At 40.8% G+C, this 72089-nt stretch overlaps 1 protein-coding gene, 1 pseudogene and 5 gene segments (V, D, J or C); 4 read left to right on the top strand and 3 right to left on the bottom strand.

The window, feature by feature from the left end:
- The first annotated feature begins 5663 nt into the window (after nt 1–5663).
- Nucleotides 5664–6308, top strand: LOC136694151 (immunoglobulin kappa variable 4-1-like). The segment is given in 2 exon segments: nt 5664–5712; nt 5977–6308. Coding segments are annotated over 2 exon segments (381 nt in total).
- A 6411-nt stretch (nt 6309–12719) lies between these two features.
- LOC136694150 (Ig kappa chain b5 variant C region-like) lies at nt 12720–14872 on the bottom strand. The segment is given in 2 exon segments: nt 12720–13036; nt 14845–14872. Coding segments are annotated over 2 exon segments (345 nt in total).
- A 4016-nt stretch (nt 14873–18888) lies between these two features.
- LOC136694149 (uncharacterized) lies at nt 18889–28628 on the top strand. The gene is made up of 5 exons (XM_066667522.1): nt 18889–18937; nt 19229–19516; nt 24833–24913; nt 26723–26729; nt 28295–28628. The coding sequence occupies exons 1-5, from the start codon at nt 18889–18891 to the stop codon at nt 28626–28628; spliced, it is 759 nt and encodes a 252-aa protein (XP_066523619.1).
- On the bottom strand, nt 21573–21743 carry LOC136695770 (U2 spliceosomal RNA; annotated as a pseudogene).
- A 4334-nt stretch (nt 28629–32962) lies between the features above and the next one.
- Nucleotides 32963–33491, top strand: LOC136694148 (immunoglobulin kappa variable 3-20-like). The segment is given in 2 exon segments: nt 32963–33011; nt 33130–33491. Coding segments are annotated over 2 exon segments (411 nt in total).
- A 1615-nt stretch (nt 33492–35106) lies between these two features.
- Nucleotides 35107–37228, bottom strand: LOC136694147 (Ig kappa chain b5 variant C region-like). The segment is given in 2 exon segments: nt 35107–35423; nt 37216–37228. Coding segments are annotated over 2 exon segments (330 nt in total).
- Nucleotides 37227–37735, top strand: LOC136694146 (immunoglobulin kappa variable 3-11-like). The segment is given in 2 exon segments: nt 37227–37275; nt 37425–37735. Coding segments are annotated over 2 exon segments (360 nt in total).
- Nucleotides 37736–72089: the final 34354 nt, after the last annotated feature.

Below are 72089 nucleotides of genomic sequence, written 5' to 3'. Positions count from 1 at the left end.
AATGGCCTGGACTTCTTTATTCATCCAGGGTTTCTGGTTGGAATACACCCGGCAACGTTTGTCCAGTGACATTTTCCACACAGAAGTTGGTATAGGAAAGCACAGAATTGGTGTACACCTCTAGATCCTCACTCTCAAAATACAGTCCAGTCTGTGCTCTAAAGACCAGCTTGTAACTGAAATAGTGCTCCCCCAGGCCATGTTTTAATAGTCCTTGTGACTGATGGGATTCTCCTCCTGCAGGGTGTATATGCAGGTATCGGCAGCATGGACATGTGGTCAGAGAAGCCTAGGTGTGGTAAGGGGGTTGTCCTATAGCCTTTTCTGATGTTGCTATAGACTTTATCCAGAATGTTATTACCCTTAGTTGCACACTGAATATGCTGCTCAATCTTGGGGAACACTGTTTTTAAGTCTGTGTGGTTGAAGTCCCCCGCTACAATGTGCACTGTGTCAGGAGCAGGAGTTCTGCTTGTGGCTAATGGCTTTGTGCAGCTTGCTCAGGGCTCGGTTAGCATTAGCGTCGGGAGGTATGTACTGCCGTTACCGAGACAACCCCGAATTCGCGTGGCAAATACACGGGTCTGGCTTTAACAGTCACATATTCCTGGTCTGGGGAGCAGTGACTGTCTAGTATACGTGTGTCGTTACACCAGTTGACATTTGTGTGTAAACACATAGGCCCCCTCCTCTGCTCTTACCAGAGTCGCTATTCTGGTCGTAGCGATGAGCCACGTAGCATGCTAACTCGATAGACGTGTTTGGTATGCTTGGCTGCAGCCAAATTTCTGTGATTATTGCAATGTTGCAGTTGCGAAGACAGTGTTGTCAGAGTTGGCCTCTTCATGTGTGGAATAAAGGTGTTATTTTTAAAATAATTAAACTCCTTTCTGTGTTTAACAGCGTGTCCTAATGCTTTAGGGTAATTCACATTTACTCACCAGCCGGGTCTCTTTTCACCACATGGATCCTTCTCTCAGGTTCTGTCTCTTTCACACGGCTCTGAGTTTCACACATGTGTCATTTATCTTAGTTAAGATGTGTTTAAAGGTACTGTCCCTCGTTCTCCCTCTTCTGGTGGAGGAGTCTCTCGGGGGACGGTGTGTCCTGTGTAGCGTATGTTGGGTTTTTAATCATACGCCGAGAAATATAAATATATCTCTATATTTATATTTATGTTTATAGTTTGTATTTATAGCGTTGACCTTATTCAAACTCCTGTAATCTCTGATATTTGACTTAATGATATTAATTAAAGTTTATAATTGGCTTAAGCAATTAAAATGTTAATAATTAGTTTGAGAATGAATAATAATCAAGCTAAGTGAGTCCTTCAGGATTTTCAGAAATTCTAATGAACAGAACTGCACACACTGTGATTTCAAATAATGAAAGATTTATTAACAAAGAGAAGGGTATTTACTTAACATAGCGTGATCTTGAAATCTCACAGCATCAAAGCAGGGGAAGCCGATTCGACTGTAGCGATACGCTAGGCACTCTGGCTTGTGACTAAAGTGTTGCTAACTGAGGTTTAATTAATATAAAAATTTATCAAGAGATTTGATTCAATTTTCAGCTCTGGAGGTGCGTAAGTTTAGCTTACTTTTTCGTTGATTCTCACCACTCGTTGAATACCGAGGCTCTCTGAGGTCCTGGGAGTGAAGGCGTCTCACTTAGTTTCGCGGTTCTCTTGCGGAAGTTTCCAGGCTGAGTCAGCGTGGAGGTTTTTCTTCGTAGGTTGAGTCACCTCGGCGTACTCGGAGCGTGATGACGCACGCGGCCGGATCCTCTCTTTGGCTTACGGTCTTGAGCAGGAGTGTCCACCCATATGGACGTTTGGACGAGGAGTTTCGCTAGTTACTGCAGATCCAGAACTGAAAATCGATTCAATAAATTTACTTATTCTACGACTTCCTTTATCTCGGCGGTGTTTTCTTACTCTGGCCACGAATAAGTTCACCGGCTTTGATCAGTCGTGAGATTAAACTTATATTGGGCTATAAAACATAAACACGATTAAAAGAAAAGAAAATATTCAAATCACTCGACGCATTATTAAGGCTTTACACTCTTAGCTAATTCAAGACGTCTCTTGTGAGCTTTTGATAAAGTCTTTAAGTTTCTTCTTTGTTCGTTTGTCGGCGTGGAGAAGAAAGCGTCTCGCTTTGGAGAGGTTTGGACTTGAAGCGAGGTTCTCTGCTGATCCCTTTGTTGTTTCGGAGTTCCTCGGATTTCCTTGAACTGTTGTTGTTCTTTCTTCTCTGTTTTCTGTTTTCTGTTCTCCTTCACTTATTGCTGTGTCGAGTTGTTTTTCAAAGCCAGCGCGGTCACGCCCTCATGGGAGGCGTCCTTTTCTGATTGGGCGCTTGAATAAAAAATGAATAAAACAGTCCATTTTATTCTGTGGCTTAAAAGTGCAGTCAGTCATTTCCCCCAAACCAGCAGCACTGAGGCTTAGGGTTAGATAGGGAGCGTTAGTGTTAAATAGCCCCCTGTAGTCTGAGGGGTTTTCAGACACTCTGGTGTAGTCTGACATGCCTTGATTGTTTTACAAATTGTACGCATCTGAATTGATTTTTTCTCAAAGTGTTACACATGCATTTTTCAGAACTATCTCTGCAACAACAATGTTGAATCAGTAAGAGTGTCATACATCTATATTTTGATTAAATTTACTCTAAACTTAGACTTTCCAAAAACCTATTTTCAGAAGTGCTGATATATTGTGAAAAAACACATTCTAAACATTTCTCACCAGGACCTTTGAGGTCAAAACTTTGTGAACACGGGTCTTGGCAACACACTGCTGATTCTACTTTTCATAACACACACAATAACACACTCTGTGGAGGAGAGACACACACCTCACTAACACACACCTCCACACACAATAACACACTCTGTGGAGGAGAGACACACACCTCACTAACACACACCTCCACACACAATAACACACCCTGTGGAGGGAAAATCATCCAAACTAGAGACACCCTAGAAACCAACACCTACATAGTGCAGTTGAGCTAGTGATCTTGCTCCATGAGTCAAGCTTTTATAAGAGAAAGGACACAGTCAGTGAGGCCAGTCAGGGGTATCCATCATTCATGGCCTCCAGCTGTGAGATATAAGCTGGCCACACCCCTCAACCATGCAGTGTGTTGAGCTGTCTAAACCAGTGGAGCTGCATGTTGGCCAAGCACCATGGACTGCACCACACTCTGGAATGGATAATGTGAGGGTGAGGTGTATCAGTTCAAAATAACACACTGTGTGGAGGACAGGATGCACACCTCAATAACACACAACTCTACACTAAATAACACACTGTTGAGGAGACAATAAACCCTTACTAACACACAACTCCACGTACAATAAAAAAAAATGTGTAGTAGACTCTGCACATCCTAGAGTTGAGAGCTCAGTGGTCATTCTCTACCTGAAAGATGACATGGATGTGGTTGGAGCTAAATATTAACTCCTGTGACATGAGCAACAAAGCATGAGTTCAGTCGGTAGAGTGTCCTGAGCTGGGCAGGTGTTTCTACAGGTAGATGTCCAGTTCAGTCATGTGAATTTATCAGATATCTCTGAAGATACAGAAGATCATTGTTCAGGCAAATGAACATCCCACTGAAATGTAACTGGTGCCCATTGGAGGCCAAAGGGTATTATTATTATCCCATATTTCAATTTGAGGAGACAAGAGCATTCATCCATTCATTTATCACATAATCACACAGCCATATTCTTAGTGTTTAAGTGTGTTATTCTGGCATTGTTTAAAACATAATTTTAATGTGAGTGTCCTGTAAATTTAAGAGAATTGTAAGTGATGGTATAATGTATTATGGTGAGAGTCTAATGTTAGTGTAAATCCAGCAGGGGGTAGTTTCATTTTGTCTGTTTCTCTAAAACAAAAACATAACTGACAAAGTGATACATTCTTCCCAGAGATTAAACAGCATCTGTTTCCAATATCTTCTCAACTCATGATAGCAGCACTATCAATTCCAAGATTCCTTAAACTGAAATATCTTTAATGAGACAATAACTGGTTCAATAGCAAGAGGTTTCAACCCTCCGTATATATTCATTCCTCTACACAATGAACCAGATTTGGGCAGGTATTTTATCTGATGCCATCTCCCATAGTTCATTCTCTAGGATTCAGCCATGGTGGTTTAAGGTTTAATCTTGGATCCTCAAGGCTGTTCATGTTTTTGTAACATTGCTGTAACACAGTGGTGTCACCCATGAAAGACATGATCATCACCTGCTGAACAATGAATTAACAAATGAAACACTAGGACTATGACACTGTGACAGTTCTCATCAGCACTAAGGAACTGAAACCAAGCTCCAAACAACTGAACTCTACACAGCATTTTACACACACCAGTAAAGAGAGAGAGAGAGAGAGAGAGAGAGAGAGAGAGAGAGAGAGAGAGAGCAGTGAGGTGAAACTCAGATTTACATGAACAGTCCTGAGTCGTCCTCTTTCTCCCAGAATAGAGCAGCACCTTCACCAGATGTTCAGCTTCATTTAGTCAACTTGTCCGACTTGAGGGTTCTCAGACCTGTCCGACTCAACACTTCTCCAACATGTCCGACTCTATGGTCCTCCACCGTGTCTGACAATGTCTTTTTATGGACTAATATAGGTCAGGCCAGACTGGACCAGTACTGAACGTCTTGGGACGTGACTGGTCCATTCGTGGTCACAGGGAGAACTTTCCTAACTCTTAATTTAACTATCATCAGATGAAGAGTTTTTAAAACTGTTTCAGAACTGTTTTAAAACTGTAATTAAAACATGTTAATGTCTTCATACAGAGGAATCAAACTGACCCCAAACAAGCTGCCCATCATGATCTGAATCAGTGCTGGGGATATTTCTCTCAGCACAAATCAGTGTGAATTTGAAAGGAGTTTATTACTGAATATCAATGTTTATAAAATCCAGACTCTTATTGTGACACAATCACTAATTTTAATGTTAAATGTAATAAACCTGTCTGTTCATTTACATTATGTTTTATATAAATGTGACATTATTTGAATTACAAACTAAAGCAATGAATCACATTCAGTTTAGAAAAATAACTCTGGTTTGTATTTGTTATTTATATTTAACTTTAAAACTCTTAAAATGCAATTGTAACACAGTGTTAGTCTGAATTTACTGTATGTGGGTCTTTTTCAGTAAAAGTGATGAGAAAGATTAAATAAGTCTCATGTTTAAACAGAATAAAAGTCCCTTCATTTTCAGACTGAGTTTTGCTCCTTCACTGAATGTGTGACACAGTGCTACATTTCAGTGAAGAGTCATTGTCCATAAACCTACATCACTCATCACACTGTCAGTGATAACACTGTAAAATCTGTGTGTGAGGGGTTTACACACTTTACCCTCAAAACTTATTCATAAAACTCTAACATTTCTAAATGAAGATATATCTCTGAACTAAACCTTGTTTTCTAAACAATCTAAACATTTCTATGTGTTTATTATGGATGTGTTTGATGGAGGCATTTCCATAGAGAGGGTCCACTTTGCATCATGAGCCCATGCTTCAGTGCTCTGCTAGTGTTTATAGTCCTGTGAGTTTAACACTTCATGACTGAGAGCTGCTGCCCTAAAAACTTCACCCACAGCAACCATGACTTTGGTCTCCATCTTCATCTGGACACTGGCGCTCTGGACGAGAGGTAACACACTCACTTACCTTTTCAAGAGATGTATACATCTGAGCAGAAATAGTATATGTATTTACCATTAGAAATTACAGTAAACACACCTTAGAAATAATTAAACTCAAACATAAATAATTTAATTCTACTTCACTTAAAGTACCCAACTTGTATATTATTTAAAATATACTTTTTAATTAAATAAATATATTACTTATATTATTGTAAATAGTTTTATTTTTATTATAAGTTGTTTACACATTTTATTTAATTTTCTATTAGGATCCAGTGGTCAGGTGACTGTGACTCAGACTCCTTCAGTGAAAACTGTTTCTACAGGACAATCAGTCACCATCAACTGTAGAACCAGCTCTGATGTTGGCACTAATTCTAATGGTGAATATCTTGCCTGGTATCAGCAGAAACCTGGTGAAGCTCCTAAACTCCTGATCTACTATGCTAACAGGAGACAGTCAGGTATTTCAGATCGTTTCAGTGGCAGTGGATCTGGATCTGACTTCACTCTGACCATCAGTAACGTCCAGACTGAAGATGCAGGAGATTATTACTGTCTGAGTTGGCATAGCATCACTGGTAGCTGGTTCACACAGTGAAATAAAGTCGTACAAAAACCTCCCTCAGTCAGAGACTGCACTGCTGCAGCTGCACCCTACTGCAGGTGCTGAGGGGGAGGATGATACACACAATAACACACTCTGTGGAGGAGAGACACACACATCACTAACACACACCTCCACACACAATAACACACTCTGTGGAGGAGAGACACACACCTCACTAACACACACCTCTACACACAATAACACACTCTGTGGAGGAGAGACACACACCTCACTAACACACACCTCCACACACAATAACACACTCTATAGAGGAGAGACACACACCTCACTAACACACACAGTAACACACTCTGTGGAGGAGAGATACACATCACTTTAGACCGATCACATGTGGAAGATGCCATCTTTTACCTGAACATGTGGCCTAAGTCTATATCACAATAAAGTTCCAGGCTGAAGGCCAGCAATCAAAGAAAGAGTCTAAACCAAAAAGCTAATGTTAACTGTATTAGGCTCCAACATATCTGGCCCCTTGTAGCAACTGCGCGTGTCTATAAGCAAAGGGAGCCAATTTATCCTTTATATTACAAAACAAAAATATGAATGTAATGCGAAAGGAAGCATGTGCACTTTTCATGAGTCTCAGTTCAATCTGTGCTTTCAGCTTTTACCAGGAGGTAGACCTTGCCAGATTTAGTTTAAAGTCTTACAGAGACCCTTTGAATCTGTTATAGCTTCAATGACTCTTGCCATCACCCATGAGCCTCGTGGTTCTGTAGGATCAGCCACCACAGCAATGACTCCCACACAGAAATTGGGCCTGATGCGGGACCATTTAGGTCATTCTTACATGAGTGGAACATAGTCCACTCGTGTAGACCCTCATCATCCAAGGATTGTTTGTTTGTGATAGACGATAAAATGTTCTTCACCATTTGAATAATGTGCTCCCAAATGCCTCCATGATGGACACTGGCTGGAGGACTGAACGTCCACTTAACACCTTCCTGTATGAGACTCCTCTCAGTTTTACCCAAATTCCTAAACATCAGTGCCTCCTTTAACTCCTTTTCAGCAGATATCAGATTAGTTCTGTTGTCTGACCTTCATTCTCTTACTTGACCACTTTCTGCAGATTGATATCCAGTCAACTAGGATTATCTTGTCTGTTCCAACACCATACATTGACACTGCAATGGGTTACTGAAGGGGGTTACAATGTGTACAAAAAATGTACCAAATCCATCACATACTGAAATGTGTTTGGTGCCTCTTGAAGACCAAAAGTTACACTAAAGTTTTATATTTGTTTTTCTTAAGGGAGACATGGTGGTGCAGCAGGTAGTGTCACATTCACACAGTTCCAGGGACATGGAAGTTGAGGGTTCAAGTCCCAAGTGTCTGTGAGGAGTTTGGTGTGTTCTCCTCGTGTCCACGTGGGTTTCCTCCAGATGCTCTGGTTTCCTCCCACATGTCCAAAAACACATGTTGGTAGGTGGATTGGCGACCCAAAGTGTTTATAGGTGTGAGTTTGTGTGTGTGTTGCCCTGTGAAGGACTAGCGCCCCTTCCAGAGTGTGTTCCGGCTCCAGAGCCACCACCACCCTGAACTGGATAAGGGTTGCAGACAATGAATTAATTAATTAATGTTTTTCTTGGAGCAGCATTTTGTCTTATCTCCTCAAACAATGGCATGGGCTGAACACTTTGAATGAAAACAGTCTTCTACATGTGCTCTGTGTTTACAATAAACAAATTAGCATTTTCTTGCAAATTATGGGCCTCTAATCCTCCAGTAGCAGCCGCTGAATTAAAATGTTTTTTTTTTTTTTAACGTATGAATAGCAGAATGCATCTATGTGCGGAACAAAGAAGCTTGCGCCTCAAAAATGTGCCTCTTGTTGTTTATGCTTCTCTCAAAAGAATATAAAAAATATATTTCGTTTCAACCTATATATAGTTTGAAAGTAGACCCTTCAAGGTTTCTGAGGTATGTTAAATTTTCTTTTCTAGGATAAAATATTATCCTAGATATAGGATAGTTATAGTTATATATGTGTTTAAACGGAATTTCAGTTATATCCCGCCGGCGGTTGGAGATGGATAGCCAACTCCAGATATATATATATATATATATAAAAACACAGTTCTCAGGATTGTAGAACAGTTCAGTTCTTTGAGATTTTAACTCGAGACAGTAATGTCTTTGTGCGTGAAATTACTCTGAACAAGTAAAACTTATTTCTTCAGCAGGAAAATCCACATATTCTCTACAGTGAAGCACAGTGACACAGGTCTGGATTCTTCAAGGGAAAAGCCTTCATAATTCCATTTCTCATTTCTAAACACATCACAGTAAGAAGTAAGCCAGTAAGGAACATGTAAACACACTAGAAGATTGATTAAGAGCATTTAGACCAAAGCCTCCTACCATCAGTTAAAATCAGCTACAAATGAAGTGTTGATGGATCCTGCCATAAAGAGAAGTCCCTTGACGTATGGTTTAAAAAGAAGGTGAAAGTTTTGCCATGGCCTTCCCAGTCTGCAGGTTTGAAGAAGGCAGTTCCTGTGACAGTCCGTCAGTGCAGTAGAACAGTAGCAAATGTGTAACACAAGGCCCAAATTACACAGAAATATAAAAACACTGCTCAGAGCAAACAGAGTGTTCATAGGAGAACTTTAGAATAAGGGTGGACATACAAGATCTTAGAATGTATTTCATAACATTGGAATGCAAACTTTTAACCTGATATCAGTTTATATCAGTATCATTTTCTGATCAAAGGCTGTTGACAATATTTCTTAACCCTCTGTCATAGTGTTGCCCTCAGGCAACAAACTACCTTTTTGTCCCTAAAATCTTATCTTTAAATAAAAATAAATATTTAAATAATTCCAATGTCACATGATATGTCAGTGACCATTAACATGGGGTGCTGAAGTGCGTGTCATTGTCTGTCTGAGGGTGGAGCAATCCTTTCAGCAAGCAGTGCTGCATAGGACACAGTGCTAGCAAAGTGTAAAAAAATCAATTCATTTTTTATGTTTTTAAATAAACATAAATTCACACAAAAATATCTATATGTAAATAAACCTTTAATAAACTACATTTTATTGTTTAAATACATCATTTGTTTATATGCTAAAACTGCATGTTTTTATAATTGCAGCATTGTGTGATTAGACTACATTTTAGAGCTATATGTAATGCAGAATGTTTGGATATGTGCTAGGGTGCAAAATAATGGTCTCTATGCTTCCAGTATGGGAATGAAATTATACAAATAAGATATGTATGAAATACGTAAGATCTAATTTATCCCTGTTGATAATGACCCTGAGCCTGAGGTTGAAGATGGAGAAAATGATGTTGATTATGTATCTGACAAAGAACCCAACATGGTGTGAACTTTATTGATTACCCAGAATGGTAGGTCAACCTTCCAATATCAGATGATAACCAGTCCCACCTGACATACATCAAGGTATTTTTTTTCTGAAGACATTTTGCAAGTCATTGTAGAGCAGTCAAATGTATATGCTATGCAATGTGATTTCAACAAGCCCCTGAATCTCACTGTCAAAGAACTGGAGCAGTTTCTGGGTACTGTAATGTTCATTCATTCATGCAATCATTATCTGTAACCGCTCATTGAGTTCAGGGTCAAGGTGGGTCCAGAGCCTACATGGAATCATTGGGTGCAAGGCCATTAAAAATAATTCCTGCACTTCTGCAACAATCAAGATAGAACAGAGGAAATATTTGATCCACTGAATAAGATCCGTCCACTAGTTACTCATCTGCCCTCAAAACTGAACATGATTCCAATGGGTGAGAAGCTGGCTGTAGATGAGCAGATGATTCCATTCAAGGGAAGAAACAGACTGAAGCAATACCTGCCAGCAAAACCAAGGAAATGGGGATACAAGGTACTTCTCTTGGCCAGCTCTGATGGTGTCCCACACAACTTTGGGATTAATACAGGGAGAGTTGTACAACCCGCTGAATTAGCAGAAGTAGGAACAAGCGGCAATGTTGTCCTCCGGCTGGCTAAACCTGTAGTAAAGCACAAGAACCACATGCTTTTCTTTGACAACTGATTTACCATTGTCCCTCTTGGACTCCCCCTCGCTCAACAGGGGATTCGTTGTATCAGTACTGTCTGTAGCAACAGATTACCAGGCAGCAATGTAATGGGTGATAAAGAACAGAAGAAAACAGGACAAGGGTCTTTTCAAGAGAACACTGCCATGGTTGGAGAAACTAACTTAGGTGTTGTGAAGTGGTATGATAATCGCTCTGTGACCCTGCTTAGTGATTATATTGGACCATACCCAGTCACTGAGGCTGAAAGTTGGGACGGCAAGCAAAAGCTCAAGGTCCCCTGTCCTGCTGTGGTGAAGGAGTATAATAAGCATATGGGTGGGGTGGATCTCACTGTACCAAAGAAGTGGTACCACCGACTGGTATTCCATTTCTTGGATACAATCTCTGTGACTGCATGGCTGCTGTACAGAAGAGGTTGTGATGCCACAGGCATGAAAAAGGAGGAGCAAATGAGGCTTTACACATTTAAGTCTTGCATTACTGAAGGCCTTTGCAAAAGTGGAAAAAGTCTCGAGCACAAAAGAGGCTGTCCAAGCTCAACAATTGCCAGTGAATATATGGCACAGAAGGAAAGAGGACCCACGGCAAGAATTCCAGTCCCAGATGTGCGTCTGGACACCATAGTACACTGGATGATTGTGTCAGACAAGAAGGGGACTTGGGAAGTACCAGGATGCACAGGCACACCAACAGTTTCCTGAAGTTCCACACAGAATAGGAATTCACAGTTAGCTAAAATTTCCTCAAAAATTTAGAAGAACATTTCCTCAAACAATGCCCCACAAAAAAAAAAAAAAAAACACATTCCAACACACACACACACACACACACACACACGAGTGCACATGTAACAGAGTATACATCCTTGTTTTATGTGAATATTATGTGAATTTTATGAAATTAAGCACTTAATCACTCAATTTGAATATAATACAGCTTAATTAGCATTTTCACAGAGAATCCAGTGTTTTACCTCGTAGTTAAGAGGTTAGGAGCTTATTTTTGTCAGTAATTGAGTAAGGCTAATGTGAGGTGCTATTTTCTCTGGGAAAACTAGCAGTAAGCTAAGCCATTTGTTTTAATAAGGAATATTTGTGTTGATTTGCTCAGCATGCTCTGATCTGCAGTCACTTCGCCACACTGAATATTCTGATAAAATTCATACTGTTTTCCAGGTATGTTCTTATAAATATAATCACATTCATTTTTATGTTAAATGTAGTGTAGATTGTTAAATGTGCACTTATTTAGCCATTTTAGTGCATAGACACAATGCAGAGACAGTAAAAATGTATTGTTTTGATTTGGGTTTTATTTTGTTAAAAACTGTGTGTGTAAATCCATATACAGTGCTATTGGCTTAAAGAGCAGTCTGTGTTTTTCATGCTGCTGCATGCTATGATCTGCAGTCACCGCGCCACACTGAAGATTTTAATAAAATTCATACTGTTTTTTCCAGATTGGGCATTACTGTGCTCGTCTTTAATCCAGTAGACAGGGGTATTTTATTTCACCATACACAATCTGTCTATCTCTCTCTCTCTCACACACACACACACACACACACACACACACACACACACACACACACAATACCTACAGTAAAGAAAGAGTTCCAATGTTACAATTGTATATGTTTTATTTTGTGGTGATTAACAGATTCTGGATGTAGCTTGTTGTAATAAAACATTCTACTGCATATATTGCATGTTTCTATATTATTTCACATATTAAACATATAGAAATCCTTGGTGTTGTAGTACAACTGTTGCACACTGTTGCTCTGAGGCAACAAAGTAACACTGGGTTGTGGTGTAGGGGGGTGTCACATTTTATTACTGATACATTATTAGGGACCACCAGTCTTCCAAACAAATAGGCTGAAATATATATATTTTTCATAAAAAAGTACAGCTGGGGACTCTATATTTCCATTAATTCCTGACTTTCTAAATATAGCCCATCTTACTCCTGTAATGTCAGATTGAATGCACATGATCACTATCTGCTCTGATACCAATTCTGTAAAGATGTATGATTCGTATGATTTGATTTTATTTTTGATGAAGAGTCAGAAAGCAGTGAAACATTGTGTTGATAAAGGTTTATTTTCACCAAAGAATAAAGCATTTGTGTTACAAGAGAAAGTTAATGACTAGACTTTAAGGCAGACAAATAATCAACAAACAGTGTAAGAGTGTATATATAGAGAGTGTAACTCTGTACTGAGCTGCTCCAGAAGCTGATGTGAAGATCTGAGCATTAATCAGAGACATGTTTGAACACACTGAAGATGAAGAGGAGCTCTATCAGCTCCAACACAGGTGTGGACCCTCACTGTCCAGTGCACTGATCTCTCTTCAGTGTTTCACTGACAGTAGTCTGGCCTCCTTTGGTGGCCTCACAGGTCACTGTCTTCTTCATCCACTCGTCCTCCTGGAGGGTCAGGGTGCTGCTCCAGCTGTAGAGGCCAGTGTCCTTCTGCAGAAGCCCAGGACTCTGACTAAACCCAGAGGTCAGGGGGTTTCCACCCACCTTCCAGCTCAGCTTCCAGTCTGAGGGGAAGCCCTTGTTGGCCAAACACACCAGTGTGGTCTCCTTCTGCCCCAGACTGGAGGAGGGCAGGACTGTGAGGGTGGGGCGGGTCGGAGCTAGCACACACACACACACACACACACACACACACACACACACAGTTTCATTTCCCTTATTTCTAACACAGCACAAATGACTTCAGTGATGCAGTAAAATCACACTCTAATTACAACCTTCAACACAACCACTTTCACATATAAACTCATATTTACAATTACATTCAGAGGAGGATTTCAGTTTCATTAAATATTACAGAGTTTTCACTTACAAACATCTACAGAACATTATGATTTCACCAGGCGTCCCCAAACATTTGCATATAACTGTTTTTCTAACAGAGCAGAACTGAGTTCAGTGAAGCATTAAAATAACGCTCTAATTATAACCTTAAACTGAACCGCTTCAAATATGAACTAATATTTACAATTACATTAATAGATACATTTCATTCAGAATACTTTTAAAACTATTTCTTTCATTGAATTCATTATAATTGTAACATTACACACATCCCATGATGTGAAAGTTTAAAACATGATTTGATTTCCTCCAAAACAGTAAATAATCAATAACTAAATCAAGCTGCAGTCTCCATGTACTACGTCTTCAAAGCTTTAGAACAGAAAACACTGCTCATAATAACCTCCACATTGTGGCGTCCAGATGGAGACAGAACGGCTCTAATCACCCAACACTGACTCTACAATCCAGCTTTACATTTGATCTTTTTAAAAAGAAATGTCATCACTGAACACTTCACAGGAAACCTTTAGGAAATATTTGTATTTTAAAGAAAAGAAATCCAGTTCAGAAACAGGAGCTGGTGGTGAAACCTAAAGCTCCACACTCTCCACACTTCAGAGCAGTTCTAATTAAATACATTCACATTTGGATTATCATTTATTCAGAAGATCATCAAGTGCATCTCTACTGTTGTCCAGAATCATTTTAATTAAATATTCCTTTTGAATAAAGAGTAAAAGTGGACTTACTTCCAACATCCAGTTTTGTTCCTCCACCAAAAGTGTACCACAGTGATACAAACTCGTTTACTGGCCGTACAAAAACCTCCTGCTCTAAACACACCGCTCTCTTCAGCCTTTACACACACTATTTCTGAACTAGAACACAATATTAATGGATTCTGCAGCTATTAATAATGGAAAACACTCCCAAACTGTAGTAGCTACAGATTCTCAACAAGGATTATTTTATAAACATTAAAATATCTAAACCCAGGACACACTTTGTTCTTTTGTATTTCCACAACAGACAAACACTTGATATAAAAGTATAAAACTACATGTAGAAACATGTTTTCATCTCAGATTCCAATTACAATCACAGATACAATCATATCAACTAATATTAAAACCAGATCCAATTAATGACAATAATAAAAACATGCTCCACTCTCTGTGTTGGTGATTATATGTTCACTTTCATCAGAAGTGTTCATAAATAATTCAATCAGTAAAAATTAGAGCTGCTGTTGAAAACTGTTCAACATTCATTAATAGTTTAAAAGATTCTTACTGTTATCATTGTGTTTCCTCCACCCAAAAGTCCTCCAGCCCTGATCCAGACAGATGGAGCCGCAGTAGCAGCTGCAGAAAACCTCAAATGAAAGGCAGAGACAGTTAGAGTTTAGGATTTTAAACATGAGACTCCACACTGAGCAGAAATGTTTGATCAAACAATATCAAATAAATATGATGATCTTTCCTCAGTGTTGTTAGAAAGATGATTTCCATAAAGAGGGTCCACTTTGCATCATGAGCCCATGCTTCAGTGCTCTGCTAGTGTTTATAGTCCTGTGAGTTTAACACTTCATGACTGAGAGCTGCTGCCCCACAAACTTCACCCACAGCAACCATGACTTTGGTCTCCATCTTCATCTGGACACTGGCTCTCTGGATGAAAGGTAACACACTGTGTGGAAGTGTCTGTTTTAAGTGAGTTTGAGTGCTCATATTCAGTAAATAAGTTTCACTGTAAAATGAAAACTTTATTTTTTCGTCCTTCAAAGAAATAAACAAGAGTATTTTAATGGCTGTTTGTTTTTCTGAATGACACTCACATATGTTATATATAATGTTATATTTCAAGGTTCCAGTGGTCAGGTAACTGTGACTCAGTCTTCTGCTGTGACAACAACTTTGGGACAAAAAAATCACCATCAACTGTAGAACCAGTCGTGCAGTTTATTCCTGGAATGCAATGGAGTATCTTGCCTGGTACCTTAAAAAACCTAGAGAAGCTCCAAAACTACTGATATTTGATACTTACAGGAGACCACAGGGTATTTCAGATCGTTTCAGTGGCAGTGGATCTGGATCTGACTTCACTCTGACCATCAGTAACGTCCAGACTGAAGATGCAGGAGATTATTACTGTCATAGTGTTCATGAGTATAGTGGTATGAGTCCATACACACAGTGAAATAGAGTCATACAAAAACCCCCCTCAGTCAGAGACTGCACTGCTGCAGCTGCACCCTACTGCAGGTGCTGAGGGGGAGGATGATACACACAGTAACACACTCTGTGGAGGAGAGACACACACCTCACCAACACACACCACCACACACACAATAACAAAATCTGTGGAGGAGAGACACACACCTCACCAACACACACCACCACACACACAATAACACACTTCCCTCCTCCGTGGTGTCCATGCTGTCCACTCCAAATCCAACTCTAGACAGGGGATGTAAAATTAACTCTTCAGATGTCTATGGCCAACCATTGGTGCACTACAATGGACTTTTAGGACCACGGCATTGAAAAAGAAAAAAGTCTTCCAGTGGCAGCCACATAATTTAAATGTTTTTAACATATGAATGGCAGAACGTGTCTATGGGCGGAACAAAAAAAGCTTGCACCTCAAAAATGTGCCTCTTGTAGTTTATGCTTCTCTCACAAGAATATAAAAATATATTTTGTTTTTGACCTATATATAGTTGAAATGTAGACCCTTCAAGGTTGAACTTTTTTTCTAGGATAAAATCTCAGAGTTATGTACGTGTTTAGGTGTAATTTCAGTTATATCTCGCCGGCAGGATAGCAGACCTCAGGAGGTTAAAAACTGAGTGCAGACTGTAGATGATTAAACACCTTCACTAAAGTGGTGGGACTACAAGTTCTGCAGAGAAATACTTATTTTACAGATATGTCCATCAATTATTACAGCTGAATACCTGTAATTAAGTGATGGTGTTAAAATCTGTGGTAGACAACCAGGCAAAAACATAAAACTGACAATTTTCTTTTGCTCAGAGCATTTAATTAATGGATAAAACTCTTCATTACTAACATTTTATATTACATTTATTTACTAACCTTTATATTATATATATCATTAGTCATGTAGATCTGGGAGCACACATGAGATATCTATGGTTTGCCCAGAGGTTGTGGTGAGCCCGAAGGCCATGAGTTGGGTACTGTCATTGGACACCAGTTTTTGCTGGACTTCTTTTGGTCCTGTGAGATCTGGACACTTGTGACAATAATATGAAGTGCTAGGATGCACATGCATTCTCTTAATGGACAACCCATTGATCAGAAGAGATTACACAGGTAACATCTACATCTTTGCTTCATTTCTCTCTCAATTCAGAGCTCTCCTTACTTTCCAGACTCCTTTGGTCTTTCTCCAGACACTCTTCTGTTGTAATTAGAGTTACAACCCGGTCTGGTTTAATTGTCTTCTAGCAATGAGAACAGTGGACTGGAAACTGTAAAGTGGGAGTTATTCACATGCTTAGTCCTGTGACCACCTCATTTAATGAAAACACCTATTTTTTTTTCTTTTGTATTTGATGAACTTGCCTAATTTTTGTTTGATGGGTTTATTTGATCTTTCCACAGCGCCTGCTGACTGCTGGTGATACTCTTAGTGTGTCCTTAGCTCAAATTTCAGAAAGATGTGAGATGATTTATTCACAAAGTGTGTGCCAGCATTAGAGGTATATGTTTGGCACTCTCCAGCAAAGGATAATATCCCCTCAAAGAAGGCTGAAAAAACAATTAGTCACAGAAGACTGTGATTTCTGTCAGAATCCTGTCAAGACTGGGATCAATGCTAATAGATGGACAAAGAGAGGAGAGCACTCATGAAGAACATTTACCCAGTCACATGAAGGACCCAGACGACTAGAGTCTCAATTTGGAGGGCAGCTGCCTAATTTTCAGATGTTTCCTATAGAGTCCACTACACTAGCTCATCTGAGACATTTGGGGCCCCACACGGGACTTAATGAGTGTTTCAAACGCATGACATATATTGAATAATACATTATACTTGGAGAATTTTCTTAGTTAGTAACAGGAATAATTTTATCATATCATGTTATAGTGTAAGGGCGGCACGGTGGCACAGCAGGTAGTGTCGCAGTCACACAGCTCCAGGGGCCTGGAGGTTGTGGGTTCGATTCCTGCTCCGGGTGACTGTCTGTGAGGAGTGTGGTGTGTGTTCTCCCTGTGTCTGCGTGGGTTTCCTCCGGGTGACTGTCTGTGAGGAGTGTGGTGTGTTCTCCCTGTGTCTGTGTGGGTTTCCTCTGGGTGACTGTCTGTGAGGAGTGTGGTGAGTTCTCCCTGTGTCTGCGTGGGTTTCCTCTGGGTGACTGTCTGTGAGGAGTGTGGTGTGTTCTCCCTGTTTCTGCGTGGGTTTCTTCCAGGTGACTGTCTGCGAGGAGTGTGGTGTGTGTTCTCCCTGTGTCTGTGTGGGTTTCCTCCAGGTGACTGTCTGCGAGGAGTGTGGTGTGTGTTCTCCCTGTGTCTGCGTGGGTTTCCTCCGGGTGACTGTCTGTGAGGAGTGTGGTGTGTTCTCCCTGTGTCCGCGTGGGTTTCCTCCGGGTACTCCAGTTTCCTCCTACAGTCCAAAAACACACCTTGGTAGATGAATTGGTGACTCAAAAGTGTCCATAGGTGTGAGTGAATGTGTGAGTGTGTCTCACCCTCCAGGGTGTATTCTTGCCTTGTGCCCAATGATTCCAGGTAGGCTCTGGACCCCCCATGACCCTGAACTGGATAAGGGCTACAGATAATGAATGAATGAATGTTATAGTGTATGTTAATGTGTGTATATACTGTACTTCTTACTACTCAGGGACAAGTTTTTAACTCACCTTTACACCTCTTTTAATGTGATGTGGCAACAAGGCTGCCTTGATCTGATTTCAATTTGCTGATATTTAGATTGATCACTTTATCAGTGGGGAGCCTATTGATAACCAAAAGAGCACACACTTGTAGCTAATAGTGATTAGTATCTAACATATGTGTTAGCCAAACGTCTTAACAATTGTGTGTCATTGGGCAAAGCGCAAGCCAAGTACCCTTTCTTTTTGAACTATTTCTTACACAAAGCCCCTGGAGAGATCAGTACACTTTCAGGAGAACTGTGACAGTCCAGTTGAAAAATGCAGGACAGCATCCTGCTGGTGTTGATGGTAGCAAGTGGTCATCCTACACACACAGAGAGTGACTCTAGCTGTGTTCTTTTATTGCATTAAACACTCATCACAGGACAAATCAGGTATGCGTCCACATCCTGTAGATTATCAGTTGAACCTGAAATGCTGTTGTTTTTCTAAGTTTTTCTAACGTTTTTTATGTGATTAATGGATTAATAAACAAAACAAAATTAATATAACACTGTGACAGGCTGTTAATAACTCTACAGACAGAACTAAAACTGAGCCAGAAATATCTGAACACACAATATCAAATAAATATGATGATCTTTCCTCAGTGTTGTTAGAAAGATGATTTCCATAGAGAGGGTCCACTTTGCATCATGAGCCCATGCTTCAGTGCTCTGCTAGTGTTTATAGTCCTGTGAGTTTAACACTTCATGACTGAGAGCTGCTGTCCCACAAACTTCACCCACAGCAACCATGACTTTGGTCTCCATCTTCATCTGGACACTGGCGCTCTGGACGAGAGGTAATACATATGATTATATTTTGGGGAGATGTCTACTAGTTGTAATTAAAATAACTGATTTGTAGTTTGAAAAAAGTCCTGAATATTTACATGTTTAAATATAATTGTATAATGTAAAGTAGTATAAACATACATGAAATAAAAATATGCTTACAAATTCATCTTTTTCAATCTGACAGAAATGATAAAATTCCATTATTTCACTGAAAAATAAATAAATATGAAAAAAAAAATTAATACTTTTGTGTAATATTTTATTAATACTGTATTACCATTGTTTTTCTTCTTAAGGTTCCAGTGGTCAGGTGACTGTGACTCAGAATCCTGCAGTTAAAACTGTTTCTACAGGACAATCAGTCACCATCAACTGTAGAACCAGCTCTGATGTTTACCAAGGTTGGAGTGATAAACCTCTATCCTGGTATCAACAGAAACCAGGAGAAGCTCCTAAACTCCTGATCTACTACACTAACAAGAGACAGTCAGGTATTTCAGATCGTTTCAGTGGCAGTGGATCTGGATCTGACTTCACTCTGACCATCAGTAACGTCCAGACTGAAGATGCAGGAGATTATTACTGTCAGAGTTTACATTACATTAGTAGCAGCTGGGTGTTCACACAGTGAAATAGAGTCGTACAAAAACCTCCCTCAGTCAGAGACTGCACTGCTGCAGCTGCACCCTACTGCAGGTGCTGAGGGGGAGGATGATACACACAATAACACACTCTGTGAAGGAGAGACACACACCTCACTAACACACACCTCCACACACAATAATACACTCTGTGGAGGAGAGACACACACCTCACTAACACACACCCCAACACAATAACACACTCTGTGGAGGAGAGACACACACCTCACTAACACACACCTCCACACACAATAACACACTCTGTGGAGGACAGATACACACCTCACTAACACACACCTCCACACACAATAACACACTCTGTGGAGGAGAGACACACACCCCAGTAACACACACCTCCACACACAATAACACACTCTGTGAAGGAGAGACACACACCTCACTAACACACACCTCCACACACAGTAACACACTCTGTGGAGGAGAAACACACACCTCACTAACACACACCTCCACACACAATAACACACTCTGTGGAGGAGAGACACACACCTCACTAACACACACCTCCACACACAATAACACACTCTGTGGAGGAGAGACACACACCTCACTAAAACACACCTCCACAAACAATAACACACTCTGTGGAGGAGAGACACACACCTCACTAACACACACCTCCACACACAGTAACACACTCTGTGGAGGAGAGAAACACACCTCCACACACAATAACACACTCTGTGGAGGAGAGACACACACCTCATTAACACACACCTCCACACACAATAACACACTCTGTGGAGGAGAGACATACACCTCACTAACACACACCTCGACACACAATAACACACTCTGTGGAGGAGAGACACACCTCACTAACACACACCTCCACACACAATAACACACTCTGTGGAGGAGAGATACACACCTCACTAACACACACCTCCACACACAATGACACACTCTGTGGAGGAGAGACACACACCTCACTAACACACACCTTCACACACAATAACACACTCTGTGGAGGAGAGACACACACCTCACTAACACACACCTCCACACACAATAACACACTCTGTGGAGGAGAGACACACACCTCACTAACACACACCTCCACACACAATAACACACTCTGTGGAGGAGAGACACACACCTCACTAACACACACCTCCACACACAATAACACACTCTGTGGAGGAGAGAAACACACCTCCACACACAATAACACACTCTGTGGAGGAGAGACACACACCTCACTAACACACACCTCCACACACAATAACACACTCTGTGGAGGAGAGACACACACCTCACTAACACACACCTCCACACACAATAACACACTCTGTGGAGGAGAGAAACACACCTCACTAACACACACCTCCACACACAATAACACACTCTGTGGAGAAGAGACATACACCTCACTAACACACACCTCCACACACAATAACACACTCTGTGGAGGAGAGACACACACCTCACTAACACACACCTCCACACACAATAACACACTCTGTGGAGAAGAGACATACACCTCACTAACACACACCTCCACACACAATAACACACTCTGTGGAGGAGAGGATACATTATAATTTGTTTCAATGTCCTCTTCAGTCACCTTCTAATTGCAAAGAGAACAGGATTCAAGTTTAAAGGTAAACATGAGGAAAAAAAGCAAGTGTTTAAAATGTAAACTTTCTACAGACAAATGTCCATTACAGAAATGTGAAATTATCACTGCTTCCTGCAGATACAAAAGAGCATTTTATCAAACTGATGTAACCTGTCACTATATGTCATTGTACAAGATACAAGTACATCTGTCTTTGGTGTTTAACCCATATTGTGAACACACACACACATTACTACACTATTGGGAATTGAGCAAACACACACCTGCAGCAGCAGGCAGTTGTACCCAAAAACTGGGGAGCAGTGGAGTGTAAGTTATAACTCTGTCCCACTGACCCCAATTCTGCTGATGATCTCTTCTCTAACATTAGACCTTGGCTGCCCACCTGAGAAGGAGGTGCACTGTTCCAACAGGTTCTGCAATACCGTGTATCAGTGTGGAGGGGAGGAAATAAGCCTCTTGTCCATCTCCCTGCTCTAAAACTCTATTTAAAATCATATCGAGGAGCTGTGAGATTAAAAACTGATACTAAACTTGATCTTAGACAAAAGGTTGAACAGTAATGTACCTCCCACTGAAATGTATCTGGAAAGTATGAATCTACCACTTAATCAGAGAGCCATTCTGTGATCATGCCTCTGTCCTGCTCAGCCCTCTCCCCACATCCAGTCTTCCCCAGACATGTCCTTTTACTGTGAGAGTTAATGGAAGAGTAATGTTAGAGAAACTGTAATGTGTGTGATATTTCAAATGTAGTGTTAATGTCAGTGTTACTCCAGTGTTGGTCTTAGTGCACTGTGAGGAATAGTCCAGTGTTAGTGTTAGTCCAGCAGGGGGCAGGAACTTTAATCACTGTAGCATTTTCACTGGCCCTTCACTCTGTTTCACTGAGAAAAATAGACATCAGTCTAAATTCATGGAGCTTAAACACCATGTGTTTCAATTACCTTCACAACTCCTGACAGCAGCTCTACCTCTTACTAAGACTCTGTCTGTTTACTTTAAACTGAACTTTCTTAAACTGGACACTTGTTCAAATACAAGAGTCTTCATCCTTCAGTGTCTAATTATTTCTACCCTCTCTGAACCAATCTTGGACAGTGTTACACAGAGGACTACACGTTTAATATTCTTTTTCCTTTTCTCCCTTTCCTTTGCTCTACAGGTGTGCTGTATTAGTCAAGTTAATCTGCTGATTGAGGAGATGGGTGCAGTTAGCCAATCAGAGTTGCCCTGGCTGAGGAAGGGGTGGGGTTTCTGGAACAAAGACCTAGCAGAGAGACCTCAGGCAGCTGAGTTCTGAGTCTTGATTCTGTGAGATATGCTGAAGGAGCACAGCTCATTGTTTGGTTGGGGTGTTTTGTAGTGTTTAGTGATGGCAAACCGAAGCTTTCTGAAGCTTTCCTCCTGTGTCGAAAAATGGTTCATTACTCAAAGCTTCATGACAAAGTACACATTAGTGCCATTGGTGGCCAAACCTCAAAGTGCTTTGTGTATCTGGTGAACATCCGTTTTACTGTGTTTGAGTGCATTACAACCATGGTATTTGTTGTTTAAATGAAATAAACCAATAAAACTAAATTGTTGTGTGCGTCTTCTGATTCAATATCTCATTTCTGACTTGGGCACACATCCAGGGTTTGGCAGAAAAGGTTGATGGATGAAAAAGGTAATCTGTTGCAATGCATAAAACAGTAATATATTAAAAATAAATGTATAATAAACTAATAACACTTCTTGACAATGCATTTTTGAAAAGCTATACTTTTGTAATTGCATTCACACTGTTGCAGGTTGGTATTTGTAGTCCCATGATTGTGTACCGAAATGAAGCTTTGGACGTCATTGGTCACATGATCATTGCAGAATGAATCAAGCACATACACAGAGATTCGAAGCAATGGGTGTGTTCTTTTGAAACATGACTCAAAGCTTTAGATTCAAGAGTGCAATCACTAGTAGTGTGTGGTTTGGTTGTTTTTTCTCATTCTGTTTCTCTTCAGTTTCCTTATTTGTTTCTTTACTCTGCCTTTGTTTAATGATTAATGAGTATAAAGTACGTAATGTACAGACTCACTGTGAGATATCTCCTCCATTTCTATTTTCAAGCACTGTCTGGATGGGGACATTTAGGGTGCACCTATACGTCCAGTTAGTTAGACTACTATGTTTACACAAACGAGGTAAGGGACGAAAACCAACCAATGTAATTTTGGTTCAGGTTTAGTTATCACTTGCCAGGCAGGTTAGCTGTGTTGTTGTTTTCTCTTATTTGACATCACTCATAATCCACCTTTGTTACACCCTGGTGGTTTTCCTTCTGAGAGTGGTCTTTAACTTTTATGTAGATCATCACCTGCTGAACAATGAATTTAAAGCACTAAAGAACTGAAACAAGCTCCAAACAACTGATCTCAACACAGCATTTTACACACACCAGTAAAGAGAGAGTGAGAGAGATAGATAGATAGATAGATAGAGAGAGAGAGAGAGAGAGAGAGAGAGAGAGAGCAGTGAGGTGAAACTCAGATTTACATGAACAGTCCTGAGTCGTCCTCTTTCTCCCAGAATAGAGCAGCACCTTCATCAGATGTTTTGCTTCATTTAGTCAACTTGTCCGACTTGAGGGTTCTCAGACCTGTCCGACTCAACACTTCTCCAACATGTCCGACTCTATGGTCCTCCACTGTGTCTGACAATGTATTTTTATGGACTAATGTAGGTCAGGCCAGACTGGACCAGTACTGAACATCTTGGGACGTGACTGGTCCATTCGTGGTCACTGGGAGAACTTTCCTAACTCTTAATTTAACTATCATCAGATGAAGAGTTTTTAAAACTGTTTCAGAACTGTTTTAAAACTGTAATTAAAACATGTTAATGTCTTCATACGGAGGAATCAAACTGACCCCAAACAAGCTGCCCATCATGATCTGAATCAGTGCTGGGGATATTTCTCTCAGCACAAATCAGTGTGAATTTGAAAGGAGTTTATTACTGAATATCAATGTTTATAAAATCCAGACTCTTATTGTGACACAAGCACTAATTTTAATGTTATATGTAATAAACCTGTCTGTTCATTTACATTATGTTTTATATAAATGTGACATTATTTGAATTACAGACTAAAACAATGAATCACATTCAGTTTAGAAAAATAACTCTGGTTTGTATTTGTTATTTATATTTAACTTTAAAACTCTTAAAATACAATTGTAACACAGTGTTAGTCTGAATTTACTGTATGTGGGTCTTTTTCAGTAAAAGTGATGAGAAAGATTAAATAAGTCTCATGTTTAAACAGAATAAAAGTCCCTTCATTTTCAGTGCTACATTTCAGTGAAGACTCATTGTCCATAAACCTACATCACTCATCACACTGTTAGTGATAACACTGTAAAATCTGTGTGTGGGGGGTTTACACACTTTACCCTCAAAACTTATTCATAAAACTCTAACATTTCTAAATGAAGATCTATCTCTGAACTAAACCTTGTTTTCTAAACAATCTAAACATTTCTATGTGTTTATTATGGAGGTGTTTGATGGAGGCATTTCCATAGAGAGGGTCCACTTTGCATCATGAGCCCATGCTTCAGTGCTCTGCTAGTGTTTATAATCCTGTGAGTTTAACACTTCATGACTGAGAGCTGCTGCCCCACAAACTTCACCCACAGCAACCATGACTTTGGTCTCCATCTTCATCTGGACACTGGCTCTCTGGACGAGAGGTAACACACTTGATTAGCCCTTTAGAATGCCTAATTATCTGATATAAGACTACACTTAAATACATGTAATTTTTAATTAAGACATTCATGTTATGTAAATGATTATTTTGTGTAAAAGCAAATGTTATGTTATAACTTTTGTATTTTTAATGTAAAATAATTGCAAAATATTTGTATTTGAAATTTAGCCTTCAATATTTTCATTTTCTTTAGGCTCCATTGGTCAGATGAGTGTGACTCAGACTCCTCAAATTAAAACTGTTTCTACAAGACAGTCAGTCACCATCAACTGTAAATTCAGCAGCACTGTTGCTAATCATTGTGGTGGAAGTTCTGACTGCCTTGCTTGGTATCAGCAGAAACCTGGAGAAGCTCCTAAACTCCTGATCTACAATGCTAACACTAGACAGTCAGGTATTTCAGATCGTTTCAGTGGCAGTGGATCTGGATCTGACTTCACTCTGACCATCAGTAACGTCCAGACTGAAGATGCAGGAGATTATTACTGTCAGAGTTTACACAAGATCAGCGGTAGCTGGATGTTCACACAGTGAAATAGAGTCGTACAAAAACCTCCCTCAGTCAGAGACTGCACTGCTGCAGCTGCACCCTACTGCAGGTGCTGATGAGGAGGATGATACACACAATAACACACTCTGTGGAGGAGAGACACACACCTCACTAACACACACCTCCACACACAATAACACACTCTGTGGAGGAGAGACACACACCTTACTAACACACACCTCCACACACAATAACACACTCTGTGGAGGAGAGACACACACCTCACTAACACACACCTCCACACACAATAACACACTCTGTGGAGGAGAGACACACCCCTCACTAACACACACCTCCACACACAATAACACACTCTGTGGAGGAGAGACACACCCCTCACTAACACACACCTCCACACACAATAACACACTCTGTGGAGGAGAGACACACACCTCACTAACACACACCTCCACACACAATAACACACTCTGTGGAGGAGAGACACACACCTCACTAACACACACCTCCACACACAATAACACACTCTGTGGAGGAGATACACACACCTCACTAACACACCTCCACACACAATAACACACTCTGTGGAGGAGAGACACACACCTCACTAACACACACCTCCACACACAATAACACACTCTGTGGAGGAGAGACACACACCTCACTAACACACACCTCCACACACAATAACACACTCTGTGGAGGAGAGACACACACCTCACTAACACACACCTCCACACACAATAACACACTCTGTGGAGGAGAGAGACACACCTCACTAACACACCTCCACACACAATAACACACTCTGTGGAGGAGAGACACAGAGATAGCAGCAACACTCCAGCTGCATGTTTAACAGAGTATCAGCGGAGACAGCAGCTGCACTTGGCTGACGTGCAGAGCAGAGTAGCAGCGGGGAAGGCAGACCCATTCGACCGGCAGGGTTGCAGTGGGTCCAGAGCCTACCGTAGGGCCAGTTAAAATGAAGGCTATGTCTTGCAAACAGAAAGCACCATGGAGAAATGCTTCTGTTGTTCAAATCCAAAAGAGGGAATGTTGCAAGGCAGAACACAGATGGCGTAAAACAAGTCTTCATATTCACAAAGAAATCTACAAAGATAGGCCATGTGAATACAACACAATAATATGCAAAACACGACAATCCTAAAGAGCACTTTCCTGATGGGTCTCTTCATTAATTCAGTCAAATTCAAATCAAATCAAATTTATTTGTATAGCGATTTTTACAACTGATGTTGTCACAAAGCAGCTTCACAGAATCCCGGTGAGACAAAGTTTTGACATGAAATATAAAAATGTAAAGAATGTAAAAATATAAAAATCTCCATGTGAGCAAGCTAAGGGCAACAGTGGCAAGAAAAAACTCCCTCAGCTGAGGAAGAAACCTTGGGAAGAACCAAGGCTCAACAGTTCTCTGTTATCTTTAATCTGTGTTTGTCATCGGGCTTGGCTGAAATATACAATTGCATGTCGTCTGCCTAGCGGTAACATGTATAATGTGAATAATAACTGTCCTAAAATAGAGCCTTGCGGAATTCCAAATCTTACTTTCAAATAATTGGAAGATAAATTGTTTACTTTTACAAAGGGGTAACATTCTGTTAAGTAAGATTTGAACCATAATTGGGCTGTAATTCCAACCATGTTTTCTAACCTTTCTAAGAGAATATTGTGGTCTATAATATTGAAAGCTGCACTGAGATCAAGAAGCATCAACAGGGATACGTGACCTTGATCAAAGACAAGAAGAAGATTGTTTGTTATCTTGAGTAGAGCTGTCTCATTGCTTTGAAGCGGCCTGAATCCAGATTGGAATTTTTCATATAGATTCTTATTTAGATATGAACTTTGGGAACTATGAGTTGTTGGGCCACAGCTTTTTCTAAGATCTTGGATAGAAATGGCAGATTAGAAATAGGCCTGTAATTAGACAGACCCTCAATGAGTTCCACAGTGAGGTTGGTTTCGAAAGCTCCTAGTCTCTTTCTGTTTCTCGCTCTGCTGCTGCTCCTGTTTTACCATTTCTCATTTCTGACAAGCAGGATACAGGTGTGCCCTTTGAACCTGAACTGGGTGAGGGATATCCGGAAAAGGTTGAGCTGGTTGAGCTCATGACACAGAAAGTTACTGACGTTATGCTTCTTCAGGAGACAGACAGTGACGGGAATAATAAGGTTGACTGGGGAGGTGTTTTAAGTCACATGAGTTCAGTTAGAGGTGGGGGAGCGATCCTGATTGATATTCAGTACTTCCCAATATCCTTTGAGGCTGAGCAGTTATCGTATCAGCCCAATAGTATTCTAAATCTGTGCATCCCTACTCATTATTGTTATCATTGTTTTCTCAACCCAAATAAATATGATGATCTTTCCTCAGTGTTGTTAGAAAGATGATTTCCATAGAGAGGGTCCACTTTGCATCATGAGCCCATGCTTCAGTGCTCTGCTAGTGTTTATAGTCCTGTGAGTTTAACACTTCATGACTGAGAGCTGCTGCCCCACAAACTTCACCCACAGCAACCATGACTTTGGTCTCCATCTTCATCTGGACACTGGCGCTCTGGACGAGAGGTAACACATACCTGTTTTTTTTTATTGATATGTGTGTCTAAATATGTCTAAACATGTAATACATGGAATATTAAAAAGAAAAGTAGTAATTATAATACTAATAACAATATTGTCTTTTAAATAATGAAATCCCCTGACTACTATTTTAATTTGAAAAGTATATTTTAAATATTATATAATATTTTATTTGCTGTTGTCTACAATTATTTATGTATATTAATTTATTAATACTATTCATCTACTCTCTTTTAGGATGCAGTGGTCAGGTGACTGTTACTCAGAGTCCTTCAGTGAAAACAGTTTCTACAGGACAATCAGTCACCATCAACTGTAAATTCAGCAGCGCTGTTTATGGTTATTGTGATGGAAGTTATGACTGCCTCGAATGGTATCAGCAGAAACCTGGAGACGCTCCTAAACTCCTGATCTACTATGCTAACACTAGAAAGTCAGGTATTCCAGGTCGTTTCAGTGGCAGTGGATCTGGATCTGACTTCACTCTGACCATCAGTAACGTCCAGGCTGAAGATGCAGGAGATTATTACTGTCTGAGTTTACACCCGATCAGTGGTAGCTGGGTGTTCACACAGTGAAATAGAGTCATACAAAAACCTCCCTCAGTCAGAGACTGCACAGAGACTGCACAGAGACTGCACTGCTGCAGCTGCACCCTACTGCAGGTGCTGAGGGGGAGGATGATACACACAATAACACACTCTGTGGAGGAGAGACACACACCTCACTAACACACACCTTCACACACAATAACACACTCTGTGGAGGAGAGACACACACCTCACTAACACACACCTCCACACACACAATAACACACTCTGTGGAGGAGAGACACACACCTCACTAACACACAGTCACTGGATGAGCTGGAGCCAAAAGGCAGCAGTTCTACTGAACAGATGGACAAGACCTTACCCACCTTCCTCCTTTGAGAGGTGAAGGATTCCTAGCAGAAACCAGTGTAGTTTTTCCCCAAGAAATCCAGCAGGCCCGCCTGGATATCCGCTAGCATATTCGAGGGGGGGGGTGTGCACAGTCTGTTTTATGCCATAAGGGAGAAGCAGCGAGTTCATTTACAATTAAGACCCATCCTTTACATGACATTTTAGGGTCCAGCAATGGAGAAACAGAAAGAAAGAGCATCCCTCTCTGATGCCCCTGGAAACCTTAAAAGGGCACACAAACCACCGTTGACCTTAAAATCACTCTCAATGTCACAGTACAACCTTGATCATAGCTATAAAGACAGAGTTGGACCCAATGTTTTCCAGTATTTCCCATAAATATTCATGTTCAACTCTGTCAATGGCTTTTTCCTAGTCTAAAAATAACAACCCAGGTCAAAAGTTCCGCAAATTAACTGTATATTATCAAACATCAACCTTCCAGGAACACAGTACGTCTAGTCATTATGAATGACCTGTCCCATCACCTTCCCCAGTCTTACAGCCAATGTTTTTGAGAGCAGCTTGTAAGTCAGTGCACAGAAGGGACATGGGGCTACAGTTCTTCAGTTCAGTGAGGTCTCCTTTCTTAAGCAGGGAAAGGGCGGCTCTTCTGCAGCTCAGGGGAGCTTCCCCTCTTTTAGCATGTCCAGCACATCTTGGCCCAGAACTGACCAGAAAGCCTTGTAAAAGTCCACAGGCAGACCATCAATGCCAGGAACTCTTCCATTTTCTATGGCCTGTAGAGCAGTGTCTACAAAGACATCTCACTGTCAAGCTTTTTTGCTGATTCTGGTGTCATCTTTGGCATTTACCAAAAAAAAATTCTCCTCCGTCCCTTTTGCCCCCACTTGCTCACTGGTAAACAGCTTAGAATAAAGAAGACTATGCGCTCACAAACTGCAGTGGGCTCCAGTACAAGAGTATGTATAAACATTTTCTGTTCATTTTCTGTTCAAGTCCATAAAGAAATTAGAAGGGGCATACATATCAGGCACAGTTTTAATGTGCAAGTGGACCAGCACCCCTTTCACTGTGACCCCCTGCAGGTCATCAAATTTATAGTTTTATTTGCACTTTGGCTATGTCCCACCACTGTTGTAATGAGGAGAATGCAGTTTTTTGTGCTCTAAAAACCTCCAAAAATAATGTAAAGCATTCTCTAAAATGTGCATCACCTGAAAGGGAGTTGAAATGCCAATAAGAGCTCTTGGGTTTCACACATGACTTTTTAAAATTGTACTGGACCATACAATGATCAGTACTACTAACCAAAACAATGCCACACTTTATAAACATATGCAAGTAATACTTAAACACATAAAAATGGTCCTGTCTGGCCAGTGAGAGCGTGCTGTCTTTGCAATGACTCCATGTGTACTGCCTCTGTGCTTTGTTAAAAGTTCTCCAAACATCATCTAGTTCATGAGCCTAAATTACGTTTGCGAGAGGTTACATGTGGTTCCACATGATTTCTGTCGGTCATCTGTAGTGCGATTAAAGTCACCCCCAAAATTAAAAACACGTTCTTATTGCATTTTGTAAGAACATGTAAAACATCCAAAAAGATCATCCTTTCCACCCCCACAGTCGGTGCATACACACAGATACATCATTCTCAAAGCACACTTTCACTTTTAAAAGCCTCCCATTCATCACTTCTTCCACATAAAAATATGGAATGAAACCTCAAGTAAATAAAATCCCGTCCCTAGTGACATGCTTTTGTACTGTCTTGTGTTTTCGTGCTTTGTTGTTGCCTTGTTGCCACATGCTAGGAGATTTTTTTAGTTCCTGCCCTAGCCCCGCCTTGTCATTAGTGCTTCTACATGTGACTCCTGTGTAGTCCTGCCCTCTCGTTATCTCTCCCAGGTGTTCCTAGTCTGTGTTCTGTGTATATATAGCCCCTTTGTTTCAATGCTCCCTTGTCTGTTCTTGTGTGTGTGGATGTGTTTGTCCTACACAGTCCAACCATTACATGGTTGTTTTCTGTTTCAAAGTGTTTAGTTCTACTTAATGTTTCTAGCTTGTGTTTACTTTCATTGTTTGTTTTGTTTACTTTTATTTGTTAATAAATTCCTTGCTTGTATGTCCGCCTCCTCGTCATCCCTACAACCGTGACACCTAGCACTAAAAGAGGTTTTGTGGCTTAATATCGTAATCTGCCCATTCTTTAATTACTATTATCACTGTGAGTCTCCTGAATGACCGTGGCATCAAGTCTCTTTTGTTTAATTAGTTCAAATAATAACTTGGTTCTTTTTACACAGTCTCTTGTCCCAGTGGCAATCTTAAAACCATCCATTAAATGAGAGGAAAAAGAAAATCAGCCCATAAATAGTAACTTAAACAGTGCAGTCTTCATTGTCCTCCTCCTTCAGCTTGGTCAGTGTTTTCTTTATTCTAAACAGTTCTTCTAAGAAGGTCTCTGGTAAGGCCTTCATCTTTAATAAAAGAGTGTGGGGGGGGGGGGGGGGGGTCAGACTGGATGATCTTTGTAGCTGGGGTACTGGGTGGGTGAAGTGTTGTGAACTGGCCGTGTAGCACTAGACCTGTCTGGATGAGTTTATTAGCCCTCTCCATTGTGTTCACAAACAGGACAACAGCATTATTCAACCTCAAGGCGGACACAATATTGCCATGCCTGACCTCCTCCCCTGCCACCAGGCAGCTGTCCCCCATGCTGCTCCAGGACACGAGCTTTAGACCATGGGGGTGGCACAGACTTTCAAACAGGCTGTCTGGAGTAAACATGTGAAACTCAGATTTACATGAACAGTCCTGAGTCGTCCTCTTTCTCCCAGAATAGAGCAGCACCTTCACCAGATGTTCAGTTTCATTCAGTCAAACTCACTCAGGAATAGACACACTGTCCAGAATGAAGCTTTATTTCAGTGCAGTAAAGTCTCAGGTCCAGCAACAGGACACTGAACAGAGAACAGACAGAAATATCAGCTCTGTGAAGAATTTAAACTCTACAGTAGAAGCAGGTGAGAGCAGCTCTGTGGTCAGTTCTGTCTTGGAGCTCTTTGGAATCCACTTTTACAACGACACGCCCCACTGAGACCTCAGCTCAAATTACATTATTGTTGCTGGGAGACAGAGCAGTGCTACAGGTAGAGTCTCTGTCACACAATTACGGACCAGGGCTGTTTGGCTGTTAGATTTTCATAAATAAATCCTAATTCTTTACATTTAAACCACTACATTGTTTCAGGGAGAGGATGTCCCCAAAATGACCGGCGCTTCTAGGTATGACGTTCATTTATGTGTCCTAAGATGTCAGAACTGTACGTGTTAACAGAGACGTGGAACTAGACGTAAAGGACCAGTGGAGCTCCACAGTAATCTTCGCTGGCCGCTGTGTGACCCTGTGGTCATATACCTGTGTGTGTACATGGTAATGTTTTATTGTGTTTGTGGGGACTAAAGCTCCTTAGGATGACGGAACAAAAACAACATTCTGACGTTATGGGGACATTCTCTCCCTGAAGCTCTGCAGCTTTTCATCAAATTTCCAAACACTGTAGTTTTTAAAATGTAAAAAAATAATGATTTCATTCAAAAGTGTCATTTTGATTAAAAACTGCAGAAGTCAAAAGAAAAGTCCACAAAAGACAGACACATCTGTTAATTTTCTAATTTTGATTGGATTATAAGACAAATATACATATTACAACCTGTTGTTACATTTTTGACAGATTCATGAAGAACAATGAAAAAATACATACATTTTTTTAAATTATTTTCTGATTTTGAATTGTCAACTGCATGTGGAAAGAACAAATGATACATGGAAATTCCATGATAATAAAAAAAAAATGTAGGTCATTTTCTTCATTTCCATAGAGAGGGTCCACTTTGCATCATGAGCCCATGCTTCAGTGCTCTGCTAGTGTTTATAGTCCTGTGAGTTTAACACTTCATGACTGAGAGCTGCTGCCCCACAAACTTCACCCACAGCAACAATGACTTTGGTCTCCATCTTCATCTGGACACTGGCGCTCTGGATGAGAGGTGAGAGTATGTGTGGGGGGGATTTTGTTGAGCAATTAATGATATTAAATATGTGCCTTACATCTGGAACTATTGTTTTTGAGCCTCTGAAATATCACTCGTTCTCTTTCTGTTTTAGAGTCCTCTGGAGAAACATTCCTGACTCAGTCTCCAGGATCTCAGTCTGTTTCTCCAGGAGACACTGTTACTATCAGCTGTAGATCCAGTCAGGACATCAATGGTGATTATTTTCACTGGTATCAGCAGGAACCTGGAGAAACTCCCAAACTCCTGATAAAATCTACATCTCAATGTCAGACTGGAGTTCCTGATCGTTTCAGTGGGAGTGGATATGGATCTCAGTATTCTCTAAACGTCACTGGAGTCAAACCTGAAGATGCAGGAGATTATCACTGTTATCAGAGTAACATTGCTCCCACACAGTGTTACAGCATCATATACAAACCTCCTCCAGCTGTAGAGGAACATCTCTGCCTCTGAAACTTTCACTGATCTGAGAACAGCTGCTAAAGTATTCTCTAGATTAAAGCTCACTAAAGTTATACAGCTTTATACTAGACAATAATTGTGTCTATTTATGTGATATCACTTTATTAACAGGCCAATGGGTCTCTTAACCAGAAGAATCCACATATATTATGAATCCTGCTGTTGGATCAGTCAAATGAGATAAACATAAAACATTGTATATGATTAAAACTAAAATATTAATATACATGTTGGCCAATGACATTGAGAAACTAAACCCAGTGCTCAGCCCTGCAGCAGTCCACACACCTCACTGATAAAACTGCCTAGTAATCAGAAACTAAAGAATATAGTCTACTTGACTTGGGAGCTGAAGACAGTTTCACAGCTTTCATTTTAGATGCAGTGAGGAATGACATCAGAAAAACACATACACACAAACCACATATTAACCCTTTTGAGCAGATGCAGTTTTTGGCTCATTTTAGAGCGGATTATACTACTCCAATTCAACACAAGATATCATATGTTCCACAAATAGTAGAATAATCATTCAAGGTTTAAACTGATGTAGACACTTGGGTCAAAGCATACATTCACCTTCAGGCTTTTGTTTCCATCATTTAAACTCCAATTGAGAATATTTAAAGACAGAAAAATGGCAAAAATCAAAAGGCTCCTATTGTGTTAGGGGTTAATAATGTGTTACTGGGTGCTGAAGATAACAGACTGGCCATTTTCTGATTCACTAGGGTCTTGTAAGAAAACATTTACAATATTTTAAACAAAAACAGTCAAAGTATCATGGAATTGTGCAGCATTTTCTGAAACATAAAGGATTTGTCATTAAATAAGTAAATATATGTTTATTCTAGAATATAAAATACAACATATTCTCTTCCATAGTGCTCTTTCAGCCATAGGCACTCCTTTACTGTGCACCTCTGGAGCGCTCCTCCTGTTCCCAGGCCCTGAGAGTGAGTGATCTCGGCACATAGCCTCAGTCTTTGTCTGAGTCCCTGCTATAGGTTTACAGAGGTGTCAATCACTTCTCACCTGCCCACTGAGAGCGAATTCCTGTGGAGAGCGGCATCCTTCTGAAACATATGAGCTGAGGGTTTTGTGATAAAAATCTATGGCACTATCAGCTAATTAATGGGCCCGCTGGCGGTGTGCTACAGGGCTTATTTTTATTTGCACAAACAGTACATCGGTTTTACACAGCTACACACACACACACACAAAAATAATAATAAGGCTGGTAAAATGAGAAGCATTAATATTTAACATCATTTTCAGGATTTAGCATGTTAATAAATGCTTTGCTTCATGCCTAGACACAGGAAGGAGTAAATAATCAAATATTGTTGGTTGAATTGATGAAACTGCTTTATTTTGAGAATACATCAACATTTTATTTGAAATAATGAACATTTAAAAATGTAATTAGTACAGTAGAGAAATGAAAAAGCAAGAAACAAAACAGAACTGTATCTACTGAGACATTATCTCTTCAGACTGTATCCTGTCAGAAGCTGATGTGAAGATCTGAGCATTAATCAGAGACATGTTTGAACACACTGAAGATGAAGAGGACCTCTATCAGCTCCAACACAGGTGTGGACCCTCACTGTCCAGTGCACTGATCTCTCTTCAGTGTTTCACTGACAGTAGTCTGGCCTCCTTTGGTGGCCTCACAGGTCACTGTCTTCTTCATCCACTCGTCCTCCTGGAGGGTCAGGGTGCTGCTCCAGCTGTAGAGGCCAGTGTCCTTCTGCAGAACCCCAGGACTCTGACTAAACCCAGAGGTCAGAGGGTTTCCACCCACCTTCCAGCTCAGCTTCCAGTCTGAGGGGAAGCCCTTGTTGGCCAAACACACCAGTGTGGTCTCCCTCTGCCCCAGACTGGAGGAGGGCAGGACTGTGAGGGTGGGGCGAGTCGGAGCTAGGACACACACACACACACACACAGTTTCATTTCCCTTATTTCTAACACAGCACAAATGACTTCAGTGATGCAGTAAAAATCACACTCTAATTACAACCTTCAACTCAACCACTTTCACATATAAACTCATATTTACAATTACATTCAGAGGAGGATTTCAGTTTCATTAAATATTACAGAGTTTTCACTTACAAACATCTACAGAACATTATGATTTCACCAGGCGTCCCCAAACATTTGCATATAACTGTTTTTCTAACAGAGCAGAACTGAGTTCAGTGAAGCATTAAAATAACGCTCTAATTATAACCTTAAACTGAACCGCTTCAAATATGAACTAATATTTACAATTACATTAATAGATACATTTCATTCAGAATACTTTTAAAACTATTTCTTTCATTTAATTCATTATAATAGTAACATTACACACATCCCATGATGTGAAAGTTTAAAACATGATTTGATTTCCTCCAAAACAGTAAATAATCAATAACTAAATCAAGCTGCAGTCTCCATGTACTACGTCTTCAAAGCTTTAGAACAGAAAACACTGCTCATAATAACCTCCACATTGTGGCGTCCAAATGGAATCAGAACGGCTCTAATCACCCAACACTGACTCTACAATCCAGCTTTACATTTGATCTTAATAAAAAAGAAATGTCATCACTGAACACTTCACAGGAAACCTTTAGGAAATATTTGTATTTTAAAGAAAAGAAATCCAGTTCAGAAACAGGAGCTGGTGGTGAAACCTAAAGCTCCACACTCTCCACACTTCAGAGCAGTTCTAATTAAATACATTCACATTTGGATTATCATTTATTCAGAAGATCATCAAGTGCATCTCTACTGTTGTCCAGAATCATTTTAATTAAAGATTCCTTCTGAATAAAGAGTAAAAGTGGACTTACTTCCAACATCCAGTTTTGTTCCTCCACCAAAAGTGTACCACAGTGATACAAACTCGTTTACTGGCCGTACAAAAACCTCCTGCTCTAAACACACCGCTCTCTTCAGCCTTTACACACACTATTTCTGAACTAGAACACAATATTAATGGATTCTGCAGCTATTAATAATGGAAAACACTCCCAAACTGTAGAAGCTACAGATTCTCAACAAGGATTATTTTATAAACATTAAAATATCTAAACCCAGGACACACTTTGTTCTTTTGTATTTCCACAACAGACAAACACTTGATATAAAAGTATAAAACTACATGTAGAAACATGTTTTCATCTCAGATTCCAATTACAATCACAGTTACAATCATATCAACTAATATTAAAACCAGATCCAATTAATGACAACAATAAAAACATGCTCCACTCTCTGTGTTGGTGATTATATGTTCACTTTCATCAGAAATGTTGATAAATAATTCAATCAGTAAAAATTAGAGCTGCTGTTGAAAACTGTTCAACATTCATTAATAGTTTAAAAGATTCTTACTGTTATCATTGTGTTTCCTCCACCCAAAAGTCCTCCAGCCCTGATCCAGACAGATGGAGCCACAGTAGCAGCTGCAGAAAACCTCAAATGAAAGGCAGAGACAGTTAGAGTTTAGGATTTTAAACATGAGACTCCACACTGAGCAGAAATGTTTGATCAAACAATATCAAATAAATATGATGATCTTTCCTCAGTGTTGTTAGAAAGATGATTTCCATAGAGAGGGTCCACTTTGCATCACGAGCCCATGCTTCAGTGCTCTGCTAGTGTTTATAGTCCTGTGAGTTTAACACTTCATGACTGAGAGCTGCTGCCCCACAAACTTCACCCACAGCAACCATGACTTTGGTCTCCATCTTCATCTGGACACTGGCGCTCTGGACGAGAGGTAGAAATGTGGGGTTGTATTTCAGTTTTGAAGATCAACATTGAAACCCTTTCTTGAATTATTTCATTTTAAAATTACAATAGATTGAATTGCTTTATTTTTGTGTGTATACAATTTAACATTAATATTTATTTCTCTCTATATATTAGGTTCCTTTGGAGATATAATATTGACTCAGTCTCCAGGATCTCAGTCTGTTTCTCCAGGAGACACTGTTACTATCAGCTGCAGATCCAGTGAGAGTGTCAGAAGCTATCTCCACTGGTATCAGCAGAAACCTGGAGAAGCTCCTAAACTCCTGATCTATGAAGCATCCACCCGTCAGTCTGGAGTCTCAGATCGTTTCAGTGGGAGTGGATCTGGTACAGACTTTACTCTAAAAATCACTGGAGTAAAGCCTGAAGATGCAGGAGATTATTACTGTCAGCAGGGTAGCAGCTGGCCACTCACACAGTGTTAGAGCGTCGTACAAAAACCTTCAGCTGTAGAGGAACTGCTCTGAGTCAGAAACACTCACTGATCTGTGAACAGCTGCTAAAGCTGCACTCAACTGAACTCATCAGCTCCAGAACACTACAGTAGTGAAGAGTGTTCTCTCTTTGGGGAGTTTTCCTCACTGTGGAACAGGGATTTACATCAGGAGATGGAGTATCTCACTAGGAGCAGCAGCAGATAAACACTACACACTGTACACACTACACACAATCTTCACAAGCTCTACACACAGTTACTAATTACATTAGAGCTTGACTTTCAGCTTCATTCATTAATCTATTCACACTGCATCATGTAAATTTACTGAATTAAATGTTAATATTAACTTAACCGAATAATGTAATGATGTTACACCACTGACCTACAGTGACCTTTGCTCTGGTCTAACATTATGTCAGTTCTTCTACAGTTAGATCTTCTTAATCTGTGTGTTTTTGTATAATATTAGAAACATTTTTCTTCCAAAACCTGTCCATTTCTATCCATCCTTAAAGCCGTCTGTCTGCGGTTCATGATGATTCTGCATCTGTCCAAAAATGTTCAGCTTGTTTCAGTCAATCACACTCAAGCACATCACTCAGCACCGCACTGAATCTACAGCTACTCCCAATTTTAACAACAGATATTGTACTTTTTAGTGAACTGTATGATGAAGAATCACTGAGATTTTATTCCTCACCAAGACACTGCTCAAGATTAAAGCACAGTTCAGATTATTGAGCTTTTAACTACACAATAATACTGCGTTTCTATGTGATGTCACTATATGAACAAACAATGATCAGGGGGTCCTGACCACTGAAGAGCAGGGTGAAAGGGGGCTAACAAAGTATGCAGATTAGATATGAGATTAGCTTCATATCATCAGCCTTTACTCTCCTTAGTGTCCAACATTGCAAATGCAACTATTTTCAAAATGTGCATAGTCTTTTCTTAAAGGTCAAGTATGTGAAAATGGAGCTTTTTCAAACAGATTTCCCTCAGATTCAGATTCAAATAGCTTTAAGGGCTTATAAGAACTATATTGCCAGAGCATTACGAGAAACAGTAACAGAAAATACAAAGGAAAAATAAAGCAGCCGATAGTTACCAAATAAGTGACATAAGTAGTGAATAAAAGCAATAATTAAAATAGAAGTTTTGGCAACATTTACAAATATGTATTTATTTATATATATAACTGAATATGTTAATGTTTACCCAAGTTTAGTGTTAAGTAGTGAGGGGTGGGGTATGGTGAGGTGGGTGTTTGGCACTCAGGCAGTGATAGGCTCATGCCCACTGTGCAGCGAGGGGGGGGTTACTGTGTGTGTGTTGTTGTAGGAAACAATTTTATTACTTTGTGTTTGTGGACAAATATCCTTAAATGATGATTAGTAATTATAACTACATATTCATTGTGTCAAATCTTGTACCTTATATGCACTCATATGAATGATTAACCAGTATTAATTTTATGTAGCATTTACAAATGTAGTAAACATTTTAGATCCTGCACGACTAACTGGCATGATGACTCGTGATATTTACACCTTCTTAATTCTTAAACGTCTAACCTTGAACAGATGTGCACTTTAGGCTTTTACCACGCTGACATTAATCACAAGTGTTGGCTTAGGGGGGCTGAAGTGTAGGGGCATGTTGTTGACCTTGAAGTGCATTGGTGACTCCCTAAATTTTGCTCACAGGAGAGGAGGCATGGGAAGAAAAGGTCTATTGCCAGACTGGCTATAATGAATGTTTTTGGGGTCACGGGATGCATTTGAAACTTGCACGTGAAGAGCTGAGTACTAACACGTAAAATTATGCATATTAGTATACGCTAATCAGCCAGAAACGCCTCACCAGCAGGGTATACGTCATATGGGGTATAACTGTCGGAGTCAGATCTTGGAGAGGTCAGAGCTTTACTTGGAAAGGGTATTACACTTTGTCATGTATTAGTTCTCCTGGATCCAGTATTGTTAAATAAATACTTTGATTTGCTTTGAACTTCACTCGACTGGTCTCTGCGACTCTTCCGGAACGAACACGTCTCCCCGAAGAGGAGGGTGTATTTTGGACCTTTTTGATATTTTCTAAATTTTAATTACTTTGGGAATGGTCCAAAATAACATGTTAATCTTCAGTGTGTGTGTGTGTGTGTGGGCTGTGTGCCCATCTCCCAGGATTATTTCTAATTTCTGAAGGTCTGTGTGTGTGTGATAGTTTGGGATCATCTGTTTAAACCTGTCTGTATAGTGTTCTCTAATTATTCTGAATTTCTGACCCTGAAGGAGGAAGTGCATCTGTGTCTCCACCTCTACACTCTCACGGTGACCACACACTCTCTCCTCTCTTGGCCAGGTACTTGGTCAGGATCCATTTCTGCTGTGGGTCTCTGACACTCTCTCTTTCTCTCACTCTCTACACCGAGTGATAAAAAGGACCACAACATAACATTATATCATTATGAACACCTCCTTGTTTATTCATTCACCGTTCATTAACTCAGCTCCACTGACCACAGGAGCAGTTTGTAGTTCTATTGTTATACACTGGAGTCCACCTCTTGATCTACATACTTTGATTGCTCTCTTTCACCCCAATGATCAATGGTCAGTACCCACACAGGGCATGTATGATTTGGGTGGTGGAGGTTTTAAATGCTGCAGTGTCAGTGCTGGAATAAGAATAGTCCACCAACCAAGAACATCCAGCCAGCAGCATCTTGTGTCCACTGATGAAGGACTAGAGCATGACCAACACACACTGTGCAGCAGCAGATGAGCTACTGTCTCTGACTTTACAACGGCAATGTGGACCAACAAGGTGTGTGTTTAACAAAGCGGACAGTGAGTGGACACAGTGATTTAAAACTCCAGCATCACTGCTTTGTATGATCCATTCATTTCACACTCATGATTCACACTCACAATATCCTCCAATTTATTCTGCTCCACTCTCTGATTCTCAGCAAATGTTGAAGGCGGAGTCCACTGTGGACAAAACTGTCCTGCGTCTGAGACTGAATTACATCAGTGCAAACCAATACATTCATCATGGACCTTACACATGATCTGTTCCTATAAACTTCTCAACTCCTAACAGCAGCAGTACCATGTTCTAAAATTAAAAACCGTGTCTGTTATCTCTAAACTAAACTCTGATACAGCAACAGGACACTTCATCTGTGTTTGGTTATTTCTACCCACTCTGAGCCAGTCTTGGACAGACATTTGATCTGACCCCATCTCTCAGTTTATTCTCTAAGATTCACTCACAGCTGTTTTAAGCTTTATCTTGGACACTGAAGGCTTTTCATATTCTGTAACATTGCTGCAACACAGTGGTGTCACCCATGAAAGACTTGATCACCACCTGCTGAACAATGAATTAACAAATGAAACACTAGGACTATGACACTGTGACAGTTCTCATCAGCACTAAGGAACTGAAACCAAGCTCCAAACAACTGAACTCTACACAGCATTTTACACACACCAGTAAAGAGAGAGAGAGAGAGAGAGAGAGAGAGAGAGAGAGAGTGAGAGAGAGAGAGTGAGAGAGAGCAGTGAGGTGAAACTCAGATTTACATGAACAGTCCTGAGTCGTCCTCTTTCTCCCAGAATAGAGCAGCACCTTCACCAGATGTTCAGCTTCATTTAGTCAACTTGTCCGACTTGAGGGTTCTCAGACTTATGTCACAGTAAAACCATAAGCCATATGAGTCAACTCAGGTCAAATGTAAGTCACGCTATTGTTACGACCTGGTCTAAGGGCAGACCGCAACACAAAAATGAAATAACGGACAGTGTGATGAGTGCAAAAAAAAAAAAAAAACTACAACTAGGACAGTTTTTGTGAAATGTATTAAAGGTGATTGATACAGTTTAGTGACCAGAAAATTGACTTCAGGAGTGACCCAGGCCAAAACAACAAACAAACCCCACTCTAACTAGTTTGAGGTAGACTAACTAACCTTTGCAGGACGACAAAAACAAAGACAATGTGCTAACCTGACTCCCTTGCTGTGTATAAACAGAGACAAACCCCAGTTCCCAAAACAAAATGGCAGCCACTCCCTACAACTGGTACTAGTTACAAATGTGTATAATGGCAGACAGGCAACACTCACAAAAAACATTCAACAATTAACAATTCAAACACGAAGCAAATTTCAACAGCGAAAAAGTAAACCATCGAGTGAGGAACCATTCCTCCCGGGTGTGACGTAACTCTCTCTTTTATAGTCGATGGTTGAAGCCAAACCATGGACACAGATTCAGGCATCCGGCATGCAGTCACTCAGGAACCCAGGACTGGATCCTATAACATATGGACAGGACAGGATAGAGGTACAAGAGAACATCCATGCCCATAACACTATCAAATGTGATAAAATACAAATCAATTTCAGACTCCCGAAACTGAGGAACTAAACGAATGCATTTACTCACATCAAAATCACAGAAGCTGCAGAAGCAGAAGCAGGAGCAGGAGAAATCACAGGGACAGGAACGGGAGCAGGTTGAACTTCAGGTTGCTGCACAAGAGAGAATGGTAGCTGAGCAACCTGTTCACCTCTGTGAAGGTGCTGTAGCTCCAACTCACACACTTTCAAACCTTGTGTTTCCCTTTTCTCTCGTTCAGTCAGAAGTTCCAATTCCTTGAGACAAATCAGCTCTCTTGTATCAATGAAGATTTATGATTTAGCAGGATCTATTCTTTGAGAAGGAGAAGGAGCTGAAACCGCAGTCATTGCCTCCGCACCGGCCTCTGCTTCCTCCACGCCCACAGCAACACCTGCGACCAACTCAGGGTCCCACGACAAAACCCTGCGCTCCATCAGCTGATGATACAAACAAAAGCTTAAGGTCATGTTTTTATGAAGTTTCTCAGAATTCAAATATGATAATCATCAGCCACATAATGAGCACTCGCCCCTGAATTATTAACAATTTTCTAAAGCTAACACACAGTACTCTACACAGATGGGTAGGTAGGACTGGTCTGGTCATTGAGAGGACTGATAGCACAAACATGATCACTGGAACAGCCTCTTCCTTCTGCTGTCATCTCTCCCCCTTTTATTGTTAGAGCGCCACCTGCTCTGGGAGGATGACAGAAAGAGAAAACATACAAAAAAAGGTAGAACATATGAGGGTTGTCACATTAGCCAATGCACTTCTGACTTCACCCCAATGGCCACTTGTTTATATAGGTTATTTTGTGTCTATATAAGGTAATGGTATAGTGTCTTGTTTACATTATTCCCTGCTCTGGGACTGAGGACACTAAAATAAATATAGCTTCTCTCTAAGTTTCAGGAATTTAACCTAAACATTCCCTTCTAAGACAGTTCTATGTGCTGCACACACTTAATAACATATGCATATACAATATACGTCAAGGATAAAGCTGTATCTTAACAGATAATTAACATTTCGCAAGCAGTTAAAATGTTAAAATATTTAAATCCAGACTGGTCTAATGTGGTAGTCATTGCTAGTAAATGAACTCATCTGCCGTACTTGTACATGGTAGGATTAGTGTATATTCAGGTGTCCTGTTGGTCAAAAGTCACTATAAACAGTTTAAAAAAGAGCAGGTCAGGAAGTGTACAGTTTTAAAGGGTGAATTAGTGAAACTGTAGTTATGGTCGTGTAAGGTCTTTAATCAAATCAAATTTATTTGTATAGTGCTTTTTATAACCGATGTTGTCACAAAGCAGCTTCACAGAATTCCAGTAAGACAAAGATTTGTCATGAAATGTAAAAAACCTCAAGTGAGTGAGGCCAGGGGCGACAGTGGCAAGGAAAAACTCCCTCAGCTGAGGAAGAAACCTTGGGAGGAACCAAGGCTCACAAGGGGTGACCTATCCTCCTCTGGTCAATCTACTGGTGATAATAGTTAGGAGTCCATGAGAACTTCAGTGTAGGGGCAGCTTCAAGGCACTTGGTGATTGCTGGAGTGTGGGTAGCTGGTCTGAAGCGTGGAGGAGGATCTCGACAGTCATCCATCAGTGTCCAGACGGACAGGTGGGCAGTCGTTTACTCGGAAAAAGGTAAAGGGATGGAATTAGTTTTGAACTGTTTGGTGTTTGTAAAGTAGAAAATGTGAACATTTCCAGAGTGTGGCTAATGACTCCAGCATATCTGACTATGACAGCTTTAACTAAAAGGAGAGAACCAGAAGGACACACAGACACGGGAGCATCCTGAAACACTGGCATCCCTCCGCTCCACCGTCAACAAACCTGAGTGATCGCGAGAAGCAGCGGGACGACACCAGCGTCTCAGTTTACTATAATTCCCTGTGTCCATGGACCCCCTGGATCTGCCGCCTTTATCCATGGGGGAGCATTAACTACCAAAAGATAAACTAAACAAATGAGTTTTTAGCTTAGATTTGAAGATTGCAACTGTGTCTGAGTCCCGAACATTTTCTGGAAGATCATTCCAGAGTTTGGGGGCTTTATAAGAAAAGGCTCTTCCCCCAGCTGAGGCCTTCTGAATTCTGAGAACTATTAAAAACCAGTTCTCTGTGATCTGACTAAACGTGGAGGCTCATAATAGGAAATAGTATCTTGAAGGTATTCAGGAGCGAGCCCATGTAGAGCTTTATATGTTAGTAACAGAATGTTGTAGTCGATTTTACAGGCAGCCAATGAAGTGATGATAGAACTGGACTGATCTGTTCAAATGTTCTAGTTTTAGTGAGGACCCTGGCTGCAGCATTTTGAACTAGTTGAAGTTTTCTTAAATTTGTTTAATAAATACTTCATTAATGTAGGTTGCTCGTTATGAACTACTTCCACAACATTAATAAGTGCTTATAATTCAGGATGTGTACATTCTAACTTAGCTTTGCAATTGCTGAATAAAGACATTTAGTCTAATGGCCAGTGACATTTGCATCATGAAGATAAAATAAACTGCTGTAAACACACAATATGCTCCTTGATATCTACAATAATACTGAATATCATTTGCTGTTTAATAAATATCACTGTAATAAAGTGGTTACTCTGAATGTCTAATTAGTTGCCAGTATTCAACACATATTATTAATACATTTATAACAAGTTTATATGCTCTCTTTCAAATAATTAATCTTAATAATAATTAATAATAATTAATCTTAAATAAGTGACTGTTAACTGCTTGTTAATACACTGCTTGCTAATAGTTAATCAACCGTTAAGAATTGGCCCTTAAAATAAAGTGTTATCAAAGATTTTTATTGTTATCATTGTTTCCTCAACCCAAATAAATATGATGAACTTTCCTCAGTGTTGTTAGAAAGATGATTTCCATAGAGAGGGTCCACTTTGCATCATGAGCCCATGCTTCAGTGCTCTGCTAGTGTTTATAGTCCTGTGAGTTTAACACTTCATGACTGAGAGCTGCTGCCCCACAAACTTCACCCACAGCAACCATGACTTTGGTCTCCATCTTCATCTGGACACTGGGGCTCTGGACGAGAGGTAACACACTCAGCTTTAGTTTGAGGAGATTTATGTCTGATGTAAGACTATTGTATTTGTAATTATAGATTTATGAGATGCAGATATATAATTAATAAGATACTTTCACATGTAAAATATTAAACATTAATTGTAGGCAATATAAGAATTTCAACTGAAAACACACGTTAAATATTAGTAATAATTAATATTATTATGTATTATCTTCCTCAGAAACTGATATGTTAATTTTTTCTTCAGGATCCAGTGGCCAGGTGACTGTGACTCAAAGTCCAGCAGAAATAAGTGTTTCTACAGGAAAATCAGTCACCATCAACTGTAAAACCAGCTCTGATGTTTTTTTGGATAATTCTCTAGCCTGGTATCAGCAGAAACCTGGAGAAGCTCCTAAACTCCTGATATACGCTGCTGATCAGTTAGAGTCAGGTATTTCAGATCGTTTCAGTGGCAGTGGATCTGGATCTGACTTCACTCTGACCATCAGTAACGTCCAGACTGAAGATGCAGGAGATTATTACTGTCAGAGTTGGCATAGCATCACTGGTAGCTGGTTCACACAGTGAAATAAAGTCGTACAAAAACCTCCCTCAGTCAGAGACTGCACAGAGACTGCACTGCTGCAGCTGCACCCTACTGCAGGTGCTGAGGGGGAGGATGATACACACAATAACACACTCTGTGGAGGAGAGACACACACCTCTACACACAATAACACACTCTGTGGAGCAGAGACACACACCTCACTAACACACCTCCACACACAATAACACACTCTGTGGAGGAGAGACACACACCTCACTAACACACACCTCCACATACAATAACACACTCTGTGGAGGAGAGACACACACGTCACTAACACACACCTCTACACACACAATAACACACTCTGAGGAGGAGAGACACACACCTCACTAACACACACCTCCACACACATGTCTCCAACATGATCACACACACAGTTCAGTTTCACAGTTTGTTGAACCACTGAAAAGTTAATGATCTCTCTCTAAATCTAATGCTCTGTTTATTGAACTTGTAAGAGATGATCACCTCAGTTTCTCAGTAGTGTTCAGTGCTAAACACGTCATATCTGCAGGTAGGTGTCCACTTCTGTCCACTGGATATTTATGGTGGTCTCCTGAAGGTCTAAGAGATTCCTTCAGCATCCAGAACATTATCAGTCTCTTATTGAACTGTGTCCTGTACAGGGGGGAGCTAGAGATTGTCTCTTGTTTGTGCTATGGGGTAGTTTGATTGTCAGTGAGTGTGGTCTGAAATGTAAGGCTTCTTATTGGTGCTGGTCGCCACAGTTTAAGTTCTACATCATCCCTGACACACACACAGTACCAGCTCTGCAACAAGTGCAGTAACATTTTGTGTTAAACACAAGGTGAGTTACACAGACATATGTGTAAAGTACACAATCTACACACACACCTCTGAATACACATTAGAAGATAGCTCTACTAAGGCCAAGGCTTACACTCCAGCAGCAAGAAACACACACACAGCTTTGTGCACATTTCAAAATCCAATCAAATCAAAGTTTAATTGTCATATACATAGTCATACACGGTACAACTTGCAGTGAAATGCTTTTATGACTGTCCACACACATTAACAAAAATAAGAGTTAAGGAAATATGAAGTAGAACCAAATAAAATACATAGACGTTCTCAGAATAAACATTAAACTAAGAAGAATTAAAGCTAAAACTGTTCAACATAGACACAAGAAAAAATCATTAATTCATTGTCTGAAACTGCTTATCCAGTTCAGGGTCACGGTGGGTCCAGATCCTACCCACAGTTACTGGGCACAAAGTGGGAAAACACTCTGGGGGGGTGCCTTTCCTTCACAGGGCGACACACACTCACACATTCACACCTATGGACACTTTTGGGTCACCAATCCACCTACCAACGTGTGTTATTGAAGCATGGGAGAAAACCGGAGCACCCGGAGGAAACCCTCATGGACACTGGGAGAACACACCAAACTCCTCACAGACAATCAACCGGAGCAGGACTCGAACCTACAACCTCAGGAGCCTGGAGCTGTGTGACTACGACAGTACCTGCTACACCACTGTGATGCCCCATTTAGCATATTATTTTTACTTCAAATATAAACTTTGCACTTCTTTACAATTGTGTCACTGTCAAAAGCACAAGCCAAGTACCATTTCTATTTGAACTATTGCTTACACAAAGCCCCTGGAGAGTTCAGTTACACTTGCAGGAGAACTGTGACAGTCCAGCTGACAAATTCAGGCCAGCATCCTGCTGTTGTTTAAGGGGGGGAGTGTTTCTCCTACCCACACTGAGAGTGACTCTAACTGTGTTATTTTATTGTATTAATGACTCATCACTGGACAGCCTGTCTTTGTGGCAGATGGTGTTTCTATTTTTTTCACATGTAATAGTCATGGAAGGGTAATGGCATGGATCAATTGTTGGGATGGTAACTTTAGCTCTATAAAAAGGGGGGTAGGAGAGCTTAGCCCTTAATTTAATAGCTGCAGATAAGTATTTTAGTGTGTTAGGTCAACGTTTGAATTTGTGAACCATTGAAATGAAATCAAGTCTTTCTGAAAATACAATTGTGATTGTGGAAAACTTTTGTCTCCAACAAACGAACCTGGGTTGTGCTCTATTATTGGCTAGTATTTACTAGTCATTTCCTGAGGTGAAATTCCTCAGGTGTCGTAGTCAATTTATAGTTAAAGGGTATTACTTTATAATCCCATTTTTTCTAGTGGGCATCATCCCTCTTATGACCATTGGGGTTTGGTACAGTTTTGAAATGAGGAATGGTTTATAATAAAGGTGTGTTAAAAGTCTATTTCTCTCTCTCTGTGTTCAGTTGGTGGAGGCTCAATTCCAGTTCTGTCTGTAGAGGTATTAACAGCCTGTTACAGTGTCGTGGTTATTTTGTTTTGTTTATTAATCAGACATTCACATAAACACCTTTCAGTCACTTTGGGAAAACAACAACTTTTCAGGGTCAACTGATCAATGAATAATCTACAACTGAACTATGAATATTTCTGCATCTGTAGATATTCCTCAAAATTCAGATGGAGATGTTTAATTTGCAGTGTGGGCTGCTGATTTGATAGACACTGATTCAATATGTATTCAAGGTACTTTATACCCGTTAAATCACAGTAGTGGTGTAAAAGTGACATTAAAATATATGAATACATTCTGTAAAACACTAAAAAGAGAACGCAGCCTAAAACATTGTGTAAAAGCATGAAACACTGTCTCTCTTTGAGTACAGAAAGGACACTCGTGTGAAACTCCTGGGTTTAAAAAAGAAAGAGTTCACAGAGACAATGCCATGGAGGATTCTCGATTGAAGTTCAGCAACTTCTTTGGTCAAAGGTGGTTTGTATAAGACCCTCCATTCTGGCTTTGTGTCGTTATCTAACACCAGCTCCCTGTGCCACGGAGGGTCAGTCCTACCATCCAACCTTTTCTTATTTAGAACTTTATACAGGCTCTGTACAAAAGCTTTCCACTGACCAACCCCAAGACCATGCTGGCTTCCCCCATACACTTCAGGAGCAGGCCCCCACAGTCGCCCAGGTTCAGAGTGATGGAGCACTTAGGCCTTGCTCTTACCCCAATTAATTTTAGCAGAAAATAAGACCTGGAAATCATTGAAAATACCAGTTAAAACATTCACATCTGTCTGTGAACTGACCATGGCCACAAGGTCATCTGCATACGCAGACACACAGAAAGAAGTGTTGCAGTCAGGAATCCTAAAACCACTAATCTGTTCTCTGATTTTACATAAAAGGGGTTCTATGGCAAAACTGTACAGAAAACCGGACAGAGAGCAACCTTGTCTAATGCCTCTATGTACTTTAAAAGGGGCGCACAAACCACTGTTAACCTTTGGTACACTCTCAATGTCACTGTACAGCACCTTGACCTGCTCCATCATATTCCCCAGCCTTGCAGCTAATGCTTTTGAGAGCAATTTACAGTCTGTGCACAACAGAGAAGTCGGGCGCCAGTTCTTCACCCTTCTTCTGCAGGAGAGTGAGGACAGCTCTTCAACAGCTCAATGGAAGCCCCCCCCCCCCCCCCCCCCCCTCAGCTGCTTCTGATGCCATCCACCAGATCCTGCCCAAAACAGACCAAAAGGTTTTATAAAAGTCCACAGGAGACCATCAATGCCACGTACCCTCCCATTCTCCATACCTTGGAGAGCAGCGTACAGTTCACCCAGGGACAGCTCTCTGTCCAGGACGCCAGCAGACTGCTGCGATAACTGAGGTAGACTCTGAAAGAAACTGTTCTCCAAGTCACATGCCTCAACTTGCTCGTACAGTTTAGAATAAAAGCTGATTCCTTCTGTGAATTTCAGTGGAATCAGAGGAAAGATCCCCTGATTCTGTTCACACAGCATGCATGAACTTTTTCTGTCAGTTTTTCTGCTCCAGGTCGAAAAAGGCTTAGATGGCACATCCATTTCAGTCACACCTCTAAAACGTGAGAGGAACAACGCCCCCTGTACTGTACCCCTCAGGAGGTCCGCCAATGTGGCCAAGTTTCCAGAGCTTTAAGAGATCTGGTGATGTCCCTCGTGACATTTAGAGTGTGCTCCTGACAAAATGCCCTTGTCTGAATTTTTGCTATGTCCCACCACTGTACCAAGGAGCATAAAAAATTATTCAGCATTGTGATGGAAATGATTCATAATAAATTAAAGGGATTGTTAATTTCATCAGTATCAGCAAAAGCCATATATGCTTGTGTGACTAACGCTGTTGTCCGTTCCTGAACACTCTGTGAAGGCAGCAGGCTTATGTGTGTATGTGTGTCAGATAACGGTGTGCTGGCACATCTTGACCTTCAGTTCCCTTCCTCTCCATACTGAGTTGAGATAACTGAAGCTAGTTGAAACAGTCTGGAAGGGGACTCTGGGAGCGGAATACATCAGAACATCACAGATAGTTAGAGACTGGACCCAAAGGCAGGGGAAAATCCCACAGAGCAAGGGAGAATGACCACGGGGGTGAGTGTCACTGATTGTCCCTCCACGCGCAGTCCAAGCCTCATCTACAAACACTGGTGGTGAGTGACAGACTCATTAATTTGAGAATAATTATAGTTTAATATATTCCCCTCCACCTTCCCTTAAGCGCTCAGCCCTGGATAAAGTTTAGTTGCATGACAGTGTAACAAACTGCGTGGCAGTCGGGGCAGGACACTCGACGGCGCAGTGAAAGAGTAGCCTGCTCAGAGCGAGGCCTCTAATGGTAGATGTATCTTTAGAGTAATGGGTCCGGACCGTGGGGGAGAGTGCCAGTAGGTAAAGGGAGGTGAGACTTGGTTGTTGGGGCTGAGTCACTAAATCAAGTGAAAGAACAAGATGGAATCCCAATTAGCAAACGAATTACGCTTTAAAAAAAATGTTCACACTGTGGCTCTTCTTAGTCAGATAAGCCAGGATTATGGCACTGATAGTGTAATGTGTAATGTATGTCCCATTGTGGATAAAATATTTCAGATTTCTGAATACTGGGAGCCTCAGTGTGAAATATCTCAACAAGTGTAAAGACAGACAGAGAGAGAGAGAGAGAGAGAGAGAGAGAGAGAGAGAATAGGGAGGGGGGGGGGACTAAACCAGTGTCTCAGTGTGTCTCAGTTGCTGCCAGTCCTGACCTTGCCACCGCCCCACACAAGGAGACCAGCGCCAGTGAGAGACCAGAATCCGGCAGAAGCTGCACATGAGCAAGCGGCTGTGAACCAACCTCCTGTGAGTCCAACCATTGGGACATGATGAAACAGACGACTTTCCTCCACTTCCACCACCCCCATCGCCTGAACTCTACCCTGATGTTCAGAAGCTACTCAGGGAACTGGAGGGGGTGAAAAGGAAACATGAAAGGAAACATCCCACTCACATATTAAATATTAGCTCGCCCTTCAGCGGCCCACCCAACCAAGGAGAGACTGTTCAGGAATATCTGGTTCACTTGACCAGAGTTCACACAGACTTCAACGGACTGGTCGCACCTGCAGCAAGAGCGGTTAATGCAGAACACGTGACCCCGTGGGAAGCACATTTGCACATTAGCTTCCTACTGGGTCTAAAGCCAGAACTTTCCAGCGCTATTAAACAACATTGTGTGGGGTATTCCAGACAACCCCTCAGAGTTATAGAAGACCACACCAAGCATCACAAACGACTTCTCAACACCCAATCAAAGAAGAAAGACAAAAATGGGGCAGACACTTTGGATCAAGTCATGACAAGGGAGGGGTCGAGGGTGAAGCGGAGGCAGGGGAGAGGATTTGCCGGCAGTGGGCCAGCTTTCCAGCCAAATGTGGATCAGAGAGATCAACACACCACTAGAAGTGACGGGTGGTGGAGAGGCAGGGTGGTGAAACAGGACCCACTGACACAGTGAAAAGGATAGTACCCTCGTCTTCTCCTCTATTTTCATTAGTGCAACAACTTACAACATGCGGACAGTTCAGTAATCATAACTAATGAATTTTATTGTGAAACACAAAAGGGAAAAATCTCAAGCATTAATAGGAGTAGGGGGAGAAGTGGTCAGAAAAAAAAAGGTGTCCAGGGTACGTTTGCATGTGGCACAGTGTTGATGAACAGGGGGAAACTGTAAGACATTTTCTATCAGAAGCAGAGAAAATGGTGTCAACTACAGCACTCATATGGAGTGTGAAGGGAAATTTTAAATGTATCAAGGATGTTTTTTCTGTTTTAACAAGCACAAGATGCAGCTGGTTCATAGAACTTTGTTTCTGTATGAAACTGTTATCTTTTTCTCCCTGACAGGTGGCTCAGCTAAGAAAGAGGGTTTTTGTTCTCTGTCTCAGAGCAGAGTAGAGGGTTAGTGCATGCTTTTAGCTGCTCACAATAAAGGTTACTCAAAGACCATTTTCAGTCTCATTCATTATTAGTTCATAATTTCCATGACAAACTTGGCATAGAAAATATTTCTCCCTCTCAGTTTTCAAAGATTCTCAGCGGAATTATAGTGAGCTGTTAGGCATAACAGGAACTGTCAAAGTGGACAGTTTGGTATACAAAGGTATAGCCGCGTGGGGTAGGCCACCTGTTAACAATGGTCTTCCAGTATTAGACGTATGCTAGAATAACACAGAGGCCTCTGGGTTCCGCGAGAACAAAGTGTGTGTATTGAAACCTGTGTGAGGTGCTTATTGCACTAGGGGAACTAAATTACACTTAAGTAAAAGGTCTTTGAGAGAACTGATTATGGGATCCCGTAGTTGCAAATGGGCCCACGTGCCTTCAACATGGACCTCAGCTATGCGTTTAGAAATGAGAATAGTATGTATGTATGAGAACACCTATATTCCCTGTAAAACAGCCCGGTGGGGATGAGTGGAGGTTTGTTCAGGATTTACAGGCAGTAGATGCTGCAGTTCAAGCTCGAGCACCCGAAGTACCAAACCCCCACACTATTTTTTCCCAAATACCTACAGACCACACACAATTCACAGTAGTAGATTTAGCAAATGCATTTTTTTAGTGTACCGATACATCCAGATATGCCTGGGGCGTGGCTCCCGACTTTGGGTACATGTGGAAGCAGCGTAATTTTCTGACAAGTTCAGGCACAAAAATAAAACATCACAAACTGATAAATGATCTACTTTCTTCTTTACTACTACCATCTCAGATTGCAGTTGTTATATGCGCAGCACACACCTCAGCAGATGATTTTGTCAGCAAAGGAAATGCTTTTGCAGACCATGTAGCTAAACACACAGCTTGCACTACCCCAGTCGCTGCCGTTCACACACTACTACAAACAGACCATGTCTCCCAAATACATACATGAAAGAGCTGATTGCTATTTCTCATGAAAGATCTCACATGACAACCAAACATTCGTATGCACCTTGACTCTCTACACTCACCCAAAATTTTTGTTCAGCATGCCTAACGTGTGCGCAAAACACAGATTGGCAGATTGATTTTGTGGAGCTGACACCAGCAGAAGGGAAGCGGTTTCTCCTGGTCTGTGTATGCATGTTCAGTAAATAGGTTGAAGGTTTTCCCACAGGTACCCAGGATGGCGAAGCTTTAACTAGAGCATTCCTCAGGGAAATAATCCCCAGGTGGGGCCTGCCACAGCGCGTCTCAAGTGATAATGGCACTCTATTTGTACAAACAGGTCTATTTAGTCTAACTAAGTACCTAGGAATAGATATGAGGAAACATTGCAGGGTTAATGGAACCATTAAAAATGGTCTTGCAAAAAAAAAAAAACAAACAGGCCTTAATTGGGTTAAATGCCTCCCTCTGTTCCTCTGGCAAAGCAGAACCAGGCCACAGAAAAGAACTGGTCTCAGTGCCTTTGAGATAATGTTTGGCAGGCCTCCCAACATGGGGTTAGGTCCACCTCCACTTGATAATCAGTTGCTTTACCACTCTTTTACAACGTATTGTAACTTCTGGTTGTGTCTAAGCAGGTGAAAGCAGTGTTGCAGCAGAGTTATCAGAGTTGAGATAACTGAAGCTAGTTGAAACAGTCAGGACGGGGACTCTGGGAACGGAATACATCAGAACATCACAGATAGTTAGAGACAGAGTGAACACCTGCGTAATGTAACTTTGTTCATGGCCATATGAGACTAGAGAATGATAGTTGTTGTATAATTAGGGAGGGGCTAGGGGTATAAAGTCTTTGTGAGAAACTGTTCCAGTGGAGAAGGAGATTAGAAGGGTCTATGCATTGCATTTCCTTACTCCAATAAATGATACTCACTTTGGTACAGACTCAGAGACTCAGTTTTCCATCACAGCCTCGCTGAAAATACCAAGTTATCTTTAAAATGAGCCTCTGTGTACTGTCTCTGTCCTGCGTGAAGGTTTCTCCAAACATCACAATCTCACTCAGCCGCCTGCGAGAGGCAGGATGTGGTTCTAAGTGATTCCTGTACAAACTGTCAGTGATACAATTAAAATCACCTCCCAAAACTAAAAACTCATCTGCGTTGGTGCTCTCTAGTGCACTATGAAGTGCATTTAAAAAAGACGACGCTCTCTGTTCCCAGAGTTGGTGCATAGCCACAAATAAAAATGAAAACATCACTTTGAAAAACATGCTCTCACTTTTAAAAGTGTCCCTTTTACAACTTTGTCAACATCGTAAGAACAGAGAATAAAACTATGGTTTTATGGCTTAAAATGCTGAGCCCATCCCACTCCTTATTCCAGTCTGCACCATTGCTCCCATCACTGAGTGTTTCCTGAAGGAAAGTCACATCAAGTATTTTCTGTTTAATTCATTCAATTTGTTTATTTTATTTATTTTTTCATTTAATTTCATTAACTGTGTGAACAGTGGGTAAAGCCTCTTCCTGGAAACTGAGACCAACCTGAGTCAGAGTGTCCACCATCACTGTCCAAGTCCTCAACACACTTACACTGTTTGACCTGTTTACTGGCCTTACCCCCAATGTGCTCCTCCTTCCTTTTAGTAGATGCTTTAAATTCCAAATTTATTTCCATCTCAGCAGCCTCCTCCAGCACTGGTGCCCTTACCGTGTCCAGCTCAGCGTGATCACCCTGTACCTCGTTAACGGCCTGTCTTTGTCAAGGGTCTCAGTCTGCTTCACTGTTCACCATTCCTCTGCAGCTGGCAAGGCCACTACAGACTCCTCCACAGCTGCAGCAGGTTCCACCCAGCTTAGAGATCCAGCTGGTTCACCAGCAGCAGGTGCAGTCCCAGTCAGTCCATCCTCAACTTGTAGTGCCACCTCCATCGATGCCAGTGCTACAACCGCCAGCTCATCAGCCTCAAGGGGGCCATCTACAGCAGGCCCAGCCACTTCATGTCCCTTTCTGTCAATTCCCCCGCTCGCACCAACCTCGTTCCATTTATCAGGGCGAGCACGAACAAGGTGTCCAGTCAGTCCACATCCAAAGCACTTAATATCAGAATCAGACGACACAAACACTATGTAATCAAACCCGTCCACTCTCAGCTGAAAGGTCTGGTCCAGCTCTTCAACTCCATCCCTCAGCACCATGTAGACAAGCCTCTGAAACAACACCAGGTGCTTAACTAAGGGGGATTTACATCCGAGGGGGAGTTTTCTAATGGGGGAGTCCAGTCTTCTGACCCGAGAGTGTTCTTTAGTGAGCAGTGCATCGTTGATAAATGAGGGGACATTGGACAGGATAACTTTCTTGGCAGGCATGCTCAGAGGGTGCTCAGGTGTAAACAGGTCTTGTAAAACAATGCCATTTAGGAGGAGTTCATTGGCCTTCTCCACAGTGTTCAGGAACAAAACAATGGCAATATTCATCCTTGAGGCGGACACTGAAAGAAAGTTATCCAGTCAGTAGACTGGTCTCTCCCATCATAGAATTTGCTGGTCAGAGCCACCATGCTTCCAGCAAACAGCTGGAGGTGGACCCCTCCTGGGCAGAAAGAGAGAGAGAGAGAGAGAGAGAGAGAGAGAGAGAGAGAGAGAGAGAGAGAGAGAGAGAGAGAGAGAGAGAGAGAGAACAGTGAGGTGTAACTCAGATTTACATGAACAGTCCTGAGTCGTCCTCTTTCTCCCAGAATAGAGCAGCACCTTCACCAGATGTTCAGCTTCATTCGGTCAAACTCACTCAGGGACACACACAGTGTCCAGATTGAAGCTTTATTTCAGTGCAGTAAAGTCTCAGGTCCAGCAACAGGACACTGAACAGAGAACAGACAGAAATATCAGCTCTGTGGAGAATTTAAACTCTACAATAGAAGCAGGTGAGAGCAGCTCTGTGGTCAGTTCTGTCTTGGAGTTCTTTGGGATCCACTTTTACAACGACACGTCCCACTGAGACCTCAGATTAAATTACATTATTGTTGCTGGGAGACAGAGCAGTGCTACAGGTAGAGTCTCTGTCACACAATAACGGACCAGGGCTGTTTGACTGTTTGATTTTCATTGTGAAATGGGGATCGGTTTTCAGAGCTGCTGCTCAGCAGGAACATGCAGAAAAAGATGTGGGAAAATGAGCACATGCTTTCACTAACACACATACACACACACACACACACACACACACATTCACACATTCACACAAACACACACACACACATTCACACAAACACATATTGGTTATTGGATTTTGACACCAGATTAATGAAGGAACAATAAAATAATATTTTTTTTTTCTAATTTCTTTTTTTTCAGTTGAATGTGGAAAGAACTAATGATACACAGCTATTCCATGATATTAATAAAAAAAATGAGAGGTAACACACATGATTAACTTCTAATTTATAACACAAAATCACATAATTGTAATGCAATTTTTAAGTCTGATTTGGATTTGAAAAGGATGGTGATATTTCTACATATAAATTCTAAATGCTATGGAAAAATAATGAATTAATTTTAATAATTTTATTGCTTTTTATCTTAGGATCAAATGGTCAAGTCACTGTGACTCAGAGTCCAGAAGTGACAACTGTTTCTACGGGACAAACTGTTTCCATTAAGTGTAGAACCAGCGCTGCAGTATATTGGGATAGTTCTTATGGTGACCATATGGCCTGGTATCAGCAGAAACCTGGAGAAGTTCCTAAACTCCTGATCTACAGTGCTAACAGGAGACAGTCAGGTATTTCAGATCGTTTCAGTGGCAGTGGATCTGGATCTGACTTCACTCTGACCATCAGTAACGTCCAGAATGAAGATGAAGGAGATTATTACTGTCAGAGTGAACACAAGATCAGTGGTAGCTGGTGGTTCACACAGTGAAATAGAGTCGTACAAAAACCTCCCTCAGTCAGAGACTGCACAGAGACTGCACTGCTGCAGCTGCACCCTACTGCAGGTGCTGAGGGGGAGGATGATACACACAATAACACACTCTGTGGAGGAGAGACACACACCTCACTAACACACACCTCCACACACAATAACACACTCTGTGGAGGAGAGATACACACCTCACTAACACACACCTCCACACACACAATAACACACTCTGTGGAGGAGAGACACACCTCACTAACACACACCTCCACACACAATAACACACTCTGTGGAGGAGTGCCCTCTCCAGGATGTGTTCCTGTCTTATGCCCAGTGATTCTGGGTAAGCTCTGGACCCACATTGTCGCTTACAGACAATGATTTAATGAATGTCTGTGCTGTGTTTTTTTTTTTCCTTTTTATGTTTGTTGTGTGTGTGAGAGGGAATTAGCTGTGAGGGCATGTGGGTAAGAAGCCCATCCCTGAAGGCTCTTCTCTTCTAATTCAATAGCTCCTTTAGGTCATTGGTGACCCAGGGTTTGTTATTGAGGAAGAATCACACTGTCTTGATGAGTATGGTGTTATTCACACAGAAGATATTCCACACTGATACACAATTTGTCATGGAATTGATGACACCTTCATGGGATTCACAGAGTACATCCCAGTCCATGTCCTCAAAACACCCCTGAAGTGCCTCATTCATTTCCTGTGCCCACCTCCTAACAGTCCTCCTTGTCACAGGTTACTGCTGAAAAACAGGTGTGTAAGTGGAGGTGAGAAATTCCAGATTAGGTTCTGATCTTCCAAGTGTGGAGAAGGTGGTGGAGCAGTATGCGTCTTTCACATTTGCATATAATACATCCAGTGATTTATTTCCTTCACATTATGTGTTACATGTCAGTGTAGGAAATGTCCAAAAAATAAATTAATGAGAATTACCAAGAGACTCACATATACCACACAGTTTGTATTCACTTAAACAATGTGTATTTACAAAATATTTATAATAGACAAAATCATACAGAATTAAATAAGCCAACAAACAAACAATAGAAACTAAGGCCATGTTTCCAGGGGTAAGCCGTGACCAAAGTTACAAACATAACCCAAGTCTAACTCCAAACCCCAAAAGTAGTTTCCCTATACAAACATAAACACATAAATCATAGTTAATAAACCTGACTCCCTCTCCACAGACAGTAGTACATGGCAATCCACAGAACTGACACCAGGGACAAGTGTTGAAGTGTTGGAAGTGTGGCAGAGAGTGAAGTGAGGTTAAAATCAACAGAAATCATGATGAATGCAGTTTGAGTGTTGTGTTTGGAGTCTGTGACTGAGCTGATGACATCACATTACGTGTCACCAACAGCTAATAGCAGACTGTAAACAACAACAAAGATGGTCATGTGACCTCCCTCAGCAGATAATATGGAGGAAAACTCACAGCTCAGGGTTCAATATCCAGACGACAGAAACACTCCTTCACTGTAACATATCTGAGATTACACCATCTGTTTTTAACAAACACTGCAGTCCCCCTCCTTTCTTCTCACCACTCTGTCTGCTGTCACAGTCTGAAAGTCAGGAACAGTGGTGTTGGAGTCTGGAATATGTTCCTGCAGCCATGTCTCAGTGAAAAACATGCTGAATTCCCGGTATTCCCACTGAGTCCTTATCAGTACTCTGAGATTATCCATCGTATTCACCAGTGACCTCACATTCCACATTACAACCAAGGGAAGGTAGTGTTTATACTTCCTCCTTCTAGCTCTCCATTTTACACCAGCCCAACATCCCAGACATGTCCTCTTCAAACCATCAGGGATTTGGGGTCTCACTCTGGGCACTAGTGGAGCACCATCTCAGCCAAAGACATGGTGCCCCTTTGCTGCAGTAATACCCCTCCTACTACTCAAACACAAACACTACTCCAACTCCTCACAAAGTGTTGATGGGGATCTGTCACTCCAGAGAACAGTTACCCTGCTCCAAAGAACAAAGCTACACTGTAAAAAATTCCTAGTTTTATAGAAAATAACTTTTTTTTTCTATAAACAGCACAGCCCAGAGACCAGTGTAGCAGCACAGCCCAGAGACCAGTGTAGCAGCACAGCCTAGAGACCAGTGTAGCAGCACAGCCCAGACACCAGTGTAGCAGCACAGCCCAGAGACCAGTGTAGCAGCACAGCCTATAGACCAGTGTAGCAGCACAGCCCAGAGACCAGTGCAGCAGCACAGCCCAGAGACCAGTGTAGCAGCACAGACCAGAGACCAGTGTAGCAGCACAGCCCAGAGACCAGTGTAGCAGCACAGCCCAGAGACCAGTGTAGCAGCACAGCCCAGAGACCAGTGTAGCAGCACAGACTATAGACCAGTGTAGCAGCACAGACCAGAGACCAGTGTAGCAGCACAGCCCAGAGACCAGTGTAGCAGCACAGACCAGAGACCAGTGTAGCAGCACAGCCCAGAGACCAGTGTAGCAGCACAGCCCAGAGACCAGTGTAGCAGCACAGCCCAGAGACCAGTGTAGCAGCACAGCCCAGAGACCAGTGTAGCAGCACAGCCCAGAGACCAGTGTAGCAGCACAGCCCAGAGACCAGTGTAGCAGCACAGCCCAGAGACCAGTGTAGCAGCACAGACTATAGACCAGTGTAGCAGCACAGACCGGAATCTGATGTTTAGATGCATAAACAAAGCTCTTTAGGTTTTCAAAGGGACTCAGATAAGGTGAACTTGCCAGGACTTGATAAATTTTCTAAAGAAATTCTCACAGCCACATGTTCACCTAATTTTTGTCCCTTTAAAAATGAAGCTTCAGTAACCTGCACCTTTGTGCCCCCAGACATCCATTTGTAATTTCAACATCAATAAATATTCTACATTCAGAGATTCAGAATCTAAGTAAGTGATGAATCAGAGAATGATCAGTTATATCAAATCATAGAAATTACTTCAGTATATAAGCACTGTAATATTTCTAATGTTATAGGCACATAATTAACATCAGCAAACACCCACTTTTCTGAGTTGTCATTGATAATCTTAGTGTAAGTTTTGTTTCACATCAGTGTTGTGTGTTTGTATTTGTGTTCAGGCTGCTGCTATTGGTGAAGTGGAGAAAGACACTGAGTGAAGAGTCATGGGGATTTACACGATTCAAAGTAATTATAATGAAAATGATGCTGAGCCACAGGACTTTGTCATTATTATAGAGGACATTTAGGTGCTCAACATTTTTGCATTCATAATGATTTTTTAACTCATTTATTCCTTTGATCTCTGTGTTCCTGACAGTTTGAATGTACATTTGACTTGGTCCTGGAAATCCTGATTAATTTGAATGCATATAATGAACAAAAATTTTGCACATGTTGTCAGAGTTCAGTCTTTATGCTCATGTTTTTGGAAATGATAATTGCGTACATGTTGATTTTTGAAATAGTATTTGAGTTTTTCCAGTTTTGAGTCTTGACTGGGGTCAGGGAAGGAGGAGATATTAGTATTAGGATAATGAAACCAATTACATGATGGAGGTATATAGTCATATTGACTAATTTTCTTGTCATGAATGTCTGAGAACCTGTTATTTTGGGTTTTAGTTAATTAGTCTACAATTGTTTATATTTAAAACCTGAACAGTTCTTGACAACATTTGTGCATAAACTGTTAACTCTCAACCAATGATGTTAGAGAATTAATAACATGTATTTTCTTTAAAATACCAGTCAGTCCACATCCAAAGCACTTAATATCAGAATCAGACGACACAAACACTATGTAATCAACCCCGTCCACTCTCAGCTGAAAGGTCCGGTCCAGCTCTTCAACTCCATCCCTCAGCACCATGTAGACTAGCCTCTGAAACAACACCAGGTGCTTAACTAAGGGGGATTTACATCCAAGGGGGAGTTTTCTAATGGGGGAGTGCAGTCTGCTGACCCAAGAGTGTTCTTTAGTGAGCAGTGCATCGTTGATAAATGAGGGGACATTGGACAGGATAACTTTCTTGGCAGGCATGCTCAGAGGGTGCTCAGGTGTAAACAGGTCTTGTAAAACAATGCCATTTAGGAGGAGTTCATTGGCCTTCTCCACAGTGTTCAGGAACAAAACAATGGCAATATTCATCCTTGAGGCGGACACTGAAAGAAAGTTGTCCAGTCAGTAGACTGGTCTCTCCCATCATAGAATTTGCTGGTCGGAGAGCCACCATGCTTCCAGCAAACAGCTGGAGGTGGACCCCTCATGGGCAGAAAGAGAGAAAGAGAGAGAGAGAGAGAGAGAGAGAGAGAGAGAGAGAGAGAGAGAGAGCAGTGAGTCAGAGAGAGAGAGAGAGAGAGAGAGAGAGAGCAGTGAGGTGGAACTCAGATTTACATGAACAGTCCTGAGTCATCCTCTTTCTCCCAGAATAGAGCAGCACTTTCACCAGATGTTCAGCTTCATTCAGTCAAACACACTCAGGAACACACACAGTGTCCAGATTGAAGCTTTATTTCAGTGCAGTAAAGTCTCAGATCCAGCAACAGGACACTGAACAGAGAACAGACAGAAATATCAGCTCTGTGGAGAATTTAAACTCTACAGTAGAAGCAGGTGAGAGCAGCTCTGTGGTCAGTTCTGTCTTGGAGCTCTTTGGGATCCACTTTTACAATGACACGCCCCACTGAGACCTCAGCTTTGAGGGTCTAGGAGTCTACGAGACCATAACTGGCCGTGCTCTCTCTGAGTGGCCTTCCCTCTACCTCCATCACAATGCTGAACACATCTGGACAGTTAGTGTTCTCCTCCAAGCGTGTTAAACTGTCCAGTGACTGTGAGAAATATGTTGTGTCTAGTTTCACACGTCTTAGAAGAAGCATGAACTCACACCTGTATTCCTCTTGATGACTGTAATGTAGCGCTGCTTTAAAGCAGGTAAATTACTCACAGTGAGAGCTGCCCAGGATAAAGTACAACCTCCACATTTAATTAGTCATTTAATTATCACATTTAATTTACTATAAACAACACATTTACTACTTCCTCTTTACACAGAATTACTACAACTTTCCTAAATCATAATGTAACTACACTCAGATGAAGTGTTTCAGACACAGTCCACAACCTGTTCATTATCAACATTAAACTGAGTGTGTATTTACTCAGTAACACAACACACACTCAGCTCAGATCCACTGTGACACTAATATTAAATTACGTTATTGTTGCTGGGAGACAGAGCAGTGCTACAGGGAGAGTCTCTGTCACACAATAACGGACCAGGGCTGTTTGACTGTTTGATTTTCATTGTGAAATGGGGATCAGTTTTCAGAGCTGCTGCTCAGCAGGAACATGCAGAAAGAGATGTGGGAAAATGAGCACAGGTTTTCACTAACACACACACACACACACACACACACACGCACGCACAAAATATACACACACACAGACACGCACAAAATATACACACACACACACACACACACACACAAAAAAAACCTCACATTTAAAATAGTAATTTTTATAGTCTTATATTTAATTATATGTAAACAAAATTATTTTTTATAATTCAATTATATTTTTAACATTCCCCTCATGATACACTAAAATAGAGAAAATACATTCATTTCCATAGAGAGGGTCCACTTTGCATCATGAGCCCATGCTTCAGTGCTCTGCTAGTGTTTATAGTCCTGTGAGTTTAACACTTCATGACTGAGAGCTGCTGCCCCACAAACTTCACCCACAGCAACCATGACTTTGGTCTCCATCTTCATCTGGACACTGGCTCTCTGGACAAGAGGTGAGACACTCAGTTACCTTTTCAAGAGATGTATACATCTGAGGAGAAATAGTATATGTATTTACCTTTAGAAATTACAGTAAACAAACCTTAGAACATAGCAGTTTAATTTATTAAATAATTAAACTCAAGCATAAATAATTTAAAAGATTATGAAATAATTTAAATTTTACTTAATCTAAAGTACCCCATGAATATACTTTTAAATTAAATAAAAATTGCAGTTGTATTATTGTAAGTTAATCATTATCATCTTTTCCGCTTTTCCATGTCATGGTCACAGTTTATTTTAAAGTGTTTTACTATTATTATTATTATTACACTTTGTTTACACATTTTTATTTGATTTTCCTTTAGGGTCCAGTGGTCAGGTGACTGTGACTCAGACTCCTTTAGTGAAAACTGTTTCTACAGGACAATCAGTCACCATCAACTGTAGAACCAGCCCTAATGTTTACACTAATTCTAATGGTGACCATATGGCCTGGTATCAGCAGAAACCTGGAGAAGCTCTTAAACTCCTGATCTACTTGGCTAACAGGAGACAGTCAGGTATTTCAGATCGTTTCAGTGGCAGTGGATCTGGATCTGACTTCACTCTGACCATCAGTAACGTCCAGACTGACGATGCAGGAGATTATTACTGTCAGAGCGTACATTATATCAGTAGTGGCTATGTGTTCACACAGTGAAATAGAGTCGTACAAAAACCTCCCTCAGTCAGAGACTGCACAGAGACTGCACTGCTGCAGCTGCACCCTACTGCAGGTGCTGAGTGGGAGGATGATACACACAATTACACACTCTGTGGAGGAGAGACACACACCTCACTAACACACACCTCCACACACAATAACACACTCTGTGGAGGAGAGACACACACCTCACTAACACACACCTCCACACACAATAACACACTCTGTGGAGGAGAGACACACACCTCACTAACACACACCTCCACACACAATAACACACTCTGTGGAGGAGAGACACACACCTCACTAACACACACCTCCACACACAATAACACACTCTATGGAGGAGAGACACACACCTCACTAACACACACCTCCACACACAATAACACACTCTGTGGAGGAGAGACACACACCTCACTAACACACACCTCCACACAATAACACACTCTGTGGAGGAGAGACACACACCTCACTAACACACACCTCCACACACAATAACACACTCTGTGGAGGAGAGACACACACCTCACTAACACACACCTCCACACACACAATATTCAGGTTATTCAAACACCTTATTCAGGTCAGGGTCGCGTGGGTCTGGAGCCTACCCAGAATCAGTTATTGCAAGTCAGGAACATACCCTGGATTAGGGTGCATACTTTTATAACCTTAAAAAGGAGGATATCACACCACCAGGGGAAAACATCCTTCTAAAGATTGCATTCATCAATTTCAAGAAACTCACAGTATGATATGGTGTCTAGCTGAAATGCTTTCACGAGTGTACAGAATAATTTCAACATTAGGTAACATCAAAACCTATGTAAAAGAGCTAACCAACTTGAGCTACAAATCTCTAATATAATTTAGAATATTTCTCACCAATCCTGTGTAGTGTCTTTACCTGTCCAATTTTAGCTTAGACAAGTAAGTCATCATATTAGATGACTGCATATTATATTAGCTAGAATTAATTATTATTCATGAATTATGCTCAATGACCCACTGTAGTTCTTGGCTCTGAAATTGAATGTGAACAAGAAGGAATTATTCTGTACAAGAAAAGTGCACACACAAATAACCAAGGATTGGTTTTATCACACAACTGGTTTATTAATAATAATATTGAATAATGAATATTGATTATACATTCATATAATGAAATGCATTATAGCAATAAATTAGGGAACATGGATTTTAATAAATGAGGAAATTTCTCTATGATAATTATCCTAAATTCTAGAAAGGCTATTTTTTATCCCAGCAAGCATTCAGCACTAACCTCCTGAGCAATGAAATAAATAAAACCATGTGACCTTACGTAGCCCGGGAGATGGACTGGGAGCATGTCGCTGACGCGCTGTGCTTTCCGGCGCGGCTACCTGGAGAACTGCAGACACGGGCCTTGTAGCATTGCAGCTGCTGGCGTTCCTTTTCTCCCCCTTTTCAGAGACACGGCGACCCCTCCGTCGAGCTGGTGGCGTTCTGAAGTTCTCTGTGGAGATTCTCCGTCATCTCTGACCTGCTGCCTTGTGAGAGACACATCCATGCAGGTCTCTCCTGGGCCTCATCTCAGAAGGTCATTCTGAGGGTGCGTGTGGCCGTCTTCATTGCTGTTCTGGAAGCTTTTATTATCCCTTTGAAGGTCTGAGGTCTCCTTCATGCTCTGGCTGTGGCATTGAATTTTGCCACAGCTACAGCTACAGCTTTCCTTAAACTATAGTTTTCTATAAGAGATAAAAGTTAAATAGAACTTCTGTTATATCTGGACCACGCTTGAGGGGCCCAAGACTATTTAAGAAAGCCATGAGAGTCTGACGCCTGCAGAGGAGCCTGCAGAGTCATTTCAAAACCCGAGTCATTTTCCTCTTTAGCCTTGAAAAAGGATAAAAGAGAAAAAATGTGTAGTGAAGCAAAGGTGTGTGAAAAGAGGAGGCTAAGTGGGGAAAGAAGTCTTTCTCATTTGGCGCCACTGGGATTTTTAACCAGAAATTAGAAAACCTGCCTTGAATATCTGATTGGATCTCTAAGATTGAGGATTGGAGCCTCTCTTGCTCCTGATTGGCTGTTTTCTGTACCTTTGTACAGAAAATAAAATGTATGACCCTTGACAAGACAAAGACTTGAAAACCATCCCTTTTTGAATGAATGTCCCAGGATTATGAATCATACTTTGCAATATAAAAGATTATATGTTAACACAAAGTAATATTATTAAGACAACCATGTTTTACATAATTATTAACCAAATATACACATAATATGTGGCTACCTTGGTTCTACATAAGTTCATATAAAAAAAGAAATTACTTTAAACACGTTAGTTAATCCCACCCATTTTGATTGTCCAATAGTATTAATTTCAAACAGTTGTGCCCATAGGCAACTTGTTGTTTAAACCAGTGGGAATTAAGGTTTAATTCTATAGTTTGAGAAGTTCTTCATTAAGCAGTTTTATACAGAGCATAAACTGATCTTTTTGATCTCCCAAACGATTCTTCTCTTGACCCTGTGTGGCCTTGGGTCATAAAAAGGGTCCCTGGAGAGTGTTTTTTATGACTCTGCTCTGTGTTATCTCAGATTCCAACTGCTGGTGCAAGGAGGGGATGTCTCTGAGAGCCAGCTAAAGTCTGGGTGTCTCAGAAAGTCAAATTTCTTATTTGAAATTAATACACATTCATCATATCACACTACACATGTGTACTTGCCATACGTAAGTCCTTTCCTTGCTGCCTCCATGAGTTTGTTATTAGCCATCTCTTTACACCCTTCTGTGAAGTTCATACAGATCTGCAGCTCTGTTTTGACACTATCCACCTCAAGACAATTACTCTCATTTCTCTGAGGTTAGCTGGTTGGTGGGTTATGATATCACATGGCGATGCTGTTAAACCAATTAAATTCAATGTATTTGTTGTGACATGTTCATGAACCAATAACATGCAAAAATATGTATGCAAACTCGGCTGCCCTCCAATAGGAGGACTAATAGGTGTCCATCCAGGCACTGAGCCAGACAGAGGACAGGGAGCAGAAAAACCAGACTGTCCGAAATAATGCCAGATGTCTGGCCACCCTACTTTGGATGGAGCACCAGCCCATCACAGACATTTATTTATTTTTTTCTTTTTAATAATTTAGCTGTCTTTATGTAGCCACTTTTCCTCCCAATAATGGTTCCCTGTCAAAATCACAAGCCAAGAACAGTTCCTTTTCAAATTATTGCTAACACTGCGGACAGGAGTCAAACAGCAGGAAGCAGGAAATACATCACAATGCTGAACACATCTGTCCATCCATCCATCCATCCATCCATTTTCTGTAACTGCTTATACAATTCAGGGTCACGGTGGGTCCAGAGCCTACTTGGAATCATTGGGCGCAAGGCAGGAATACACCCCGGAGGGCGCGCCAGTCCTTCACAGTGCAATAATAATAATAATAATTATCATGGAGAAATTCCCTCATATATTAATCTCCCTGTTCCCTCATATATCGCTGTAATCCATTTCATTATATGAATGTCTAATTAATATTCATTATTTGATATAACAATTAATAAGCCAGTTGTGTGATAAATTTGTTTTTGTGTGCACCTTTCTTGTATGGAATTATAACTTCTAGTTTAGATTCCATTTCAGAGTCAAGAACCCACGGCATGAGCATAATTCATTAATAATAATAATTCTAGCTAATTCTGCTGTATAATATGTGAAGATGGCCTTCTTGTCTAAGCTGAAAATTCCAATCAGGCCTTCAAAACAGATTTTCCTAAATCCTTTTTTAGAAAAGAGTGGCGCAAAAATCTCTCAGTTTTAGCTCTCTTCAGGGCAGTTTCTGCTGATAAACCCTTTGATAAAGACACTACATATTACTTAATGGCTCCTAAACATGGAGCTTAGCAAAATTAATTAAATAATTAATTATTAATAAAATAATAATTAATTATCATTGACTCCGCTATGTAGTGCTAATGCCTCTGCAACGTGTGCATACTATTTCCACTACAACTGTTTTATTGGTCTTTTATGATTTGTATTCTTTCTTTTTAGAATTGAACTGTTCTTTCTGTAAAGCACTTTGAATTGCTTTTGCATGAAAGTGCTCTATAAATAAACTCACCTTGCCTTGCCTAGATCCATTCAGTAGTCAGTGTTTTACAAGGGCCTAAGGATATGTGAGAGTCAATTTATTCTTCAGAAATGTTACACACCACTTTCACTTAACAATGATATCTGTGGTCTATGTTCTCTAAACATATGTGAAAAATAATGAACAGTCTGATTTTACAAACTGTTATTGCCATGAGTTGTTTTATGTTAATGCAGTTTAATCAAACACTGCTCAGAACACAATCAATGGAGTTGGAGGAGGTCAGAATGGAGATACAAGATACTAGACCAGGGGTGGGCATTTTCCCAATGGGCCACATGAGACACTCTGACTGTTGTGAATGTCCGGACCATTATGTCAAACTAAACTTGGCTTAATATTAATTTGATGTATTTACAAAAACTACTCAATTGTATGGTTATGATAAGCTGTTACTGATTAGAGTAGACTAATTAGTCAATGAAAATATGAGAGGCATCATGAAAATGGCAACATCAAATCACTCTTTAATAAACATTCAAGAAAAAACTAAAGAAAATGTACGTTTTGCATTAAATTAACTCTATACAATGTTCTATTGCCATTTTGTTTATGGTCTTACTAACTAGTTTGCTGTTTTTCAGTTCATTTTCTTTAGTTAAATGAGAAAAAATATCTAGTCTGCTTTAGGCTTGAACAAGTGCATTGAAGACTGGTTTAGTTCTGAGATGGATATGTGAAGGACAGCTGACAGGTGATGGTCAGTAGAGAGGATCTGTATCTGAATTTGTTAAACTTCATCACTGAGAATGTTTGTTCACATATGAAGGTAGATCCAAAGAGAACCAGCATCTTCTGAGGATGCCTCCTTATGTGTGGAATCTTCTCCTCTTTGAAAGTAGAATAAAAATCCAGGAGTGATACTGACTTGAACTGCTCTGCCAGTAGTGTGTTAGACAGTCGATGAGTTCAAGCTGATCATCACTGTGTGCATTATCCACACGGCAAGTGAAATGAGAAGAAATCATATACATTTCACTCTTAATTGTTTTGAAGACTTCAAATTGCCATGAAAACTCATCATGCAATGCCCTTAAGATGGATACATTCCTGCAGAGGTGATCAGTTAATGGTGAGATGTTACCCTCCAACTGACTTGAAAGAAACTGCAACTTTCTTATGAAAGCCTTCACCAGACGATACACTTCATGTGCAAACAGGCCCTTGCCTTGCAATTTGGCCTTTAGTTCATTCATTAGTGCAGTCGCATCAACAGCAAATGCAAGATCTGCCATCCAGTCTGCATCTGAGAGCTCCAGGATGTCTTTATCTTTCTTGTCACAACACTCTAGAATCTCTGCTCTCAGGTCCCACACTCTTTTAATCACCTTGCCCAGACAGAGCCATCTGACAGCTGTGTGGTAGCCTATGTCACCATGTTCAGTCTCATGCTCCTCCACAACTGCTTCAAATTGTCTGTGATTCAGCGCTCTTGCCCTGATGAAGTGAACTATTTTAGTTACATATCAGTAACATAGTTTATTTTTAGCACTGAATTGCACAACACCTCCTGATGTATGACGCAATGCAAAAATACCAATTCCAGTTCTGGGTTAATTTCAGTCATTTTATCTTGCATCCGCTCCAAAATTCAGACATTTTTCACTGTCATTTTTGGACAATCATCGATTGTAACACCTGCCAGTCTGTCCCATTGCTGCCAGCTCCTCTGTAATATCAAGGTCTTTTGTGATTCCACATACAAAGATGAGCAACTGCACAGTGTTATGGACATCACAGCTCTCGTCCAGAGCCAAAGAGAACAAGTCAAAACTGTCTCCTGTCTTTTGCAGCTGTAGCTCCAGATTTACTGCAGTTTCCTCACTCTTTCTTGCTACGGCTCACCATGAGAGGGACACGTTCTCAAATGCATGCTTCTTTTTTTCTCAGGGCAGATTAGCAGAGCAAAGTTCACCAAACACTCTTTAACAAATTCCCCATCAGAGGAAGGCTTATTGATTTTTGCGAGTGGGATATCACAAAGCTGGTTTTGACTGCTGCTTCTCTGGAGGTGTGAAGCTTGGTTAAATGTCCTTGTTGCTTTTGCAGATTAGCTAGAAAGCTTCCGGTGTCTGTGTGTGCTCTTCATCAGTGTAGTTCTTGTATTTCTCTGCATGTTTAGTCTTGTAATGGGGATTCAAGTCGTAATCCTTAAACAGAGACTTTGACTTTGATATTAGTAAAATACTTAGAACTCCATGTGTTGTTAAAAACCCTACATTCTGTATCAACCCTTCTTTTTGTAGCATGAGCTGACATTTTTTGTGAGCTAACAGCTGATTCACATCTCTCCTTGCTCAGTCCACCGGCACATTATCAGTGAAGCTATACACTCACACATGCAAGAATGTACGACTTATGTAACCTGGAATAAGCAACCCCTTCAAAATAAAAGCAGTTTGGTTGTAGTTCTTGCATAATATTCACTGATTTGTGTTTAATTTCTAGGGGGAGATGCCTACGTAGTTGTTAAGGACAGCTGGCAGCTGATAGGATCATAAATGGACACAGTATCCTTAGTATTTAGGTGTAGGATTTAAACAACAGACATGTTGTGGATGCAGGTAGGAAGAGGGGTGTGTCCTATGTGAATCTCTAATTGATTGGCAAATGATATTTTACATCTTATCCTGAGTACACTTATAATTAGCACTGACCTCATGCAGCCGGAGGAGAAACAGCCAAAGGCCTGGATGTGGCCCGGGGGCCATACAGTGGCCAGGTCTGCACTAGACAGAATTTCAAAATAGGGAGACCTTTTAACTCACATCAATTAACTGATGTCAATATCATTTTGTGGTCGTAGGCCATTGATCATATTTCTTACTTTTTATGATGAAAGAACATTTGGGAAATCTGAACTTTTATTAAACACTAATAGAGTTACTAATAGAGCCAAAAAATGAACAGTTACAGATCTTTCAAAGCTTTATTTTTACAAATGAACATAACATTTTTAAAAGAAAGATAGGCCAGGGATAGGGTTAGAGCAGAAACAATAATCAACAAACAGTGTAAGAGTGTATATATAGAGAGTGTAACTCTGTACTGAGCTGCTCCAGAAGCTGATGTGAAGATCTGAGCATTAATCAGAGACATGTTTGAACACACTGAAGATGAAGAGGAGCTCTATCAGCTCCAACACAGGTGTGGACCCTCACTGTCCAGTGCACTGATCTCTCTTCAGTGTTTCACTGACAGTAGTCTGGCCTCCTTTGGTGGCCTCACAGGTCACTGTCTTCTTCATCCACTCGTCCTCCTGGAGGGTCAGGGTGCTGCTCCAGCTGTAGAGGCCAGTGTCCTTCTGCAGAAGCCCAGGACTCTGACTAAACCCAGAGGTCAGAGGGTTTCCACCCACCTTCCAGCTCAGCTTCCAGTCTGAGGGGAAGCCCTTGTTGGCCAAACACACCAGTGTGGTCTGCCCCTGCCCCAGGCTGGAGGAGGGCAGAACTGTGAGGGTGGGGCGGGTCGGAGCTAGGACACACACACACACACACACACACACACACACACAGTTTCATTTCCCTTATTTCTAACACAGCACAAATGACTTCAGTGATGCAGTAAAAATCACACTCTAATTACAACCTTCAACTCAACCACTTTCACATATAAACTCATATTTACAATTACATTCAGAGGAGGATTTCAGTTTCATTAAATATTACAGAGTTTTCACTTACAAACATCTACAGAACATTATGATTTCACCAGGCGTCCCCAAACATTTGCATATAACTGTTTTTCTAACAGAGCAGAACTGAGTTCAGTGAAGCATTAAAATAACGCTCTAATTATAACCTTAAACTGAACCGCTTCAAATATGAACTAATATTTACAATTACATTAATAGATACATTTCATTCAGAATACTTTTAAAACTATTTCTTTCATTTAATTCATTATAATTGTAACATTACACACATCCCATGATGTGAAAGTTTAAAACATGATTTGATTTCCTCCAAAACAGTAAATAATCAATAACTAAATCAAGCTGCAGTCTCCATGTACTACGTCTTCAAAGCTTTAGAACAGAAAACACTGCTCATAATAACCTCCACATTGTGGCGTCCAGATGGAGACAGAACGGCTCTAATCACCCAACACTGACTCTACAATCCAGCTTTACATTTGATCTTTTTAAAAAGAAATGTCATCACTGAACACTTCACAGGAAACCTTTAGGAAATATTTGTATTTTAAAGAAAAGAAATCCAGTTCAGAAACAGGAGCTGGTGGTGAAACCTAAAGCTCCACACTCTCCACACTTCAGAGCAGTTCTAATTAAATACATTCACATTTGGATTATCATTTATTCAGAAGATCATCAAGTGCATCTCTACTGTTGTCCAGAATCATTTTAATTAAAGATTCCTTTTGAATAAAGAGTAAAAGTGGACTTACTTCCAACATCCAGTTTTGTTCCTCCACC

This window comes from Hoplias malabaricus, chromosome 4, assembly GCF_029633855.1.
Source record: "Hoplias malabaricus isolate fHopMal1 chromosome 4, fHopMal1.hap1, whole genome shotgun sequence".
In the NCBI taxonomy this organism is placed as follows: domain Eukaryota; kingdom Metazoa; phylum Chordata; class Actinopteri; order Characiformes; family Erythrinidae; genus Hoplias; species Hoplias malabaricus.
Note: the sequence above shows the minus strand (reverse complement) of the source record. Positions and strands in the feature narration are given on the sequence as shown.

Bases quoted from the DNA above. Each gene is read 5' to 3' on its own strand.
- LOC136694149 (XM_066667522.1), top strand. From the start codon at position 18,889: ATGACTTTGGTCTCCATCTTCATCTGGACACTGGCGCTCTGGACGAGA. The intron at 18,938-19,228 runs GTAATACATATG...TTTCTTCTTAAG, and splicing joins ACTGGCGCTCTGGACGAGAG to GTTCCAGTGGTCAGGTGACT. The intron at 19,517-24,832 runs GTCAGAGTTTAC...CATGACTGAGAG, and splicing joins AGATGCAGGAGATTATTACT to CTGCTGCCCCACAAACTTCA.